Here is a 71,857-nt window from a genome sequence, read left to right on the forward strand (position 1 = left end):
GGGGATCCTTTTTTTTAAATCTTTATTTATTTTGAGAGAGGCAGAGAGAAAGAAAGAAAGAAAGAAAGAAAGAAAGAAAGAAAGAAAGAAAGAGCGAGCAAGTGCAGGAGGGGCAGAGAACTGTCAGCCCAGAGCCCCACCTCACAAACCACTAGATCATGACCTGAGCTGAAATCAAGAGTCAGACACTTACCCAACTGAGCCACCCAGGCGCCCCTAGAGGTGATTCTACCTGGCCCTGGGTACTTCCCCCAGGTGCCTGCACCCATCAGTAGGTGAGGGCTGGAAGGGAACCCTTTCAAATCTCTGGTGCTGTGCCTCTGCACAGCTCCCTCCTTCCCTTACTGGGCCCTGACGACCCTAGCTACCTCTCAGCTTCCGTGGCCTCCCAGCACCGTCTCCCGAGCTCAGGGAGTGCTACCTTCTCCTCCCGTGTCCAATTCACTTACTCATTAGTGGATCTCATCCAGCCGCAAAGGCCTTAAATACCATCTAAAGTTGATGCTTCCTGAAGTTCTCTCTTGCCTGGGCTCCTACATACAGTTGTTCATTTGCTACCTTCACTTGAACGTTTGTTAGGCTTCTTCACGCTAAAAGAATAAAAAGCAAACATCCAAATTCCCCAACCGAACTTGTGCAATCTTTCCTATCTCAGTTAAGTGGCAGTTTGTGCCGGACAAAATCTTGATTTCCTCCTCGACTCCTCACTGTCACTCATGCCTCCGCTTGGTCCATTAGCAAGTTTTCTGCCTTCAAGACATCCAGAACCCGGCCACTTTACCCCTGGGTCGTTCCCTCTTGGTCCAAGCCTGCGTCACCTCTCTCTGCATTATGCTCCTAACTGGCCTTCCTGCTTCTGTCCTTGTCTCCTGGCAGTCGGTTCTCTACACAGCTGCCAGAGCGATCCTAGTGACTGTAAGTAAACAAAAACAAAAGCAAGAAGAACAATACCGCTTTAAAGGCAGCCAGGGTTGGGGGCAGGTGGGTGGGTGGAGAAGGAGGGAAGGGAAATATAAGTTCCATCCTGCCACTCTGCTCAAAGCCCTTCATCTTGCCTACCCTGGCTTGAAAGATCGTCTACGGTCTCCCACCTTCTCCCCTTCCACTCTCACACTTACTCTCTCATCTCTGATCACATAGGCCTTCTTGTGTTTTGAACCCACCAAGAAGATTTTGGCCTCAGGGCCTTTGCATGTGCCCTTTCCTTTGCCCGGAATGCTCTTGTCCCAGATCTCTACATGGCTTGTGCCCTCGTGGCCTTTATGTTTTCTGCTTTTATGGCACTTCATCAGTGAGGCCTTCCCTTTCAGATATAAAACAGTGATCCGTCTTCCCCTGCCCCCCCCCCCACGCACCATTTCATACACTCCTTACTTCGGGTGCCCCCTCATAGCATTTACCACCACCTAACACATATATCATTTATTAGTATGTTGTCTACTCTACCTCTAGATGGCACGGTCTGTAAGAGAAGGGGTTGTATCTCTCTTATTCTCAGGTCTGTCCTCGTGCCTAAAATAGCATTTGGCGGGGCACCTGGGTATCTCAGCTGGTTAAGCACCCAACTCTTGATTTCAGCTCCGGTCACCATCTCACAGTTTCGTGAGTTCAAGCCCCACGTCGGATTCTGTGCTGACAGCACGGAGCCTGCTTGAGATTCTCCGGCTTCACATGTATTATGGCAAAACCTGCTTCTTCCTACAGACTCATGAGATGTTATCCTATTTTGTAGATGAGGAAACAAAGGTCCGGGTGCATTATATAGTTTGCCCCAATTCTCAGGGCTAGTGTGTTTGTTTGGATTTTTTTCTAAACCCACACTAAAGTAGACACCTCTCCTTTTCATCGACAGTGTGTAACAGGGAAGAAAATGCAGTATAAAAACATCCCAAACAAGCGTGACTTCGCAAGGCATCAAACTGTTCAATGGAAGGGAACCTATGGAAAATAGTGCCCTTGGGGTCTTGCCCTGTACTGGATGCTTTATGTAACTTCCCTGACCGTCTCCTGACAAGGTGGTTTTCCTCACCCTCCTTGTATAGTCGAGGATGGCTCCAGGCCAGGGTTTTTTTTTTTTTTTTTTTTTTTTTTACTGCACTATGATGCTAAATAAAGACGGAGACAGGAGTGGGAACGTGTTTCCTGGAGAAAAAAATTCCCTGAGCACCTCTATAAATTAAGCATAAGCTCAAGCTAGCTCTAAGCTAGAACATGAACCCTGAAGGTCACCTCCAATTCTCCAGTACTCCACTCAAGTCTCTGAACCTGTTTCTAAAGGCAAACAGACTTGTGTTTACCCAACAAGAATATACTGCAAATGTTCCGTGTAACAGTATGAAGGGTAGAGGCTAGAGCTGTGGGCACAGTGCTTAGTTCGGTGATGTAATAGTCCCTCACCTTCACCTTTTAATTGGAAAGTTACCAGCAAATCTTCTTAGTTCTAATGGGAATGCTTCTCTGCTTATTTCTGCATTTAACAACATTGGTACTCAGAGATTTTTTTTCCTGAGTCCTTTTGATTTTTGTTCTGCATTCAGTAAAGAGGGTTTTCTGGTTCTTCTTTTCTTTTAATCATGTTTTAAAACTTTTTTAAATGTTTATTTGTTTTTAACACAGAGAGAGAGAGAGAGAGAGAGAGAGAGAGAGAGCGCATGAGCAGGGGAGGGGCGGAGAGAGGGAGACACAGAATAGGAAGCAGGCTCCAGGCTCTGAGCTGCCAGCACAGAGCCCGAAGCAGGACTCGAACTCACGGAATGTGAGATCATGACCTGAGCCAAAGTCGGACGCTCAACCGACTTGAGCCACCCAGGCACCCCTCTTTTTTTTTTTTTAATTTTTTTTTAATTTATTTTTGAGACAGAGAGAGAGAGCATGAACGGGGGAGGGTCAGAGAGAGGAAGACACAGAATCTGAAACAGGCTCCGGACTCTGAGCTGTCAGCACAGGGGCCCGATGCGGGGCTACACATTTTGAATCAACTGGCCTATTTCCAGTCTGGTTTCTTGTTAAAAAGATTGTAGGGGCGTCTGAGCGGCCCAGTCAGTTAAGCATCCGACTTCGGCTCAGGTCATGATCTCGTGAACCGTGAGTTCAAGCCCCACGTTGGGCTCTATGCTGACAGCTCAGAGCCTGGAGCCTGCTTCAGATTCTGTGTCCCCCCCCACCCCCCCCTCCTCCCCCACCCATGCTCTGTTTCACTCTGTCTCTCAAAAAGAAATAAATGTTAAAAATCTTTTTTTCAAAAAAAGATTGCAAAATGAGTGGTTTTTGGTTTTGTTTTTGGATTTTCCTCCTGATTACCAAATACGTTTAGCCAGAATTTTATGTTATGAGCTGATTTGTTTACTTTAATCAGCTTTATTGAGGTGTAATTTACATACAATAAAATTCAACAATTTTAACTATACAATTCTGTAAGTTTTGACAAATTATACGTAGCTGTGTGACAAAAGACAAAACAATCTTGATATAGAACCTTTATTTTTTTTAATTTTTTTAACGTTTTTTATTTATTTTTGAGACAGAGAGAGACAGAGCATGAGCGGAGGAGGGGCAGAGAGAGAGAGAGACACAGAATCGGAAGCAGGCTCCAGGCTCTGAGCCATCAGCCCAGAGCCCGACGCGGGGCTCGAACTCACGGACCGCGAGATCGTGACCTGAGCCGAAGTCGGCTGCTTAACCGACTGAGCCACCCAGGCGCCCCTTGATATAGAACCTTTATATCACCCGCAAACTTCTTCCACGTCCCTTTGCAATGCCTTCTGGGCTGACGTAGGAAGCTTTGATAGAGGATTACTGGCTGTCACATGAGAAAATATGTCGTATGAGATTGGGTAGGGATTTCCCGTTGCGGAGACTAACCACTGTTTCCCCTGACTGCAGACATCTTGACAGACTGTCCTTCTCCCTCTTTTAATCTCCTTTGTGTTTGCTGCTCTCTGAGCCCAAACAGCAGTCAATACCATTTCCATCCAACAGCTGGGTGAAGTGTGCTGCTTCTTTTTTTAAAAAAATTAAAAAAAAATGTTTATTCCTTCCTGAGAGAGAGAGACAGAGACAGAGCATGAGTGGGGGGAAGGGCAGAGAGAGAGAGGGAGACACAGAATCTGAAGCAGGCTCCAGGCTCTGAGCTGGCAGCATAGAGCCCGACACGGGGCTCGAACTCACGGACCGCGAGATCGTGACCTGAGCCAAGATCAAGAGTTGGACACTTTACCGACTGATCCTTCCTAAGGAGGATCTTGACTCAAAGACTTACCCTCGATCCTCTGTTGAGATGGTGAATCTCCTTAAGAGCTCAATCTGGTTTCTTTCTTTCTTTTCCTCTGCTTGCCCCCATAATTTAGCAAGAGTTCCGGATTCACCGGGCAAGGAGTTTGCCTCTGACACTAGAATGTAAACTCTCTGAGTGCAGAGACTTGACCTTCATTGTTCTCACTCTTTCCCCCCCTCTAGCACCTGCTCTAGTGCCAGGCACATTTTAGGTGCCTCAAAGTATTTGTGGAATTGAATGAACGAATGAATGAATGAATGAATGAACAAATGAATGCTGTTACCACCTGTAAACAGCAGAGCTGACTGTGGAAAATATATGGAGCCTTTAAACCATTTCAGACCAGTCCATGTTAAGGCTGTGTGGAGGCTAAGTGCCAGAGTACCAAGGAACAGGTGAATCACTTAGGGGTAGGAATCAGAGATCGTTTTTACCGAGGCTCTTTCTATGGGTTTTCCTTCCAGCCTCCTTTGTTTGCTGAGCCTAGAAGGCTTCACACTGTGTTTGAGTCAAGAGGCGTCTTTCCTCACTACCGAGCTTAAAGGAATGGAAATTTTGTTTGCAGGAGAAGTGGTTTCGGAACTTGAGGGGCTCTGTGGGAACAAGGTGGCTGGAGCATGCGTCTGAATGGAAGAAGGGGTGGAGTGATGGGGTCCACAAGGAAGTGGTGGCCTCATGCAGACTTTTCGTGGACAGATTTGCTTAGCATTGAAAATTAGCTCAAGCTTTGCGCAGTGGCAGTATCGTAGCCAATGAGGTTTATCCGAGGCGCGATTATTGCTAATTGAAAATTAGCTCAGAGAGGCAAGGTTGGTCCGTCCCTGGAAGGGTGGCCATCATACTCTTCAACTTATTTTTTCACGAGTGATTTCACTTGAATCTTGGATTCAGTGGGAGATTCTTGCCCCTCTAATTGAGCTTTTCTGGAACCCGCCCCGTGGTAAGGACCCTGAGGAGCTACTTCTCTCTTCCTGAAAAATCTACCAGCACAGGGCAGGTCCACTGCTACACGACGGGAACAGTGAGTTTTGAAGCTACTTGGAAATCATCGTTGGGAAATCAGGAAATCTTTGAATCTCTCTGGGCTGGCCTATTTGAATTTTTTTTTTCAACGTTTTTTTTTTTTTTTAATTTATTTTTGGGACAGAGAGAGACAGAGCATGAACGGGGGAGGGGCAGAGAGAGAGGGAGACACAGAATCAGAAACAGGCTCCGGGCTCTGAGCCATCAGCCCAGAGCCCGACGCGGGGCTCGAACTCACGGACCGTGAGATCGTGACCTGGCTGAAGTCGGACGCTTAACCGACTGCGCCACCCAGGCGCCCCTGGGCTGGCCTATTTGAAGATCCTGATCTAAGGAACAGAATTAAGATGGGGCGCCTGGGTGGCTCAGTCGGTTGGGCGTCCAACTCTTGATTTCGGCTCGCGTCATGGTCTGGTGGCGGGCTCCGTGTTGATGGCAGGTCCTGCTTGGGATTTCCTCCCCGCCTCCACCTCTCTGCCCTTTCCCCGCTCATGCACACACTCTCAAAATAAATAAACTTAGGAAACAAAAAAAAGTTGAGGAACAAATTCAGCGAGGGATTTAATAAGAGCGCAGGTATTTTTGTTACTTTCTTGGTCAAGTGGTGCCCCCTTGTGGGTACTTCGATGTACTCTCCAGGAACCTTGGCTCTGGCAACGCAAGACCGCAGCAGCAAGGATTACTTCTGCTTTAGGCCCGGTCTGATGGTTCTCCGTGGATTGTCTATTAGGCAAGAATGTAATTCGTGAAAGTGCTGTGGGCTAATTTGTGACCTCCCCAGAAAAAGATATGTTGAAGTCCTAACCCCTGATACCTGTGGACGTGAGCTGATTTGAAAATAGGGTCTTTGCGCATATAATTAAGAAGTAAGTTAAGATCAGGCCAGGAGAGTGGGCTCTTAAATCCAATATGGCTGCTGTCCTTCTATAAGAGGAGAGGGACACAGGGGAGGAGAAGGCTACGTGAGAAGGGAGGCAGAGACTGAAGTGACGCAGCTCTGAGCCAAGGAACACGCAAGATTGTCAGCCTCACCAGAAGCTCGGGCAGGGACAAGGAACAGATCTCCCTCAGAGCTTCTGGAAGGAACCAACTGGGTGGACACTTTGATTTTGCCTCTAGAGCTGTGAGAGAGTAAGTGTCTGCCCGTTTGACATTTATTTGTGCTTCGCTGTTATGACGGCCTCAGCGAGCTAATGCAGAGAGAGTCTGGGATTCTGAGTCAGGACCCCAGCTACCACTTAACAACTTGTGTGACCGTGGACAAATCACCTCAGTGTCTCTGAGCCTCCATTTTATCAATCGCCAATGGAAACATGCAAAAGTAAGAGTTCCCCTACCCCAAGGTTCCTGTGAGGGTGAAGGGTGATCACGTATGTAAGCACATTTTGTTCACGATAGAGCACTGTGAAAATGTGATGTTATTATGTAGCAAGAGGTAGTATAGTGCGGTGGCTGAGATCTAGGCCCTGCAGTTCGTTTTCCTGGGTCCACATGTAGAATATCAAGGATGACTCTTAAATACAGAGAACAAACTGAGGGTGGGTGGGGAGAGAGGGGAAAATGGGCGATGGGCATTGAGAAGGGCACTTGTTGGAGTGAGCACCGTGTGTTGTATGCAAGCCAATCTGATATTAAAAAAAAAAAATATATATATATATATATATTTTTTTTTTAAAGAGAATATCAGGAAGGAGAATATCGTGAAAACTTGATTCTCAAATGAGCCAAAGGCAGTGATGCCCAGGAATGGAGCTGGAATGCATTAGACGGATCAGAAATGGTTAGTCTGTAACAAATTACCCCAAAGTGTACCGTCTTCAAACAATGGACGTTTCTTATTTCACACAGTGTCTGTGGGTCAAGAATCTGGAGCAATTTAACTGGGTGCTTCTGGTTTGGGGTTTTTTATGAGGATGCACTCAAGAAGCTGGCTGGGACCGGGGGTGGAGGGGACCCACTTCCAAGATGGCGCTCTCATCTGGCTGTTGGCAGGAGGCCTCAGTCCTAACTTACCATGTGGTCCTCTCCATGGGTCACCTCGAGTATTTTCATGATATTCCATCTCCTCATTCCTCCAACCCCCGCCCCCGCCTGCTCCGCTCACCACGTTCTTGCCTTCAGCAGTGGTCCTTGACCCTTTTTTGTGCCTCAGGCCCCCTGAGCTCTAAAGAGGACTAGGGGACCCTCCTCCAGTAAAGCACACATACAAGGACACAGACTACTATCCTAGATCGAATTTCAAGAGGTTCTAAGGTCATGGTCCACAGAGATCTTTGTAAAACACAAATAATATTATGTAACTCCCTGTTACTCCCTGTTACTGAGGTTCCGAAAATTACAGTGTCTTTACCAGATGTCCCATCATCTAAGACTCTGCCGACTGGCGACCAGGATCCAGATGCCCTGAGCCTATGTACTGGCTTGTTTTCCCGAAACATACTATGCTTCATATGGGAAAAGTGAAACCCCCCTTGGAGAACTTGTGAAGGCCCCACTCATCTGGGAAACCTGCCTGCATGTTAAGGAAACAAGCAGTTGTTTCGATATGGTTCCGTTTTAATAAGAAAAATGTAAATATGTGTGTACAAATATGTATATGGTAAAAACAGGTGCATCAACATGGTAATAATTGTGATTTCCCGGGGGAGTGGGATTTTGAACTGTTTTTCTTTTCGCTGTTTATTTATGTTTTCCAATTTTTGTGTAAGGTGTATGAATCGCTTATGTGATTTAAAAATTTTTCTAGGGGCGCCTGGGTGGCTCGGTCGGTTGAGCGTCCGACTTCGGCTCAGGTCACGATCTCGCGGTCTGTGAGTTCGAGCCCCGCGTCGGGCTCTGGGCTGATGGCTCAGAGCCTGGAGCCTGTTTCCGATTCTGTGTCTCCCTCTCCCTCTGCCCCTCCCCTGTTCATGCTCTGTCTCTCTCTGTCTCGAAAATAAATAAACGTTAAAAAATAAAATTAAACATTTTTCCAGGTGTCAAAGTGATAAGGACCGCAATAAGGTAAGGTCTCATTGTAATTTGTGACTTCTCTTTCTTAATACAGATAAAGTCACACATAGTCTGCACCTAACGTAGGAAATGGTTTCTAGAGCAGCAGAAAGTCCAGGCGACTTTGGTATGCACCGTTTTACCTTGAAGGCATCTTCTATCAAGGTTATATTTATAAATGTTCAGTTCAGTGAAATAGTTGACTCGGGTGCTTATTATTATTATTATTACTATTATTATTTAGCTCTAATGTCTTCAAAGAATGTCAGGAAGCCCAGAGGTGGATGATGCAGGGTACTTTCTAAATGTTTTACTCAATAGCTGAGTATGTCCAGCAGTGAAGACAACCCGTTGGTATTTCCCCTGTCAGCTTGTTGGTGGGTTTTCTTTTAAAGAAGTCAGATTCTGTTGTGCTGTTTTTTTTTTGTTTTTTTTTTTTAAATCTAAGCCAGGGGAGCAAATTAGCAGACACAAAGGTAGGCTCTTCTAATTCACTCACCTCTGTGTCAACAGTGTCCGTTGGGGCTAGTTTCAAAATCATGCATTCACTCATTCATTGATTCATTCCTCCATCAGTAAATATTCATAGCACGATTAGTAAATATTCATAGCATTCCGATTAGTAAATATTAGTAAATTAGTAAGTCTGAGTAGTAAGTTTTCACAGCATGCCCATTAATGCCAGGTTCTGGCGTGGTTCCTGGGAATGCAGCAGTAAACGAAGCAAAGTCCCTGGCCTCGTGAAGCAGACTTGCTCGTGGGAGGAGACGGAACGTGAACAAATTGATATGTGCTATGTCAGGAGTGATGGATGCCATGGAAGCACAGGTGGTGGCCCAGAGTCCAGAGTGCTGGGGAGGGGCCAGGGAGGTGGCGGTCCCCATTTTGGGGGAGAGTGATCATGGCTGGTTTTGATAAGGAGACATTCTGAGCAGAGATCTGAAGGGAGAGGAAAGGAGCAAGCCTTTGGATATGTGGCAGGAACCTTCCATAAGGAGATACGAGCAAAGGCAAAGACCTTGCGGTGGGAGTGTGCTGGACATTGGGGGACAGCAGCAGGAGGCTGGGGCGGTGAGGACCATGCATTCGTGATTCAGCAAAGGGTGGAGGGCAGCGTATGGGCTCTTGTAGGCCACTGAGAAGAGACTGGCTCTCTTCTGAGTGAATTAGCCCCAAGAGGCTCTGAGACCGCTAATGGCTATGGGGAGACTAGGCCACAGCGGGGCAAGGCCTGGAGGCAGGGGGAGAGGTTGGGGAGCCATTGCAACAACCCTGAGAGATGATGGAGGCTTGGATGGAAGACGATGGAAGTGGATGGCTTCTGGATATCTTTTGAAGGCAGAATCGACTGGATTTACTGATAGATGAGATGTGGGATGTGAGAGAGAAATGAATCTGGGTTTTTTTGACCTGAGCGGTGGGGTAGATAGGGGCTCTACTATCTGAGAGAGGAAAGATGGCGGGAGGAGTAGGCCCAGTAACTGTGTCTATTGCCGAGTGACAAACCATCCCAAGCTTAGTGGCTTCAAACATCGGTCATCATTAGTTCTCACAAACCTGTAGTTTGGACAGAGCTCGGTGGGGACTTAGTAGGTGCAGGTGGTGTGAGTTGGGGCACCCAGATGCTGGCTGGAACGCTCTGGGGTTCGTCCATCCCGTGTGGCCGGGCTGGGCTCTCGGCTGGGACCGTCAGCCAGAACTCCCGCACCTCACTTCTCCGTGTGGCTGGTGGTCTCCTCACAGCCTGGTGGCTGAGATCCAAGGGTGAGCCTTCCAAAAACAAGGTGAAAGTGCATGACGTTTTTTATGCCCTAGCCTGGGGAGTCTCAGAGCCCATTTCTCCTGTTCTCTATTGCTTGAGGGAGTCACAAAGACCAGTCTAGTTTCAAGGGGAGGGGTCAACATCACATAGTAGAAGAGCGTATGGGCTGGGAGATATTGTGGTTCTCTCTTCAGAAAATACAATCTGCCACCTGAGGGAGGAAGGTCTGTAAAGTGTGCGTGGGGCTGTTGAGCAGGCAGGTGGATGTATGCGTCAAGGGAGCTAGGGTCGGGGAGATGACATTTGGAGGCTTTAGGATATTGCTCCTATTTGAAGCCACCTGGAACAAATAGGAAGAGGGGGAAGGAGATTCTGAAGCATTGCATTATTTATTGTGGGAGATAGTTCATGGATACCGTGCCCTAGAACTCACTCCTCCTGTGCACATAGAATTCAGTTCAGTTTCTGCCTCTGCATTTTTTCTCTTGCTCCCAGTGCTCTTGGTGGGGAGCCCATGATTAGATCTAACAAGCCCCCTTTGTCTTCCGGAAGCTGACCTCTCCGCTGTGCTTGGAGTGCCCTCCGGCTTTCCCTGAATAACAATAGCCGAAAGTATTCAGATTTTTAAAAAAACCTAAAAACCTTCCAAAGGTCAATACTGAGAAATAAAGAAATGAATTATTCTATTGTTAGGCAGCTGCACGTCAGGGTAAGAGAGAACAAGAAATCATGGTGGGTAAAGTATTCACTAAAGGTTAAAAATAAGAGAAAGGAAGGGAAAGAAATAAGAAAGCCACTTTTCATTCTTAAGAGGTCTGATAAAGCTTAGAACCAAGGCTTTAGTTAAGATCTTTATTTTATGAGCAGACTAAATGCCAGGCTGTCAAAAAGGGTAAAACATAAACTTAGTATGGTACATAAAAGCTTTCAAACTCTGACCCTTTCCTTTCCAACCTCGTCATATCTCATATTCTGGTCACTCTGCTCCAAAATCCCCTAAACATGCTACACCTGTTGGCCTCTCCATGGTTTTGTTCCCCTTTTGATTCCGGGCGAACTCCTACTCATCCTTCAAAGCCCCTTTTTGACTCCCGGCGAACTCCTACTCATCCTCCAAAGCCCCTTTTTGACTCCCGGCGAACTCCTACTCATCCTTCAAACGCATCTGCTCTACAAAGCGGGTGGTTGCAGCCACTCTTTTCAGTGCTTTTTGTATTCCTGTATGGTTTATCATGAGCTGACAGCCAGTTCCTTAAGGGCAGAAACCCCAGGTGCTTTTTCGGCAGCCCCAACACCCAGCAATGCCGGGCACAGCATAGGTAATCACTACATTTTTTCCTGTCTTTGGAATGGATATACTAAAACTTTAACAATGCTCTTTGGTGTAGATTTAGTTTCCACTCCCATTTCCTGGATCTTGCTTCTAGACTTGCCTGAGTGGTTGATCAGGCAGGACTGATTTCCACCGTGGAGAAGGAAGGAAGCCCCACCGCCTGGACAGGAGGACAGCATTGTCCCCAAACCCCCGGGGTTCGGTTTCTGCCCTCTTCACAAATGGAGGTTAGGGAGCCCCACGTACTCACCAATTTCCAGGCTCTTACCCTGAACTCCTAGAGCACAATGTCTCTGGACTTTCTGTTCGTAAAATCTGAACGGTCAGAAATCAATGGGCTTACCAGATCATTTTGATTACCTAAACGCACTAGCTATTGAAGCCGGGTCCTAATTTAGTTTCTGAAGCTTGAAGGAAAAGAGCAGAGGGATGCAGACTGTAGTCGTTTGTGAAAGCGACAGGGCTGTTAGAACAAGGGAGCTGGTCTTTAGGGAAGCTTTGTTGTAGCATAAGGGGTAATAGCACAAGTCCTTGCATGTCTGTTGCAGATGATTACTTCCAGGACTTACAGACACTCGATCTGGGACTGACAGGCAGAAGGACCAGTCTTGATGTACTGTGCTGGGGTGGGCAGTCATGTGCTGGCTGGATTCCCTGCTGGCGTTCATGTTCATCTTCCTCGTTACTCCTCGGTAGCATCTTGAACTGAAATACACACGATGGGGTCTGTAGGCCTGAGCAGGGGTGGGTCGGGAGAGTGTCTGAGATCCAGGAGATGAATGGGTGGGGCTGTGGGTGCCTCAACGTGCTGTGGTTGGAAGAGTGGTCACCAGCAGGCTGGATGCTGGGTTCTTCTGCGAGTTTTCTCTCCCCAGTGTCCTGGGAGTGTCTCTGTCTCCAAAGAGACACCGCATTTGACTCCTGACCTAGAAAATAAAGCATGCTTGCCTTTCTACTGCTATGGAGACCTTTTTGAAGCAAGGAGTGCATTCCTCACGCCTCCCCGTGCCTCCCTGTGACAGCTCACTGTTTTTTATTTTTGAGACAGAGAGAGACAGACCATGAGCAGGGGAGGGGCAGAGAGAGAGGGAGACACAGAATCCGAAGCAGGCTCCGGGCTCCGAGCCGTTAGCACAGAGCCCAACGCGGGGCTTGAACTCACAGACTGAGAGATCATGACCTGAGCCGAAGTCGGACGCCCTACTGACTGAGCCACCCAGGCGCCCCACACTGTATTTAAAAAAAAAAAAAAAGTTTATTTATTTTTCATAGAAAGAAAGAGAGCGAGCACAAGTGAGGGAGACAGAGGATCCAAAGCAGGCTCTATGCTGACAGCTGAGATCCCAATACCAGGCTCGGACCCACGACCCATGAGATCATGACCTGAGCCGAAGAAGTCAGACGCTTAACTGACTGAGCCACCCAGGTGCCCCAGTTCGCCGTCTTTCTTTTCCCCTTCGGCCTTTTCCTCAAACACGGGCAAAAGATGTTGGGGGGTGGGGGGAGGAAGTGAACCTGAAATCAAGCTAAAAGCATACAGTCCAGTGCCTACCCAGTCTTCGTGTTTTCTCCCTTCTTTCTCTTGTATTCGTTATCTAGCTGTGCAAAAATACATCCCGGACGGTAGCTGTTTGAAACAACAAATAAGCAATCACATAGTTTCCAAGGCTTAGGAACCTAGGCGTGGCCTGTGGTGTGTCCGTTTGTCGACAAGGGCTACAGTCATCCGAAGGCTTGACCGGGGTGGGAGACCGCTTCCAAAAAGTCTCACTGACATGAGGTTGGCTTGCTATGTGGGCCTCTCTGAGGACTGCTCGAGTGTCCTTATGGCATGATAGCTGGCTGTCGTCAGAGCAAGTGACCAGAGACAGAGAGTGAGTGGGGCAGGGCACAGAGGAAGAGGGAGAGAGAGAGCAAGAGGGGAGGGGAGGAAGGACGTCACTGTGCCTTTTGCAACCTGCTCCCTGAAATCCCCTGCCGTTTTTGCCTGATCCTATTCCTCGGAAGCAAGTAACCGCATCCTGCCCCCACCCAAGAGCCAGGAGTCAACCCTCCGTCTTGTGAAGGGAGGAGTCTCAAAGATTTCCCGGAAATATTTTCACTACCACAGCCCTCTGTCCGAGTCCCTCCACGCCCCCCCCCCCCATGTTTCTGCATCTTTCCACTTTGGTCCTTGTCTCGTAAGTCAGCGAATCCGCATGCCTCCAAGTCAGCTGTCTCATAAGCTAACTCATTCTAGGGGAAGTGTAAGCTTCCTGTAGATTCTCTCAGGCCCAGGAATCCTGATACCATTTTCTTTTTGTTTTTTTCTTATAACTCCATGTCTCTTCTGCAGCACACCGAAATATATTGATGCGACGAATTCGCATGAAAGTGTAGGGGGCTTGTCAGCTCACTGGTCCAAGTGGCTTCCCATTTTTAAAAGGGACAAGGCGAATTCTCACTTTAGGAAGTGCCTCTTAACCTAACGGAGAGACTCTGCTGGTAGCGGTTAAGTGTGGCGTGTGTCTGGGCAGAGCTAGGCTCGTCCCACAATGTCGCAAGGCGATTCTGCTGGAGGGAGGCATGAACACGTAGGAGGAAGGCCTTCCTCAGACCTGCTGGCCAAAGTGCTCTCTCTCTTTGTTCTTTCTGTTTCTCTCTCTGTCTCCTGTCTCCCCCTCCCCCGTGTGTGTGTGTGTGTGTGTGTGTGTGTGTGTGTGCATCTTTGTGGCTTAAACTGGCATTTCAACCCCCCCCCCCCTTTGCACTGTTTGCACCTCTTCCGATTCTTAGTAGCTCTTTTCTCTTTTTCTCTCTCTAGCTTCCTACCCACGCCTACCCCAGATGTTATTATTAGCAGGCTTTGTTCCATAACAGACTTGTATTATTAGCAGACTTGTTTCATTCAAAGAAAAAGGAAACGAAACTTCTGCGCCTCTGCCTAATGTAGCAGCAGACTTTAAATACGTTGTATTTCATTTCTAACTGGGTATATATAACAGAAAAGTGTTTCTTAAATAAAACTTGTTTTCCCGATTCTGAAAGCAATACGTATTAATTCCAAAGAATTTGGATTTTATATAGAGAGGCACAAAGGAGAAGTTTATAGTTGTCAGTTACTCTGTGATCAGAGATAACTGAGGTTAACATTATGATGTATGTCCTTTAGCCTTTTACATACATGAACCCACACACACACTTTGGGGATATGCTGTATATACTGTTTCATAATATATTTACTTTTTTCACATTAATATGTTAGGGTGAACATTTTCCCATGCTAGTATTTTTTTATAAAATATTTTACTAATTTATTTATTTTAAAATGTTTATTTAGGGGCGCCTGGGTGGTTCAGTCGGTTAAGCGTCCGACTCCGGCTCAGGTCATGATCTCGTGTTTCGTGGGTTCGAGCCCCGCGTCGGGCTCTGTGCTGACAGCTTGGAGTCTGGAGCCTGGAGCCTGCTTGGGATTCTCTCTTTCCCTCTCTCTCTGCCCCTCCCCTGCTCACGCTCTGTCTCTCTCTCAAAAATAAATAAACATTAAAAAAAAGTTTAATGTTTATTTATTTTGGGGGAGAGAGAGAGAGAGATAGAGAGAGAACATGAATGGGGAATAGAGAGAAGGAAAGAGAGAATCCCAAGCAGGCTGACAGCACATAGCCCGATGCAGGACTTGATCCCACAAACTGTGAGACCATGACCTGAGCCACAATCAAGAGTCTGACCTTTAACCAATGGAGCCACCCAGGTGCCCCACTATAAAAATATTTTTAAGTACTACATAGTACTCTACTATATGACTACATAAAACTTTATTTAATCTATTATTTTTGGACATTTAAGATACCTTGCCCCTCCCCTATGCACACTTTTTTTTTTTTTTTTTTTGCCTATTAACAATAATACAGTGGGGGCGCCTGGGTGGCGCAGTCGGTTAAGCGTCCGACTTCAGCCAGGTCACGATCTCGCCGTCTGTGAGTTCGAGCCCCGCGTCGGGCTCTGGGCTGATGGCTCGGAGCCTGGAGCCTGTTTCCGATGCTGTGTCTCCCTCTCTCTCTGCCCCTCCCCCGTTCATGCTCTGTCTCTCTCTGTCCCCAAAATAAATAAACCTTGAAAAAAACAAAACAAACAAAAAACAATAATACTGTGTTGAACCTGCTGGCATTTAACTTTTATCCACATCCATGATTATTTCCTTAGCATAATTCCTAAAATTCCTCGTAATTCCTAAACAGTTGGATTAAATGGATGCACATTGTAAGTTCCTGGTACCAAATTCACTTCTAATGGAGCCAAATTAACTTCTAGAAGGGTTATGCTAATTTCCACTCTTGTCAACAATGTATGAGAATGCTGTTTTTCGACACTGTAGACAATATCGACTATAGTCCATTTTTTTGTCTGTCAATTTTTAGTTTGATTCTATTGTGATCAGAAAAATATACTTTGTATGAATTCAATTCTTTAAAACTTACTGAGATTTGTTTTACGGGTTAGAATGCTATCTTGGTGAATGTTCCACGTATGCTTGAAAAGAATGTGTATTCTTCTCTTTTTAGATGGCGTGTTCTATATCAATCGGGTCAAGTTGGTTGGTAGTGTTGTTGAAATCTTCTACATCTTTGCTGATTTTCCTGTCTACTTGTTCTGGCAATTACTAAGAGAAAAATGTTGGAATCGCCTATAAATCTGCATTTGTCAATTTTTTCTTTCTTTTTTTTTTTTACAATTAAAGAAAAGTTGATTGTTTATTTTTGAGAGAATGAACATGAGCAGGGAAGGGGCAGAGAGAGAGAGAGGGAGATACAGAATCCGAAGCAGGCTCCAGGCTCGGAGCTGTCAGCACAGAGCCCAATGCAGGGCTCACACCCGTGAGCTGTGAGATCATGACCTGAACTGAAGTCAGACGCTTAACTGACTGGGCCACCCGGCTGCCCCTACTTATTCTTTTTATCAGCTTTTGCTTTCTGTGTTTTGAAAGCTCTATTATTATGGGCCACTGTATTGGCTTTCTTATAGCTTCTTGAAGCACTGATCCACGTATCATAATAGAACATCTTCTTTTTTTCCAGTTTTACGGACAAATATTTGACCTATATCACTGTATGTGTTTAAGGTGGATAGCATGATTGTTTAATGTACATATACTGTGAAATGATTACCACGACAGGTTTAGTCAGCATCCGTTACCTCATGTGGATACGATAGCAAGGAAATAACAAAAATGTCTCCTTGTGATGAGAACTCTCAGGATCTACTCTCTTAACAACTTTCCTTTACATCAATCAGTAATGTTACCTATAGTTACCATGTTGTACATTATATCCCTAGGGCTTACTTATCTTGTAACTGGAAGTTTGTACCTTTTGACCACCTTTTCTCAATTCTTCCTCCCCCGTACACCTTAACATTCATATTTATCCCTGATAATATTCTTTGTCCCGAAGTCTATCCTGTCTGCTATAAATAGAAACTCCGGAGCGTTTAAAATTAGTGTTGTCTATACACCATAGATTTTCCCAGCCTTTTACTTTTATTTTAATCCATCTAGGCCTATTTATGACCTGAGCCAAAGTTGGACGCTTAACTGACTGAGCCACTCAGGCGCCTCTATTTTTTACAATTTTTTATTTATTTATTTATTTTTTAAATTTTTTTTTTAATTTTTTTTTTCAACGTTTATTTATTTTTGGGACAGAGAGAGACAGAGCATGAACGGGGGAGGGGCAGAGAGAGAGGGAGACACAGAATTGGAAACAGGCTCCAGGCTCTGAGCCATCAGCCCAGAGCCCGACGCAGGGCTCGAACTCACGGACCGCGAGATCGTGACCTGGCTGAAGTCGGACGCTTAACTGACTGCGCCACCCAGGCGCCCCTATTTTTTACAATTTTTTAAAAAGTTTATTTATGTATTTTGGGAGAGAGAGCATGGGGGAGGGAAGAGAGAGAGATGGAGAGAGAGAGCCTGACATGGGGCTTGAACTCATGAACACTGAGATCGTGACCTGAACCAAAATCAAGAATTGGACACTCAACTGACTGAGCCTCCCAGGTGCCCCTCAGTAAATCTTATTTACAAAAAAAGGCAGCAGGCACGATTTGACCTGTGGGCTATAGATTGTGAACTCTGCTTTAAATAATAAAAAATTATATATTAAGGAACAGAATGTTTTTAAAACATTGAGCCCGTATTACCATATCTGTTACTCTTTTCCACTCCTCCCTTTATTGAGAATGTGAATTTCATTTGACATCATTTTCCTTCTGGCTGAAGAAATTTAACATTTCTTACAGACCTGGTATGCCTCAATACATCATCTCAGCTTTTGCTTGTTTGAAAAATCTTTATTTTGCTTTTGTTGTTGAAAGACATTTTTGCTTGAAATAGAATTCTAGGTTGACAGGTTTTTTCCTTTCACTACTGTAAAGATATATCTGCATTGTCTTTTGGCTTCCATGGTTTTGGTCAAGCAGTAGCTATAATTATTATCATTTCTCACCTTATATAAGTCATTTTTTTCCTGGCTGCCTTGACAATTTCTCTCTTTATCTTTGAGTGTTCAGTAGTTTGATTATGACGTGGCAGGTGGTTGTGTGTGTGTGTGTGTGTGTGTGTGTGTGTGTGTGTGTTGGGCCTGTTTGGGGTTCTCTAAACTTCTTGGATCTGTGATTTTTCATCACAGAAAAAATTCTTGGGCATTATATCTTCATTCCCTCATCAAACGTGTATGGGATGTCTCCTGTGTGACATGAAGGGACAAAGATGAATAGCCAACAAAGGTTGGTAACACCCACCCCTCCCCATATCTCTCTCCTTCCTCTCTCTTGACCAACACACAAGAAGAATTGAAAGAATCAGTTGCCAACACTTCACCCACTCATCTAAGAATACAAGCTTTTGGCTTTGGGCCTGGGCCGCCATGAAGGTCAAGACTGCTCGTGGATTTCAAAGCTCCTTTGGCTACAGGTAATGCTTTCCTGCCTCTACTTCCTTCTCTCTTCAGAACGCTTCTTGCTTTGGAAGTCCAAATGACAGGGTGATGGATGAATCACTTTGTGGTCCCAGGCCTGGAACTGAGCCGTTCAGCCACTTCCTAGGATTCTAGAAGGTTGTGATTCTAGGAGGCTTATGAGGTTCCTTTTCTCTGTCTTCTATATTCCAAAGTCCCAAGAAATAAGTTTGGTGGTATTTGATTTGCTAAAAATCATAAATTGAAGTTTTCTCATTCCAGTTTTTCTCTAGAATATCAGGGTTGTGTTTTTTGCTTTTGGGTTTTTTTTGTTTGTTTTTGAGAGAGAGAGAATGAGCAAGGGAAGGGTGGGGGGGAGGGAGAGAATCTCAAGCAGGTTTCACACCTAGTGGGATCTCACAAAAATCGAGAGCCCGAATCAAGAGCTGGACACTAAACCAACTAACCCACCCAGGTGCCCCTGGAATATAGTTTTCAAAGTGAGAATCAATGGGTGCCCAGGACAGTTCTGGTTCACACCTGTTGTCTAAGAGTAATTATTAATTGCACCCCCATTCACTCACAAAAGGGCTTATTAGACAAAAAGCTATCTGGTCATCTGAAGTGAAGAGACTTCAGATTCAGTTTTGTTACAGCTTAATTCATTTTCTCATCTGTTCAGTGAGTCCAACAGCACTTCTCATAAATGTTAGGAAGGCAGGTGAAAGGTGAGAAGGAAATGCTTTGAACTTGCTAGAACAAAGTCACTCTAGAAATACAAGGTGGTTCATTATTCTTATTATGATTTTTATTATGCCTGCTGGCTTGTAACAGATGTGCTCAGATTTAGGCACTAGCTAAAACTTTGGGTGGGGATCGTAATTTTGTACATTTAGTTATATATTCTTATGAATTTATGTTTTATTTTTTTATTTTTTTATTTATTTTTGGGACAGAGAGAGACAGAGCATGAACGGGGGTGGGGCAGAGAGAGAGGGAGACACAGAATCGTAAACAGGCTCCAGGCTCCGAGCCATCAGCCCAGAGCCCGACGCGGGGCTCGAACTCACGGACCGCGAGATCGTGACCTGGCTGAAGTCGGACGTTTAACCGACTGCGCCACCCAGGCGCCCCTTTTTTACGTTTTTTTTTTTTTTATGTTTTTTTTTTGAGATGCCTTCTGTGTTTCTGAAGATCTTAAATTGTCTTTCCCTCTCTCCCACTTTTTTCTCCCCTAAACTCCCTACGTCCCAACCTCTCTGCACCTCTCCTCCAAAAGCAGTGGACTGCTTTTGTGATGTGGGCGTTGGGGTATCTATTAGGGGCCATGCCCCGGGGCAACAGGATGGGGTCCAGCAGCTCTCCACTGTCTAGACCAGGGTCGGCCAACTTTTTCTACCAAGGGCCGGAGAGTAACTACTTTAGACTTGGCAGGCCACGTGGCCTCTGTTGCTACTACTCAATTCGGCCTTTGTAGCACAAAAGCAACCATAGACAACAGTTAACAAATGAGGGCGTTTGTGTTTCAATAAAACTTTATTTACAAAAAGGCCCTTGGGTCATAGTTTGCTGGCGTTCTAGTCTAGAGGGCTGTTTGAGGGCCCTGATTTAACGTGGGCCTTCCTCTCAATAAGCCATTCTAAACCAGGTGTAGGACACATGTTCACACTTAAAGGAGGCCTCAGGGATTCCTTCCTCAGAGGCTAAGTAATAACTCCCTTCCCTTCCTTCTTTTGATAAAATGGGGCTTTCTTAGGATGGTGATGGGTCGGTCTAGATTTATTCATTATCCGACAATTAAGGAAATTAAGATCCGAAGCATTGACCGGTCCACTGACAGTCACTAGGAAAAACAAAATCTACGGGACTGGTTTACAAGGCCATGCCCAGCACTTGCAGTGGGCAGAAAACCCCACTGTGCAGGCCTCCTGTCGCCTGTCCCGTTCACTTTCACACAGCTGCCCACCTCATTTCCATAGTTCCCTCCTTGGGGGAAAAAAGAAAAACGTCTCTGTTTTTATGTGGGTGGGTGGTCCTGCAAGAGCCACTCGAGGGAGGCGGAAGGGTGGCGTAGGAGATCCAGTAATTGGAGGTAAATATTGCAACTCTGCGAGAATGAGTGGGAGCTGACAGCAAAGTTTAGCTCAAACTCAGCTCCCTCTGCTCCTAGTTACGGTGCTGACCTTGGGATGGCTTTGCCAGTCGATGCACGAAGCCTCCCGAGACAACAACCCCAATGGGGTCACGTGGTGTCATCGTTGCGTTAAGCGTCACTGACAAGGTGGTGGCTAGGGCAGAGTAAATGGCCCTTATGTCCACTAGACTCAGAGGCTGAAAGGTCAGTGAGCACGCATTGATTCTGTGGTAATGAAGCTACGGATCTTCTTTACAGGTTGTGGGTTTCCCTCGGAGGGCTGGTACTGAGGGCCATAGCAAGAGGTGGCCGTGGGCAGCAGGACCTTTGAGAGCAGCTCTTCTTGGAGGAATCCTCACGGCTGCCTGTGATCGAACCGTTCCGAGTTACCGAAAGCAGTACATTCCAAGTTCTCAGTTTACAGGCGTGTCAGGAGCCAAAGGTTGCCAAGAAGTCAGGTGTTTGGGACCTGGAAGGTACTCTCATAGAAACAGTGTCGTGCATTGTGCTGAGGTGGTCGCCAGCTTGCTTACGCCTATGTAACCCATAGTGAACTGGTCTGTTAATACTGCCAAACCTGCCCAGTGTGTATAGGGAGCATTGGGGGACCAGCAGATACTGGTGGGATCACATCCATCCCAGCCCCCCCGGGAGCATCAGAAGCTCCCTCCCTTCTTGCCCCGCCCACCGTTGCAGAGACTAGCTGTGGGTTTCAAGCCCTGAGAGGCTCAATGGTCGGAGGCGGTGGGGGAGGGGGGGAGGAAAGGCTGTTTCTGGGCCCCAGGGAAGCAGGTCGGGCAGCTGGAGGACAATGGTCCTCCTGCCCAGGAGCCACTAGGCTGCATCCAGTTCTCAGCGGACTCCCTTATGTTATTAAATATATTAATGTTTATTGGTTTTCTTAATCCAGCAGTAATGAGAATTCATTTTAGAAAACTTAGAAAATGTTTGGGGCGCCTGGGTGGCGCAGTCGGTTAAGCGTCCGACTTCAGCCAGGTCGCGATCTCGCGGTCCGTGAGTTCGAGCCCCGCGTCAGGCTCTGGGCTGATGGCTCGGAGCCTGGAGCCTGTTTCCGATTCTGTGTCTCCCTCTCTCTCTGCCCCTCCCCCGTTCATGCTCTGTCTCTCTCTGTCCCAAAAATAAATAAAAACGTTAAAAAAAAAAAAAAAAAGAAAACTTAGAAAATGTAGATAAGCAGAAGGAAGGAAATTTAAATATTCCATATTGTCATCAATTTAGTATGGAGACTTCCAGTGTTTTTCTATAAATGTGTATATACATATTTCTATTTCTATATTAACAATATGGAATATTATTATAATATTATTCAGTATGGAGACTTCCAGTGTTTTTCTATAAATGTGTATATATATATTTATATTTATATAAATACACATATATGTATATATTCTTATACTTTGGATAATATTTATAACTTGCTCATCATTTAACAATATATCGTGAATATTGTTCATGTCATTGAATATTTTCCTGCAGCATTTCAAAGTGGATGGACATACCATCATGTATTTAACCAACTTTCTACCGTTGGACTATTAGGCTTTTCTATCAAAGACAACCCCATGATGAGGCCCTTGGCATTGTGATTGTCACATGGGTCCGCTAGATTTTCCTTTGGATAATTCTAAAAGGGGACAAAGGGGACGTGTGAGTTAAGACGTTTAATAACTTATTATCAACATACCTTCTATCCCCAGTTTGGGAGAAACTTACCTTCACCTTTCTAACACTTGATATTTAAAAATTTAGGGGCGCCTGGGTGGCGCAGTCGGTTGAGCGTCCGACTTCAGCCAGGTCACGATCTCACGGTCCGTGAGTTCGAGCCCCGCGTCAGGCTCTGGGCTGATGGCTCGGAGCCCGGAGCCTGTTTCCGATTCTGTGTCTCCCTCTCTCTCTGCCCCTCCCCCGTTCATGCTCTGTCTCTCTCTGTCTCAAAAATAAATTAAAAAAAACGTTGAAAAAAAATAAAATAAAAATTTAAACCCCCCTTGCTAAATTGACGAACAGAAGAAAGTCGTATTGGGTTTGGTTGCATTTTTTTGTTTGTTTGTTTTTTGAGTATTGGTGAGGTTGTACATGACGACGTGTTTATGAGCCCTTTTGTGAATTGACTCCTTTCCTCTTTACACCATGACATTGGTGTTTTGGGATTGTTCCAGCCCTTTGGAACAGGAGGAAAGGATCCGGGGTTTTATTAGTCTTTGAAATGTAAACATGCACAAACCCTCCCAGGGTAGTTAATTACCTCCCAAGTCTTGCTCTCATTCCCTCAGCCTCTGACCCGGGCTGCCCCGATGTTCAGAATCACCGACAGATTCACACCCACAAGACCGAGTGCAAACCTTACCAGTTTGGAACTGTGATCTTTTAAATAATAGGAATGGAGAATGAACTCGGATCAATAAAACAGGGACTCATGAAAGGCCTTCCAGGCAAGAAATAGCCATCTGCTCTGAACAGACATTTGGGTTGTTTCCAGTTTTTTGTTGTGGCAAATAAACTTGCTATAAACGCTCAGGTATCTGGTGGGCACATACACCTATTTTGCTTGGGGTATTTACGTAGGACTGATGGGTCAGAGGGCTGGTCTATATTTAGCTTTAGTAGCTAATGTTAAACCGTTTCCAGACAAAACAAAACAAAACAGAAAAACACCCGAACTTACACTCCAATCAAACGGTGGGTGAGAATTTTACATGCTTTAAAGTTTCACCGACTTTTGATATTTTCAGATTTCTAACCTTATTTATAAGCCTTCATATTTCTTTTAATAAGCTCATGTGGTGTCACATGTAATTTATATTTTTACTTTGTTCATTTTCCTTCTTTTTATTTTTTTTAAAGTTTATTTTTGAGACAGAGAGAGCGTGCGCGCGCACACACACACACACACACATATGCGTGAGTGGGGCAGGGGCAGAGAGCGAGGGAGACACAGAATCCGAAGCAGGCTCCAGGCTCTGAGCTGTCAGCACAGAGTCTGATGCGGGGCTTGAACCCATGAGCCGTGAGATCATGACCTGACCCAAAGTCGGACGCTTAACCGACTGAGCCACCCAGGCGCCCCTACTTTGTCCATTTTCATTTAGTTCAGTTTTAACATAGATTTATAATCTCTCTGATCTACGGAGACAACATTTTGTAGAACCACCCTACTGTCAAGATTTTATACAACATTTTCTAATAAAAAATTCTGTGTATATTCCCTTTACGATAATTTGCTCCCCTTTTATGTACTATCTATAAATCAAGACTGACTTGGGCTCATATCCTGGCCACACAACTAATTGGCTGTGTGACCCTGGGCAAGTTACTTAATCTCTCAGAACTTTGGGTTCCCCACCTGTGGAGTAGGAGTAATAAAACCCGTCTCTTAGGCTTGTTGGGACGATAAACGAGATAGCATATGTAAAGTGTTTAACATGTAATATATACTCAGTAAATATTAGTTTCCTTCTGTGCTGGAGGCAAAGACATCAGGTGCCTCTTAAGGACTCTTGCCTCACTGGTTCACAAAGCTATTAAAAATAGGCATGGCCAAGGGGCGCCTGGGTGGCGCAGTCGGTTAAGCGTCCGACTTCAGCCAGGTCACCATCTTGCGGTCCGTGAGTTCGAGCCCCGTGTCAGGCTCTGGGCTGATGGCTCAGAGCCTGGAGCCTGCTTCTGATTCTGTGTCTCCCTGTCTCTCTGCCCCTCCCCCGTTCATGCTCTGTCTCTCTCTGTCCCAAAAAATAAATAAAAAACGTTGAAAAAAAATTAAAAAAAAAAATAGGCATGGCCTTACTTAGCTTCCAACTGTACCTAGCTGGTTGGCAAGAAACCCAAACCAATTAAGCATTGCCTTGACTTCACTGCACTCTTGCTTTACGCTGCACCCCAGACGAATCTAAACCCCCCCTGTGCGACGTTTCTGATCTTGCTTCAGGACAGGAATAACTCGATATAAAACCCGATCTTTTGATGCTCAGAAAGTCATCGGACAAAATAGTGATCTTGCAGCCGTGATTGTGAGAGACTTCCACAGATTTGTGGGTTGGAATACTCTCTCTCTCTCTTTTTTTTTGCCACATTTTGTGCACATTCCTTCAGCGCTTGACATTTACATCTATCTTCTAGAGGGGAGGGCGGCTGGCTCCCCAGTTTAGCTAGAACGTTGCCGAGTAGATTGCAAGAGGGGGCCACTCTATATTCTGGAGCCAACTTCATGCCCACTGACTGGAGATCCATCCATCTCTGTCTCCAGGTGAAGGTGCTGGCTCCCAATCCACTTGACCCCTGATCCTACTTATTTGCAAACACTTTAAAAATGGACGGCTATGCAATGGAGGATGAAAAATTCAGGATGCTCAAAAATGCTGATGACTGCCAGAAAAAGGGCAACTTATCTGATGATAGGCGCCTTGGAAATGCTCAACACTTCCCTTCTTGTGTTGAGCCCTCCCTCCCAGCAGTGCAGGCTAAGAGGGACCAACATCAAGAAGGTGCCGGCTTGCTTAGTAAGAAGTCATTGTCCATCAAGGGTTCAAATACAGACTCAATAGAAAAAAGGAACCCTTTTTCTTCCCAAGGTTGAGCACTGTGCCATTTGGAACAAGGAATCCCAGTGGAGAGAAGGATTTAGTTTCTTTCTGGAAGCCATTTAGGAACATCCAGTACTGTAACTGAAGCCCATTAAATAGTCCCGGATAAGACACATCCTTCTTAGTCTCTTTGGAAGGCATTCCTGGTCTCCGCCATCATGGCCATCACCTGAGTTTCCAACCCCCTTCTCTCCCCTGAGCTATGGTGTCAGGTGTCTCATGGCCCCAATCCAGTACTCGTTGGGGCGCTCGTGAAAACATCCCAAGATGAATTAATCATCTTACTTCCCCTGCTGGGATTCCTCCTCGTTTCTCTTATTTCCGTGAATGGTACCACCATTTTCTTGGGCAATTCTTCCCACCCTGCTCAAAAACAGGTGTGATTTATTGCTTTAGGTGAAGTGCTTCTGTCACGGTACCTGCAGGTGAAGCTCCAATATGCATTCATTTCTTCTTTCACAGCAACAGGATTTTCACCAGGATTGTCCAGGATCAAGACTCCATTTTTATCTATCTATCTATCTATTCATTTATTTGTGACCAGCAGTGGAGGGGCAGAGAGAGAGGGGGGCAGAAGATCTGAAGCAGGCTCTGTGCTGACAGCAGAGAGCCCGAGGTGGGGCTCGAACCCATGAACCGTGAGATCACGCCCTGACCCGAAATCAGATGTTTAACTGACGGCGCCAGCCAGGCGGCCCTCGAGTTTCATTTAGATTCCTTTGGCCCTGGGTGTGGACATACTAAGGTGTGGCCAAAGGGCTGTGCCACGTCGAGGTCACATCCTTAAAGGGAAGGAGAGTGATTTCCTTCTACCCCTTCGTCCATCCTGCTGCCTAGACTATGGAGGGGGTGGAGCAGGCCAGCTGGGAGAACGCCAGGAAGGACACCACCTTAAGGATGACCGAGCGACTGGAAAGGAGAAACCTGGTCTTAGACACAGGAGGCTGCCGTACAAGCCTTGGGCTCTCACATGTGCAAACTATTACGGGAGAGAGAAATCAATGTCTGCTTTAAGTCCCGATTGTTTTTGGTCTCTGTTAGAACGCTTGAAATGTATCCCAATGAAAACAGCCACCAGCGAGGCCCCGTTGCCCCCAGGCTCTGCCTCAGAGCTCAGTCAACTCCTAAGATCCGGCTGATTCGAAGGCAGGATTTGGATGCTAACAACAGTGGCGGCTGGGGGAGCTTTGATAGGAAGTCCCCCCGTGTTAGTTAGAAATACAGAGGCTCAAGGTCTCCACATCGTCTTCTCCTTCTGTCTTCTATAGTCACCCGGACCCCGAATCTTTCCTCTTCTGATGTCACTCTTACGCTCCCCGCTCCTCCCTGTCTCCAGTTCTCCAGGGCTTTGGGTTTGGGTGACATTAGCGGCTTCCTAGAATTTTTCTCTTTCTTCTTTCTGTGTTCCCTCTCCTTTCTCTCTCTCTATTTTTTTTCAACGTTTATTTATTTTTGGGACAGAGAGAGACAGAGCATGAACGGGGGAGGGGCAGAGAGAGAGGGAGACACAGAATCGGAAACAGGCTCCAGGCTCCGAGCCATCAGCCCAGAGCCCGACGCGGGGCTCGAACTCACGGACCGCGAGATCGTGACCTGGCTGAAGTCGGACGCTTAACCGACTGCGCCACCCAGGCGCCCCTCTCTCTCTCTCTTTTTAAAATCTGTATTTATTTATTTTAAGAGAGAGAGAGAGATGGAGAGAGATCAGGGGAGGGGCAGAGAGAGAGAGAGAGAGTGAGAGAATCCCAAGCAGGCTCCATGCTGTCAGCACAGAGGCCGATGTCCCCTTTCTATATTTTGACACTAGATTAATCTTTGTAAAATACTTGATCCAGTATTTTGATTTCCCTCCATAGATGTCTAATGACCCCTGTATTATTTATAAGCTTCTCTGACCTCATCTGCCATCTGCCTTAAGTGAACTTTCCTCACCTCCTGCGTTAATGACCACCGTCCTCAGAAACCTGTTTGCTCCGTTTCTTCATGACTTTGCTCATAGGGCCTCCTGACTGGGGTGCCTTTTCCTTTTGCTCTTCCTCTCCAAAGGTGGCTCAGTCCCCACAGGGAGGAGGCCGAGCCCTGCTCCCTCTGACCTCTGCTTTGTCTGAAGTTCCCATTCCACCTGCAGCTGGTCGTTTAATTATTCTTGGTATGATGTGTCTCTTGCGAATTCCCCTAGTTCTCAGAGCTGTCAGAACTTTGGGGTTGCCGATGATTCAGAGGTTTTTTTTTTTTACTCCAACCAGATTATAAACTCAAACAGTCTTAATCCGACCCCCTTTCTTCCAAGGTGCCCTCCCCCCACCACTGCTTTGATCGTATTAGAATAAACCGCAAGGTGAAAGTCCACTGGGGGCGATCGAGTTGCCACAGCACTTATCCACTCTGAATGTTTTACGCCTTCACTTGCAGGCCATCTTAGGGCCCCCCTGTGCCCTTTGAAGTAAATCACAACCCTCGCTTCCTGTTTGGAGTTGGGAGGAAAACAGTGCCGTGACGGCTCCCTGTACATAAAGTGAGTAGGAGAGCACCCCGGCCAAGATCACAGGCTCCTGAGTTTCGCCCTTGAGTTGAATCAACAGATGACGGTCTATCCCTGGTCTCCCTGTGTCAGAAACGGAATCCCTCCGTCAGAAGCAGCAGGACAGGAGAGGCCACAGAGGCCATCTGGGCGATTTAACCGTGTAAGGGTGGCTTCCTTTCTCTAGAAGAGCCTGGCTAAACTCAGGGACGACTTCTAATTCCAACACAGTGGCAACACAGCGGGAGCATAATAAATGCTTACTGGCTGGCTGCCCACTGAAAGAATGCCTCCCGGTACCCTTAGCGGTGGGCTGGAGCTCTGATCTCAGGGACGAAATCACCCACAACTTTCTCTTTTCCTTGTCGTATTTGCTTCCTGAAGCCTTTCTCCAATTTCTAGCCAGCCTGGCTTTCATTTCCTGCCTCCTTTCTGGTTCTACCTGCTTTGTGTTTCGTGTGCTTGACTATAGCTACCATTTGGAGGGCAAGCTACTGCGGTACCCTCAAAAATAATAAGGCTTTCCAGTGTGCTGTGGTTTTTATTATTATTATTATTATTATTATTTTGCAAGAGGCAATAGACTTCAAAGGTTTGGGCTAGCATTTAAAAGCAGGGTAGGGGCGCCTGGGTGGCTCAGTCGGTTAAGCGTCCAACTTTGGCTCAGGTCATGATCTCACAGTCTGCGAGTTCGAGCCCCGTGTCCGGCTCTGTGCTGACCGCTCGGAGCCTGGAGCCTGCTTCGGATTCTGTGTCAGCCCCTCTCTCTGCCCCTCCCCTGCTCGTGTTCTGTCTCTCTCTGTCTCAAAAAATAAATAAAAACATTAAAAAGATTTTTTTTTTTTAATTTTTTTTTTCAACGTTTATTTATTTTGGGGACAGAGAGAGACAGAGCATGAACGGGCGAGGGGCAGAGAGAGAGGGAGACACAGAATTGGAAACAGGCTCCAGGCTCTGAGCCATCAGCCCAGAGCCCGACGCGGGGCTCGAACTCACGGACCGCAAGATCGTGACCTGGCTGAAGTCGGCCGCTTAACCGACTGCGCCACCCAGGCGCCCCTAAAAAGATTTTTTTTAAATAAAAAAAAATAAAAGTGGGGTGGAAATAATGGGCATTCAGATGCCTCGGGCAACTGAAAAACACCTCTAGCCTAGCAAGACGTAAGTGGTGTGGTAGAATGTGTTTAGAAAATGAACTTAGGGTGGCGGCTGGGTGGCTCAGTCATGAGTTCGAGCCCCGTGTCGGGCTCTGTGCTGACAGCTCGGAGCCTGGAGCCTGCTTTGGAGTCTGTGTCTCCCTCTCCCTCTGCCCCTCCTCCATTCTCACTCTGTCTCTCTATCTCAAAAATAAATAAAAATATTAAAAGAGGAAAAAGAAAATGAACTTAGGTATCTTAGTAATTTCGCATTTATTTTGTTGGTGGGAGCAGGTGTTTGCTTTGCAGCTTTGCAATAATACCAGGTAAGGGTGAGTCATAACATCAATAAGGTTTTTTGTTTTTGTTTTTTTTTTCTAACGTTGGCAGTGTTTTTCAGACAAGGGAGCTTCCAAGTCAGCGAAAAGAAAGTCACCGCTCTGCTGTTTATCTGATTGAGCAGAGGGCCTGAGAGCCCCAGGAGCTGGGAGGGAGTACGGTTTGGAGCAGGTTGGGGAGGATGGGGAACTGTAGGACCCACTGTGGGGACAGGAGAGCAGCGTGCGGGGCCCCGGAAGCCCTTGACTGGTCAAAGTGCCTGCGGGGCTGTCGCTGTGATTTAAAGCTCTGAGAATATAAATTAGCAGGAGGTAGGTGGAGGGTGGATGGTGTCATTCTGGCCCCGAAAGGCCCTCATAAATCAGTGACAGCGGAGCCCCAGTCAACTCCCTTCCAGCTGGTTGCCGGAGGCCCTCCTTCCCAGTCTGCTCAGACAAGTGGAAAGAAGGGATTCCTGAGTGGGTGGGATGCCACAGCGTGGCCCGCCCTGCCCCTACCTGGGGGATCTGAGCGCCTGGGTTTTCTCTGGAGCTGTAGGCTTTGACGTCGAAACCTCAGAATCCTTGCTCCAGTGGTCGGATTCAGATGCCGGCCTTGGGAGGGATTTGCCTGTGACAGTGGTGACGATGACGGAGTCTTTAATGAAACAAATTCTGCCCTGTTGGAGAAACACAACGGAGCTCTCTCCCAACGGTGGACAAGAATGGTCTGTTCCTGCCTTCGAGCCTTTGTGCTTTGTTAACAGAACGTCCCTGGCACATCTGTGCTCCAGCGTGCTGCTGCTGCAAGCTTAGCTCTGTCCTTGCACAATACTGGGGGACGCTGTCAGAAGGTCAGCTTAAGTCCCTCATCTAAAGGCGGAGGGAAGCGCTAAAACCCTGCCAAGATCCCGGGGACGTTTCCAGTTTTAAGGTTTAAACTCATTCCCCGCAGCCGGCCTCCCATTTCCACGCCAGCCCACCAACTCCTCCCTGTCGCGAGGGTAGAGTTCTGGGGGTCCAGGGTGTCTTGGGCGCCCGTCTGTAAAGCAAGAGCACCCAGCCAGGGACACCAGGCGCCACGTTCTTTCTCTTTAGTCTCAGTTCTGAGCTCCAGCAGGCTTAGCATTTTACGGAAGAACCAAGTATCACACTGAGGTCAGCTGTAGTCACCTCTGCCCCCTGCACTCTCTTCCCTCTCCTGGTAAGCAAGTAGGGCGCGACGTCATCTCTTTAGTAGAAAACGGAGTGGGGGAAACACGACCTCTAAGCGGCTCGTAAGAACTGGGGAATAAGATTCAGATGTCTGTCTGCACCTCGGCCAACGTGCCTTCTTTTCTTCCCGGGAATGCCAAATCCCTGTAACGAACCATGAGCGGTAACTTACTATATTGCCATTGCCCTGGGCTAGGGTTCCGGGCACCTAGGCTTGCCCCCTTTGTCTCTGTGGGCTGCTCCGCTCAGGGGGTGAGGTGATCTTTTCAGGGTGCAGGGGCAGAGTGTCTATTTCTGGGAGGGGAAGTGTATGGGGCTCCCTCTTCACTGTGGCCAACGTGAGCCACCTTAACTTTTGGACTCACAAATGCTCTGTTGTTTGTTTGCTTGTTACCAGGGATATAAGAATAAAGAAGGAGCAACAGACAGACCGAATACCTGGAGACACTGTTTCTGTACACACAGGAGGGCAGAATTTACTTGTTCCTGAAGCATAAAATCTGTCTCCCACAGGGCTTTTGCCCTAAAAAAAAAAAAAAAAAAAAAAAGTTTATTTTGAGAGAGAGAGAGAGAGAGAGCAAGTGCGAGCTGGGGAGGGGTCGAGGGAGAGGGAGAATCCCAAACAGGCTCTGCGCTGTCAGCACAAAGCCGATCGCGGGCCCCGAGCCAACGAACTGTGAGATGGCGACCTGGGCAGAAATCGAGAATTGGACGCTTCACCAACTAGGCCGGCCAGGCACCTGGGGCTTTTGCTTTATGTATCTGCCCTGGCGCTGCTACTTTCCGGCTGTGTGGCCTCGTACGGATTACTTTACGTCTCTGTGCCCCATTTTCCACATCCGATAAAATTAATCATAATATTATCTCATAGGATTGCTGTGAAGACTAAATGAGATAACAACGGGAAAGCTCTTAGAACAGTGGTAGGCACCCAGTAAGCGCTCAAACATGTAAACATTTGCCGTAGGTCTATGTATGGCTTTTGTGATTTTTCTTTTAGTCAAGCAGCAGCTCTCATTTCTCGTCTTTTCTTTGTGTTTGGATTCAGGCCGTGCGAGCGCAATCTGCCTGCCTTGGAGATGCCTCCATCCGAAAGACCATTTCCATTTCCGGGACGACCCTCTCAGGATTCCTCTGGGAACCCAGCCGCGGGGCACCGCTCCCCGCTTTCCTCTGGGCTCCAGAATGGCCTACGTACGCCAAGCACAGAGCAGTCCCCAGCATGGCTGCCGCGTTCCGGTTTCTTTGTCAATGTGAAGCGTCCTCGTCGCCGGTCGCGTTGCCATCCCAACGCCCTTTTCTGTGCTCTCGGAGTGGCCAGCAGGGGGAGCTACGCGGCCGTTGCCGAGCCCCAGGCGGGGCTTTGTGACCGGCCAGGGCTTCTCCTAAGGAGTCCTAAGGACAGTACCTGTGGATCTTAACGTTAGGGAAGATAGTAACCGGCCTGGGCATGTCATGGAGATTCACTGGGTACTTCTGCAGACAGAACCTTAGGAGACAGAAAGCTGGATGTTCTAGCTGTCGAGAGCTTTGCCGTCAGACATCCCTGTGATGAGATTTCTTAGCTACCTTACCTCCAGCGAGTGGCTTAAACTCCTCCAGGCACGGTTTCTTCACACGAAACACTGGAGAATCCAAGCTGCCCTCAGGGGGATGCTGGAAGAGTCTCTGTGTGGCTAATAGAGATCTCAGCCACGGAGGCATTCGGGGAATGCTAGGTATCACTGCTCAGTGAAGGCTGAGCCAATTTCGAAGCACCCCGACCCGAATTCTCTCTCTCGGCTCTTTTCTCTCTCCTGGCCCGATGGCCTCCTTTTCTCTCCCTTCAGCTCTGCATTCTCTCCCTGCCCTTCCTGCCTGTAGCTGAGGCCTGGAACCCACGCTGTGGACCTCATCCTGGGCGGCGTCTATCCTCCCCGTTCCTGGATACCTGGGTAGGTGTGAGCAGGGCTACTCCAGGGTCCGGGAGCCTGGTGGTAGTGGTGGTGGCTGTGATGACGGGCACGGCCCCAGCGGGGCCCGAGGACGTCGGGTTTCTAAGGGTCCAGCCCTCAGCTTCACTTTTTTTTTAAATTCAATATAATTTATTGTCAAATTGGTTTCCATTTCAACACCCAGGGCTCATCCCCACAGGTGCCCTCCTCAATGCCCACCACCCACTTTCCCCTCTCCCCCACCCCCCATCAACCCTCAGCTTGTTCTCGGTATTCAAGAGTCTGTTATGGTTTGCCTCCTTCCCTCTCTCTAACTTTTTTCCCCCTTTCCCCTCCCCCCCGGTCTTCTGTGAAGTTTCTCAGGATCCGCATATGAGTGAAACCATATGGTATCTGTCTTTCTCTGCCTGACTTATTTCATTTAGCATAACCCTCTCCAGTTCCATCCACGTTGCCACAAAAGGCCATATTTCATTCTTTCTCCTTGCCAAGTAGTATTCCACTGTGTATATAAACCACAATTTCTGTATCCATTCATCCGTTGATGGACATGTAGGCTCTTTCCATCATTTGGCTATTGTTGAAAGTGCTGCTATAAACATTGGGGTATGAGTCCCCTACGCATCAGCACTCCTGGATCCCTTGGGTCAATTCCTAGCAGTGCTGTTGCTGGGTCATAGGCTAGCTCTATTTTTAATGTTTTGAGGAGCCGCCACACTGTTTTCCCGAGCGGCTGCACCGGTTTGCATTCCCACCAACAGCGCAAGAGGGTTCCCGTTTCTCCGCATCCTCGCCAGCATCTAGCGTCTCCTGATTTGTTCATTTCACAGCCTCAGCTCCACTTGGGCACCTGTTCAGGTCTGGGGTGACCCGGGTAGTTTGGGTCGGGGCACATGTGGAAGTCTCCATGCATTCTGTCCTCCGAATCTCAAACGACGCTGCCTTTGTTCTGCAACTGGAGGGCCGGTCTCAATGCTCTCTGTCCTCAGGGATAGGTTTCCTATGTTTCCATTTGAAACGCCGCATCTCTTAGTGGACGGATAAAAGCCCTGTGCGTGGAATGACTAACTTGTTTTGGCCCTGGAAGTCCTGTGTCCCTGCAAAACCGTCAGTCCCAGGTGGGGCCGGCCACCCCGTGGGACAGAGCACGTAAGTGGTCTCAGGTGGGGTAGCCCTGCAAGAGAGCTCTGTGGCCGTAAGAGTCCCAGGGAAGACAGTTTCGCTCAAGAAAAAAAAATGTGCCATTTCCTCCCACCACCAGAATCGATGTTGGCCGCACGCAGGCATTTCTCACAGCACCTGATGAATGGGGGATGCGGGCCAAGCTGCTATCTTCCAGAATTTGGCAGTGAGAGGGGTCAAAGGCGGACCTCAATCCAAAAGAAGACACCCTGAGGGGCGCCTGGGTGGCTCAGTCAGTTGAGCGTCTGACTTCGGCTCAGGTCATGATCTCGCACTTCGTGAGTTCGAGCCCTGCATCGGGCTCCGTGCTGACAACTCAGAGCCTGGAGCCTGCTTCGGATTCTGTGTCTCCCTCTCTCTCTGCCCCTCCCCCGCTCATGCTCTGTCTCTCTCTGTCTCTCAAAAACGAATAAACGTTAAAAAAAAATTTTTTTTTTCCAAAAGAGGACACCTTGGAATGGCCACCTGCCTCTGTCCAGCAGCCCCTTGTCCAGGAGCCCTCAGGAGCAGGGCACTGGAGCCTTGGCCCCGGGACCCCCGAGGCAAGGCTGCAGCAAGCCCTTCTGGAGAGCGACTCCCGGACCTTTGCCTCTAATTGGCCCCCATTTCTGCACACAGCCATTTCCTCTGCCTGCGGCACAACTCATAAAAAGCCAGGCTTTCTTCCATACCTTTGAAAAGTTCAAAGGAGCCCATATCCTAGGGAGATCTGGCAGCACAGGCACCTGGATCTGAGGGGACTGAGGGCTCTGGGCCGCCCCCCTCCCCCCCCCCCCCCCCCCCCCCCCCCGCCTTTTACTGCTTGTCAGTGTCAGTGTCCCAGGCTCCAGGGGAAGGGAGGCCCAAACCCACCATGGCCAGCTCTGCTCTGTTTTATGGGATCAGGCTGTGCTCTTTAACCCTGCCCTGCATTTTGCAGCGGGAGCCCTCGTGGCCACGGAGCAGGTCACGGAACAGATGTCAAGCCCATCCTAGAGCAAGCGCGTGATAAAGCCAAACTCACTGCTGGTGAGTCGGTCAGCCCTGCTCCGTTCAGAGGCTGCCTCCACGGCTTTGCTCCCATCACGCTTCTGCTCTTTTGTGGGGACCCTTTGTTGCAGTTGGGGGGTGGAGCACGGGCGAGCTTATCTGAGCCCAAGGTGCGGTTGTGTTCAGATTAGCATAGGGTTTGCAGGCTCTCAGGCATAGCTTTTTGGCATTAACTGAACTTGGTTCTTCCCCAGTATCCAAACTGGTGATTTTTATGCGGCACCCTCTTAGACACTTACTCTCAACTTCAGACCGACGGTTTCGAGGGGAAAATGAAATGGCTTTGTGCTCTCTATCCCGACTGGCGTCCCTTACGAGGTGTTCAAGAAATGCTTGCTAATTGCACGAATCAAGGCGGCTTATGGAACAGGAAACTGGGATCTTGAAGGGGAGCCTGGTTTTGTTACTTACAGGTGTCTAGAGAGAGGATGGGGCTAGATCGGGAGGGGAAAATTTTTATCTACTTTCCTCCCCTCGATGATCTTCGCTCTTTGACTACCCATCAAACCCGCTGGTGGAGGAATACGGTGCACTTATTCGGTTGCACTCCCGAGTACGGCGGAAGGCTCGCCAGAACCTTCTGCGTGCCCTGCACCCTACCTTTTGCCCCTCAAGATGCCAATCACCTCAGGATGGCTCAGTTTGCCGGAGATCCAGAACCCAGGCCCTCTGGGTTTTCCTTTCCTCCGGTGTTTGACTGAACCCCTCCTGGAGCCCCAGTGGGCAAGTGCGTGGCATCTGTGTCCACATAATTCGTGGCACCTTGGGCTGGAATGTCTGCCTGTTGTGCCACATCTAGATCGTTTAGGGTGAGGGTGAGAGTTGAGCCCTCTCTTTCCCCCAACACACACACGTACACACACACACACACACACGCGCGAAGACACAAACATCCACCTACTCCCACCTCCCCCCACCGCCTCCCCGGGTTGAGTCGGGCTAAGAGAGAAGACAGGACATTTTTATCTGTATTTAATCACCACATTCTCTCCCACAATTACTCTGTGGGATTCTTCCCATGTATGTGGACCAACTGCTCCACGTTGAAAGAGTTTGAGGCAGCAATACCTCTGATGGCTTTCGTAGGTTATTTGTTTGCGTCTCAGACTCCTCTCCTAAATCCTGCTAGGGCACAGGTCCCCCCAGCTCCACCCAGGTTATGAATGCCATTGCTGAGCTCTGCGTAACGAGGTTTGAGTTCAGTTTGTCTGGCAACACTTCTGGATGTAATCTGTTCCGTGCAATGAGTCACCAAGGTCAGCATCTCCCCACGAGGGAGGTTTCTGTGTGAGTCTGGCTTGTTCTCCCGACCAGCCTCTGTCACTTCTGAGTGCTGTGAGCTTAGAATTACTGTGACACCTGCCCCTTGGCCCTCCAGCTACTTGGACATACTGTGGCCTGTCTATCAGGACTCGTTTTGAAAAGCGAGCGGGATATTATAGTAAAACGTCTGATACAGCTTTTCTCACCCGCAGCTGTGACCCACTGGTGACATAAATTTGATGGGTTGTGACCAGCGGTAAAAAAATAAGTAAGTAAAAAATAGAACATATAGTGGTTTTTCTTTGTGCTGATGAAAATGCTAGATGTTCCAAGATTAGTTTGTGGGGTGACTGCCCAGCTCGGGAAATATACTAAGACCTCTTGAGGTGTATACTTGAAATGGGTGAATATATATATGTTTTATATATATATATATATAGCAATAAAATGATTTATAAAAAAAAATTAGGAACCCTGAAAAAAATCCATCAAGCTGTATGTTTGAAATCTGTGCGCTTTATTGTGGTATGCTAGACCTCAATTAAAAATTAAATATAAACAATGGCATAGAAAAGATCAGAGTACCTCACATGTAGAGGGGCAAGCATGAGTTTCATGATATACATGTGTCAATGTGTGTGTGTGTGTGTTTGTGCACTCGTGCGTGCATTGGGCTACGGTAAAAGGTGCTTCTTCCTGTGGATTGTTGCGTCAAATGTTTAAAGCCTAAATGTGTGGCGTAGATCGGTCTAGTGAAAGTAGGCATTTAACAATGGTTATGTATCCCCTTCCTTCTTTTCTAGAAACCCAAATTGTGCCCATGTTCAGTCACGGACCTTAGAGTGTGACCTGTTTCTGCCCCAGAGAGCAGAAATTCTGCCTAGCTAGAGAAGCCCCCCTCTTCTGTGTGCACACGCGCGCACACACACACACACACACACACACTCAATTAAGTCAAGCTGTCTTTTCCAGTTAAATAAACATCACACTCCTGGAAGGAAGAACAAATAGCTGGTCTCTCCCCAAAGAAAATGTGCCTCTGGGCTTCTGGTTTGGAAGGTTTTGTAATGTTTACTTTTCAGTGTTCTCTACTTGACTCTTTCTCTCTTTCATTTGGTTTTCAATACCGCGCGGTTTAAATGAGCTGTCTTAGCGCTGTGACCCCCGGTGGGGGGTTGCTCTGACAGGCACGTGGCTCCCCCGGCCCCTTCCTCCCTCAGAAGTGTGAGTGGTGGAGCTTGTATCCGGAACCTGGAGATACAGAAGCATGGCTGTTGTGTGGGTGGGCGCGGGGCGGGGGTCTCAGCCACTGCCGCCACCAAGACACGTGTGGACTGCTGTGCCATCCGGGTAAATCGACTAGGTCGTCCAGTCCCCGGTGACCTCATGAAGAGGACCAATTTGCAGGTAGCCCTCAGTTGACTCTGTTTCACCGAGGATGGAAAGAGAGGGTTTCCGTTGCCTTTGGACGATTCTGTTTCCTTTGGTTGGTTGCTCGCGTGACACCTTCCGTGACCACTGAGGGGGCTGACACAGATGGGCTGGATGGAGAGACCAAGTTGGGAATGACAGGATGGCAGCCTCTGTTGGCACATTGGCGGGGGGGAGGGGGAGGGGGGGGCACCGAAATCTGGGAAATCAGGGAATTATTAGAATTTACTCTGGTTTTGGGGCGCCTGGGTGGCGCAGTCGGTTAAGCGTCCAACTTCAACCAGGTCACGATCTCGCGGTCCGTGAGTTCGAGCCCCGCGTCGGGCTCTGGGCTGATGGCTCGGAGCCTGGAGCCTGTTTCCGATTCTGTGTCTCCCTCTCTCTCTGCCCCTCCCCCGTTCATGCTCTGTCTCGCTCTGTCCCCCCAAACATAAATAAACGTTGAAAAAAAAAATTAAAAAAAAAAAAAAGAATTTACTCTGGTTTTGTGAGGCCTGGCTTCAAATTCCATGTCACGTTATAGAGCAAGATGACTACTGATTTGTGGTCAATTTACAACTGGCTCGGGAGAGAGGGTTAGTGTCTGTAATTAGCTATGACGAGAGGGCCACGTCAACTCTTTCAGGCGCTTGGGATGCCTGAGTGCCCAGAGCCAGGGTGGGTATTTTTATTATTTTTACTTCTTATCTTCTGGTTGTCTTTTGTTTCCCACCAAGTAGATGATCTATGGTGGGTGGTGGATGGTCAGGGACCGACAGGGGTGGACGTTAATGGCCGGATCCCAGACCTTGAGGTCCGCCTACCCGCTGAGAATCCCAGCCTTGCCACTTACTTGCAGCATATCTTTGTGCTTCGGTTGCTGCCTCAGCAAAATAATAGCACCTCATTCATGGGATTTTATTTTTGTGGTAAAAGAGATATATATATATATATATATATATATATATATATATAATTTACCCTCTTAATTATTATTATTAAAATTTTTTTAACATTTATTTATTTTTGAGAGAGAAAGCACGAGTGGGGGAGGGGCAGAGAGACACACACACACAGAATCCGAAGCAGGCTCCAGGCTCTCAACTGTCAGCACGGAGCCCGAGGCGGGGCTTGAACCCACAAACCGTGAGATCACGACCTGAGCTGATGTTAGCCACTCAACGGACTGAGCCACCCGGGCGCCCCGATTGTTATTTTTAAACGTTTGTTTGTTTCTGAGGGCGGGGAGGGGCAGAGAGAGAGAGGGAGACCGAGGATCTAACGCGGGCTCTGCGCCCACAGCAGAGGGCCCCGTCACCAACCCTGAGCTCGAGACTTGAGCTGAAGGTGGAAGTTTGACCAACCGAGACACCCAGGCGCCCCATCATCTTAATGATTTTTAAGCGTCCTGTTAAATACACTCACACCGTTGTCCTACCTTCCCTAACGTCCACCTCTAGAATTCTTTTCATCTTGCAAAAACTGAGACCCTGTCCCCCTGAAACAACTCCCCCTTCCTCCCCCCGCCCCTGACCCTGGAAACCACTGTCCTGCTTTCGGGCTCTATGCATTTGACAACTCTGGGTGCCTCATACGAGTGGAATCATGCACTCATTTGTGTTTCGGGGACTTTCTTGTTTTACGTCGCCGAGCGTCCTCGAGGTTCATCCGTGTCCGCAGCATGCGTCGGGGTTTCCTTCCTTCTCAAGGCTGAACAGGATCCCACCGCGTGCACGTGTTTCGCTTACCCATTCAGCCATCGATGGAGACACGACTGGGTTGTTCCCACCTTTTGGGTATAGTGAGCGATGCTGCTATAAACATGGGGGGACAAATACCTGTTAAAGTCTCTGCGTTCCGTTCACCTGCGTGTATACCCAGGAGTCGAATTCCTAGGTGGCCTGGTAATTCTATTTTTAATTTTTCTGAGAAATCCTTACACTCTTTTCCACAGCAGCTACACCATTTTACCTTCCTAGCAGCCACGTACACGTGTTCCGGGTCCGCATCCCCCGCCACACTTGTTATTTTCTGTTAAAGATGCTCTTTGCTTATAACAGCCCTCCGGGATTTTGTTTCTGAGAGTTAGATGGCAGAACGCATGGAAAGCGCCTAGCAGCGTGCTTGGCTTGGTAAGTGATGTCTGTCTTTGGTACTTCAGGTTTTACCTCTCTTTCTGTGGAAGTAGAGTAAGTGACAACTGTCACGGAAGCCACCCGCATGCCTGTTTGTCACCTCACAGATCGTTGGCCCCCAAAGGCCACGGGCATGCATTCAGACAGGAATAATAGGTTCAGGTGTCCTCTGGAGAGGCCCTCTATGGCTTGGGGTCATGCGAAGCTTTGAGATTTTTGAGGGGAACAGTGTGGCTTTAAGGGGTATTCCTGGATGGGGAGTCCTTTCCGTGTGACCTCTTCGAGTCTTTTCTCGCCTGGGTCCTCACTTGTTTTTACTGCCTGGCCTAGTAGACACAAGATCTGTATAGAGAGAGGCGCAAATGAGAACACCTTGCCACGTCCCACCGAGTCTTCCGGGAAAGGGGATGGCGACAAAACACAAGGTGTTTCTTTGAATGATTATGGAAACGTCGGAAAACAGCTTTATTCCCACTGGATCATTTAGTTAGCAAGAGATTATTTGAAATCGAATAACTAGCAAGATGAAAAATGGTCTTTATTTTCTAGAATGAGTCTGCATGTCAAGGGGGAAAAAAAGGACCAAATGAACATGGTCTAAGGTAGGAAGACAGTTGACTGCAATAGCATTTATCCTATGGTTAGAACGTTCCAAACGAGGGTAAGAGACATGCTCTGTGTAGACACTGTTTCTCAGCCAGATGTTGGGCTCTGTGCTCTCCTCCTTCAGCAAAAGGCTGCGGATTTCTGCTCCTCATTGGCCATATGGGTTTATACTTTCTGGTAAAGAGAAAGCCAGAGAAGTGATTTTTGGATTAGAAAACCAGGAAGAATCCAGTAATAGGCCAGTAATGTTTAAAAAACAAAAAAACAAAAAAGAAGAAGAAGAAAAAGGGCACCTGGGTGGCTCAGTCAGTGAAGCGTCCGACTTCGGCTCAAGTCATGATCTCACAGTTCGTGAGTTTGAGCCCCATGTTGGGCTCTATGCTGGCAGGTCGGAGCTGGAGCCTGTTTTGGATTCTGTGTCTCCCTCTCTCTGCTCCTCCCCAGCTTGTGCTCTCTCTCTCTCTCAAAAATAAATAAACATTAAAAAAAAGAGAGAGAGAGAGGTATGTGGGTGGCTTAGTCAGTTAAGCATCTGGCTCTTGGTTTCGGCTCAGGTCATGATCTCCCAGTTGGTGGGTTCAAGCAGCAAGTTGGGCTCCGAGCTGACAGTGTGGAGCTTGTTTGGGATTCTCTCTCTCCCTCTCTCTCTGTTCCTCCTTACTTGCTCTCTCTGTCTCTCAAAAGGAACTTAAAAAAAAGAAGAAAGAAAGAAAAAGAGAGAAAAAGAAAAGGATAGAAACATTTTTTGGTCTGGAATTTTGCTCAAAAAATCCAGGGCAGGTTTTCCACCCCCCTCCCCCAAGGCAAGTTTTTAATAGTCATGTTTCCATCCGGTTGATATAGTTCCTTACCTCTCAGTTTAAAAACTGATCTACTATATGCTAACTAACTTGGATGTAAATTAAAAAATAAATAAACTATTAAAAAAACGAATCTAAATGTGAATAGCTTTCATTGCAATTTTGAGGCTCCCTGAAAGAATTCATTGGAGTATTCTTCATTGTTACATATCATATCTACGTATCTATGTACCTATCTATTGCGCATACACACAGATAATATCTATAGACACAGGATTGGATACCAGTTTCGTAAGGCAGTAGCTTATAAAATTTCGGGTGGCCTTTTTAAATTTTTTTTTTTTTCAACGTTTATTTATTTTTGGGACAGAGAGAGACAGAGCATGAACGGGGGAGGGGCAGAGAGAGAGGGAGACACAGAATCGGAAACAGGCTCCAGGCTCTGAGCCATCAGCCCAGAGCCTGACGCGGGGCTCGAACTCACGGACCGCGAGATCGTGACCTGGTTGAAGTCGGACGCTTAACCGACTGCGCCACCCAGGCGCCCCTCGGGTGGCCTTTTTAAAGAAAAAAAAAATACAAATGATCTTTGCAGAATTTTCCAGAAACACAAGTGTGTTAACCCCTCCCAGGTGCTGGTTGAAGCCTGAGTTTCAGTTGGCTTCCTGTGAGAGCCCCTGTGGGGTCTCCCCGCTTTAGAGGCTCCCTGAAGGGCGCGCCATTATCTCCTACTGGGGGGGTTGTGTTTGAACTCTAGCGGGGAGGAAACATGGGTCATGGTAACTAGCGGCTGGAACTTGATCCTGACTCCAGGCCCCTGGGCCTTCCCCATCTTTATGGGCCTACTCAAAGGCCAGGGAAAGCATGTTTAAGGAGCGAATCCAAATGCTTTGGTCTTGATGCAATGGCAGGGGAGGGAGAGCAGAGGCGAGGGAGAGAGCCTAGTGACCAGGACAGCTGGAGGACAGGAACGTCAGCTGTTTCCAGCTGAGGCGAAAATGGCCTCTTCCCAAGAGCTGGAGGCCGGGAGGCTGAATTATTCATGAGAAGGAAATTGGCCGGGGAGTGCCACTGCAGGGAAAGGCATGGTTTAAGTGGGCTGAACTATGCGGGTGCAGCCAGCCCATTATTCGGGGCCCCAAGGTCCGCGTCTTCCCCGGAGCCTGGGAAGCAGCCCTCTGTCTCCTGGGGCCGCAGCGCGCACTCAGAGAGCAGCAACGACCCGAACAACCAGATGTCCCGAAGGTCAGCGTCTCGTCTTCCTGCTGATGTCTTCTGTGCATCGTCATCTGTCCCCGGAAGTGTAGGGTCGGTGCGCGGGGAGAGGACAGACAGCAGACGGACCCCAAAGCAGGGGTCCCCAGGAGCAGAATGGAGACAGACTGGGGAAATACTCCTGGGTACAGGACGTGATGTCTCAGTGCCACGTGTAGCCTGGATTGGATCCTGGGTCAGGGAGGATCGGACAATTGAAGAAGTTGGTACATGGATTATAGGACAGATAATTGCATCGGTTTTAAATTTCCTGAATTTGAATATTATACGGTTGCTATGTAAAATCTCAGGATAAAAATGCTGAAATATGCAGGGGTGAAAGGCAATGTTGTCCCTGTAACTTACTTTCAAATAGTTCAGAAAATACTAATTATTTATGTAATCATATATACGTATGTGTATACGTATATATGGAGACAGTGCACAAATGTAGCGAAATAAAGGTATAAGGGGGTTCTCTGTACTATTCCTGAGTTCTCTAAAGTTTGAAATTATTTCACACCAAAAACTTACGAAATAAAAAAGCAGAGCTTATGGAGTTCTTAGGACCATGTCCTTCAGAGCGTTTCCCAGTCGGCTATGTTAGAATTCCATGGGGTATTTAAGGTGCAGATTCAGGGGTTCCACCCACAGACCTCTGTTCCAGCACGTTCGGGAGAGCCTGAACATGTGTATTTTCCGCAAGCACCCCAGGGGATTCTGGTCCAGGCGGCCAACAATTGCCACTTTCAGAAACACTTCCTCTTCCGGGAAGATGTGCTGACAAGCCAGTGGGCAGAAGGACAGGTGAGCCTTGTCAGAGCCCCTCCTTGGCCTGCCTTCATTCTCGATGGCTCGTTGTGCCTACAATGTGCCAAGTTCTGACCTAATCCCATTGAGGCGGGAGCTGGGGCTGGTTTAGGATGAAGTCACCCACCCTAAGCCAGCGGTGGTCTCGTGTCCCCTGGACCCCAGCTCATCCCTGTGTCTCTTTGCTAACACGGTAGACATGGTGTCCCGGGGGACAGTCTCAGAGTCATTCAATCCTCCCAGGAACCCAGAGGTAATATTACTGCGTGCAGTGACAGATACAGCCCCCTTTTCTGTCGTGAAGCTCAGACCAGGACTAGATCTCATGAGGAGCCGGGAAGGTGGGAAGGCTAGCCCTGATCTGAAATAGGGCCTTCGTGAAGGGAACGATGGGGGATAATACTGCTAAGAAAAGGTGACACCAGATGACGGGGGGGGGGGGGGTGGTGAGAAGGCAGCTCCCGTGTATCAGGGAGCCCATTTTTCTGCAGGTCCCAACAGGTCTGACAGATAAATATCAGACTGTGTGTCCCGATAATAATATTTAAAAATTCCCAACTCTTGTCTCAAGCTCTTACCAGTGGGTTTTGGAATCATCAGAGTTTCCAGAACAGGTAGACCCTTCTCCTCTTCTGTCCCATGGTGGTCCGTCTCTGGCTACGTGAGTGATTCCCTATTGCTGTCACCTCCAAGCTGCCCGTCGCCGCTCCGAGTAGGTACGATCTCGACTACCTCCCTCTTCTCTCCAGAAGGAGGTGTACTTGTTTCTTATTTACTTGGTTTTATTTAGCATTTATTTACTGAGTAAGCAAAACACAGAGCTGAAAAAGAAAATGTATGAAGAATACGTAAATAGCACCTGCCTCACCAGCCCTCCCAAGGGCACGCATCTTTCTTATTTTTCCAGAGATAGTGTCTCTATACTAAGGAACAGATTTGTCTCTGTTTTAAGAGCAAGTTCTGTTTTGTACTTTGCTTCTTTTACCGATTTAAAAATATATCTAGGAGATCATGCGCCATCAGTCCCTGAGAAGATGCCCCACTCTTTCTGTGACTGTGTAATATTCCATTGTGTATATGACCTGTGGCTTAGTTAATTGATTCCCTACCGATGGCCATTTAGGTTGTTTCCAAACTTCCCATTTTAATACACTTGTGAGTATAATGCAGGCTAAATTTTCAAAGGTAGAATTGTTGAGTCAAAAGATACGAGCTTTGGTAATTAAAAAAAAAATTTTTTTTAACGTTTATTATTGAGAGATAGAGAGAGACAGAGCATGAGCATGGGAGGGACAGAGAGAGGGGGAGACACAGAATCTGAAGCAGGCTCCAGGCTCTGAGCTATCAGCACAGAGCCTGACGCGGGGCTTGAACTCACAAACTGTGAGATCGTGACCTGAGCCGAAGTCAGACGCTTAACCGACTGTTTGACCACATACTTGTCGCCATAATAGATTGTCAATTTTTTTTGACATTTGCAATTTTATATGTGAAAAAAAATGTGCTCCACTGAAATTTTAATTTACAGTCTTCTTAGAATAAGTGGATCTGAACATCTTTTCATGTTTAAAATGTATTTTCATTTTATTTTGGAAGTATTCCCCTGCCCCTCCCCACCCCTTACCCATATCCATTGTTTTTTTTTCTATGTTTAGTTTGTTTATACTGAAAAGGAGCTGTTTATATAGTAGCCACGCAGACCCTGAAATATTATATGTAGTCGAATGGATCAGTCTTTTCTTTTTTTTTTTTTTTAATTTTTTTTCAACGTTTATTTTTATTTTTGGGACAGAGAGAGACAGAGCATGAACGGGGGAGGGGCAGAGAGAGAGGGAGACACAGAATCGGAAACAGGCTCCAGGCTCCGAGCCATCAGCCCAGAGCCCGACGCGGGGCTCGAACTCACAGACCGCGAGATCGTGACCTGGCTGAAGTCGGACGCTTAACCGACTGCGCCACCCAGGCGCCCCAGGATCAGTCTTTTCTTAAATGTCTTCTGTTTTGCTTTGCAGTTAAAAAGATATTCTTTATGCCAAGATTAACGTAGAGATTATCTCATGGAATCTTCTAACTCTCCCATGGCTTAATTTTTATATAAACATTTTAAACCCACATTACATCTACCCCGGTGTAAGATGTGAAGTGTGAATTCAACTTCCTTTTTTCCACAGGTGGTTATCCAACTGTTCCGACACCATATTTTCTGTACTGATTTCATGTGCTGTCCTTTCCATACACTAAATTTTCGTTTGTGCTCGGGTTTATTTGTGGACTTTTAGCTCTGTCTCGTTTATCTGCCTGTCTGGTTTTCATCGTTATCACACGATTTCAGCCATTAATGAGAATATGTCCGTATTTGCCTGTGCTGCCTCATTATTACTTTTCTTTTTCAGAAATGTCCTGACCACTTTGTTTGCTTATTTCTATATATAATCTTTAGGATCTCATTATCTAGTACAACACTTTTATTGGTATTTTATTTGGATTGCTTCTTTATAGGCTCTTGATACAGTAAGTAAGGGAGAAATGACACTGTGTTATTTCCCGATCCAGGAGTATAATGAATCGTTTTATTTGCTCAGAATATTTTTAATGTGTCCTACAGTAACATTTTAATTTTTTTATGTAGATTTTCGCTGAATTCTCGTTGACTTTATGTCTAAGTAGCTGTTTTCTTTTCTCTGTTGTAAATTACTCTTTAATATATCTTCTAACTGGTTGTGGTTAAGTGTATGCCGAAAGATATTGAGTTAATCATTTTATATTATTACTGAATTTTCTTATAGTTTGTAAGGAACACAGAGTGGGAGTATCAATCAATAGAAATTAGCTTTTCGCCTCTTCCCTTTAATATTTATTCACAGAATAAATTCTTTCTCTGTCACTGGTCAGTTCAAGTTTTCTTGTGCAAGTGACTGATGTTGAGTATTCTTTACTTTGAAAGAACTCATTAATTTGCCAGGGATAATCTTCCAGTGGTACTGGTTTCTTAGGAATTTTATGTTATTTATGTTGATGCCATTTTTGGCGGGCCAAATCAGTAAAAAAAAAAATTGGTGTTCTCAATGAATTCTATGATTCACTTCTCTTCACTAGTTGAATTACCAGCCAGTACAAGAGCCTAGTCATCATAATCCATTACTTCGACTAGAAATCGATTTCTTATTTAATGAATTATTGCTTTTGGCATGGTCTGAATTTCTTTGGTTACAATATGCTTCTTGATATCAGAACAATTTCTATCAGTGTCTCTGCTTCCATTTGTCACTTTTGTTTCATATTCTGTTCATTTATATATGGATTTTCTCTCAGTTTAAAAAAAAAATTTTTTTTAACGTTTATTTATTTTTGAGACAGAGAGAGAGACAGAGCATGAACGGAGGAGGAGCAGAGAGAGAGGGAGACACAGAATCTGAAACGGGCTCCAGGCTCCGAGCTGTCAGCACAGAGCCCGACGCGGGGCTTGAACTCACAGACCGCGAGATCGTGACCTGAGCCGAAGTCAGACGCTTAACCGATTGAGCCACCCAGGCGCCCCTTCTCTCGGGTTTTTTTTTTTTTTTAATTTTTTTTTTTCAACGTTTATTTATTTTTGGGACAGAGAGAGACAGAGCATGAATGGGGGAGGGGCAGAGAGAGAGGGAGACACAGAATCGGAAACAGGCTCCAGGCTCTGAGCCATCAGCCCAGAGCCCGACGCGGGGCTCGAACTCCGGGACCGCGAGATCGTGACCTGGCTGAAGTCGGACGCTCAACCGACTGCGCCACCCAGGCGCCCCCTCTCGGTTTTTTAATAGATAAATTGAAAGATGAGAAAAGAAAATCCCTTTCATAGATGTCCAAAAAAGGAATCCGTACCTATGTTCCACAGTATCTTTCAGTGACAGTTATAATGGCGTATTTATGCTTTAATGAGCTTTAAAAAAAAAACAAAACATTTATTTATTTTGAGAAAGAGAACAAGTGCGGGAGGGGCAGAGGGTGAGAAGGAGGGAGAGAATCCCAAGCAGGCTCCGTGAACTCACGAACCATGAGATCATGACCTGAGCCGAAAACCAAGAGTTGGACGCTTGACCGACCGAGCCACCCAGGCGCCCCAGCTTGTAACACACATTTGCATTTTGTTTGTATTCTGGGGCTCTCTTCCCTGTATTTGAAAATGTATTTTAGACTCCGTAAAACATTGTTTACTGGTGTTGTGGGGCTCGAATAGCGCATTTCTGGGACCCTGATGAGAGCGGGGGACTCTTTCAGTTAGGGTTTAGAGGTTTGCAGTCACTTCTGTGTGTAACCAGTTATTGTTGGTGTTGTGGTGTGGGCTGGCTCCCACGAATATCTCACTGCCAACCCTATGGCTGACCGCGAGCATGTAGGAGCCAAGCGGAGCGGAAAGAGATGGAGTTCCCCTTAAAAAGCCCACGGAACAAGCGTGAGCTAGGTGTGGCTAATCTGGGGGACCGTAAAGTGACCTCTTACCCGGCTGATATGAGGCTGTGCTAATCCATCGAAGCCTGTCCTTTGTGGCAATCCCAGGCTGACCAAGAGAGGGACTGTTGCATTTAGCAATCAACAGCGTGAATTCAAATGTAACACATTTTTCACCTCGGAACTGTAGGACATTATCAGAGTTCAGGTTTGATCGGAACATCGCATTCAAGTACAGAACTGTAGCCGCATTTTTTTCAAAATGTAATTCTTTCGTTTATATACGTAATTTGTAGTTACTATGAAAATTAATAGCCAAATGTTATCACATAAAAGGTTCTTCTGAATTTGCCCACTTATAATACTTTGTTGGGAATATTTTCAGTACCTTGCACATGACATATATTATAACATATACATTATATATAATATGCATACCCATGTTTTCTTTCGCAAATGAGATTAGCTCATACATATTATTGTTTTGTTCCCACTTGTCCATATAAGTCAGCCATTCTTCCTGTCGGCGTGTAGAGATAACTCACGCTGTTTTTTAATGGATGCAGGGTATTTTGCCAAATGGATGTTCCAGTATTTATTTTAGCCGTCCCTTCCTTTTAGACTTTTGTTTTCTTTTCCCCCAGTTCTTTTGCTTTTAAAGACAAGGCTGCAATAAAGATTTTTAGGCAAGCATATCATTGCACACTGTTGAAACTTTATCTGTAGGAGAGAAATTTCTGGACTTCCAGTATAATTGCTGGGTCAAAAATACACATATTTTTATCACTTGGATAAGCGTTACCAGGTTGCTCTCCAAAAAGGTTGTGCTAATTTATACTCTCACCTACAGCATTTGGGAGAAGAGCTACATCCTTGGCTACAAAGCTGGGGAGAAGATATCTTTCCACCTCTCTATGTTCTCACACTGCTGTGTAGGGTCGTGAAAGAGCTTGGAGGTGGGACTCAAGACAATCTTGTAGAGTTAGTTTGGTGTAGTACAGAAATCAGAGAGTTTTGGAGTCAGGAAGACTTCAGGGTTTGTTTGTTTTTTTTTAATTTTTAAAACTTTATTTATTTTTGAGAGAGAGAGTGTGAGCAGGAGAGGGGCAAAGAGAGAGGGAGACACAGAATCCGAAGCAGGCTCCAGGCTCTGAGCAGTCAGCACAGAGTCCGACGCAGGGCTCGAACCCCCGAACCGTGAGCTCGTGTCCTGAGCGGAAGTCGGACGCTCAACTGACCGAGCCACCCTGGTGCCCCTGAAAGACTTCAGTTTTAATCTTGATCCGGCCATCCACTAACAGGGTGAATCTGCTGCAATTTACTTAATCTCCTTCAGTGGGGATAATAATGCTCCTCTTGTACTGCTGCTGGGAAAGTTTAATGAGGTGATATATGCAAAGGTAAATGTTAGAGAGTGTGTTATGTGTCTGTCAAATCTTGTTTCCCTTCACTCTTCCTAGCCTACATTTCCCAGCCTCCCTTGCAGCTAAGTGGGAGACATGTTGACTGGGTTCTGGCCAATTAGAGGCGGGCAGAAAGGATGAACACTATCTCCAGGCTCTTTCCCTTCCTCTGAAACAACGGGGTCCTGCCTTGAGATGTTAGGGGGACGTGTGCCCCTGAGAGCAGCCTGTGCCTCTGCATGGAGGAGCTCTGCCCCCCGTCCAGCCCACCTCAGACTATAGTAGATCAAGAAGTAGACCGTTATTGTGGCAAGCCATTGAGATTTCAAGGGTCTGTACAGAATGGGCAAGCCCACCGTCACCAATGAGTGTAAGGGCTTAGTGAACAGGGCAGTCATTCTGCAAACACATATGCTCTTTCTAGGTTCAAGATTAGATCTGAGGCTTAGTTAGTAACCTTAAGAAGTTCCTCCCTGGGGCCTGAGCATTCTCGTCCATTAAGTTGAGTGCAGAGCTCAACGCACCCCAATGTCTCTCCCAGGTCTCCTATTCAGTGGCTTAGATTCAGTAGAGGGCAGTGCATACGTGTAAACCCTTGGTACCTCAGGCCCAGATGTCCTTAAAACTCAGCAGCAAGATAGCATAGCATGGGGGTTATAACACGGACATCAGAGCCAGGCTCCCTCATTTCAGAGCCCACCCTTCCCTGTACAAGCTGTACAAACTTAGGCATACAGGTTACTTAACCTCTCTGTGCCTCGATTTTACATCATGTTTTATAATTTTCCTCATAGAGACCTTAGGCATATTTTGTTAGCTTTATACCTAAAGTATAGCAAAACCTTGGTTGACGAGCATAATTCATGCCGGAAACATGCTTGTAATCCAAAACATTTGTGTATCAAAGCGAATTTCCCCATAAGAAATAATGGAAACTCAGATGATTCGTTCCATAACCCCAAAATATTCCTAGAAAAACGATTACAATGCTGTAATATAATACAAAAGAATAAAGAAAATACAAAATATAAAGAAAAATAAATTAACCTGCACTTACCTCTGAGAACCTTTGTGGCTGTGTGAGGGGGACAAGAGAGAGGAAGGTTGTTGTGTAAGGCGACTTTCGCTATCACTAACGGAATCACTGTTACAGAAAGTATTAATAAACTCTTGTCATATACTGTATTTAATGTAACTGGCAATAAGGCAGCAGAGGAAAGGGTCTGTATCCGCAGGCAGCCTGACCTAAGAGGACGCAAAGCATTCCTAACCTCACCCTTGCACGGAAAAGCAAAGGACTGTCCACGGGGGCTTTGAAGTGACAAAAAATACACAAGTGCCAGTCGTGGGTACCTTCCAATGTTCTGAAAAAATCACTGATTTCTGCCGAATACCGTGGCCCGAGACCAAGCATCTGAGCGTGGGAGATGATCACCCACAATTCCGTGTGCGCACGCGCCTGAGAGAAGAACCACTGACTCAGTGGTGATCATGTGACATTCAGTGTCACGCACTACTTGTATTGCAAGACATCACTCATTTATCAAGTTAAAATTGACTAGAAATGTCTGTTCATCTTGCGGAACACTTGCAGAACGAGTTACTCGCAATCCAAGGTTTTACCGTATTTCGTTTTAGGCGGGGTCAACGCAAATGGCAATTTCGACTTGTTCATTTTCGGTATATACGATGACAATTGGCTTTTGTATGTTCACCTTGTATCTCGTAACTTTGCTGTAACTGCTTGTTAGTTCCAGGAGTCCTTTTTTGATTCTTTCAGACTTCTGTATGGACAATCACACCATCTGTGAACATAGATAGTTTTATTTCTTCCTTCTTAATCTTACACCTTTTGTTTCTGTTTCTTCTCTTATTGCATTAGCTAGGACTTCCAGTACAATATTGAAAAGGAGCAGGGAGAGGGGGTCCATTATTTTTTATTTTTTTATTTGTATTTATTTATTTATTTTATGTTATGTTATTTTTTGAATATATGAAATTTATTGTCAAATTGGTTTCCATACAACACCCAGTGCTCATCCCAAAAGATGCCCTCTTTAATGCCCATCACCTCCCCTCCCCTCCATTATTTTTTAAATGGAGACAACAGTGGGATCCATGCAGTAGGATTCTTTTTTAAAATTAAGTTTTTGTTTTCATGCCAGTGTAGTTAACATACAGCGGTATGTTGGTCTCAGTTATACAATATAGTGGTTCAAGAATTCTATACATTACTCAGAACTCATCATGTTAAGTGTACTCTTCAATTCCCATCGCTATTTCAGCTATGCCTCCCCCCACTTCCACTGTGGTAGCCACGTTTGTTCTCTAGAGTTAAGAGTCTGTTTCTTGGTTTGTCGTTCTTTTTTCTCCCTCTTTTTCCTGTGCTCATTGGTTTTGTTTCTTAAATTTCACATATGAGTGAAATCATTTGATATTTGTCTTTCTCAGGCTGAATTATTGCGCTTAGCACTGTACTCTCTAGCTCCATCCATGTCCTTGCAAATGGCAAGATTTCATACTTTTTTGTGGCTGAGTAATATTCCATATACCGTATATACCATTTCTTCTTTATTCATTCATTTATCGAAGGACACTTGGGCTACTTCCATGATTTGGCCATTGTAAATAATGTTGCAATAAACATAGGGGTGACCTTTTGAATTGATGTTTTTGTATTTTTGAAGTAGATACCTGATAGTGAAATGACTGAATCATAAGGTAGTTTTATTTATTTATTTATTTATTTATTTAAAAGTTTATTTTTATTTATTTTGAGAGAGAGAGAGAGAGAGAGAGAGGGAGCTGGGGAGGGACAGAGAGAGAGGGAGACAGAATCCCAAACAGGCTCCCCACCCTCAGTGCAGAGCCCGATGCAGGGCTCAAACTCACAAACCATGAGATCATGACCTGAGCCGGAATCAGGAGTTGGACGCTGAACCGACTGAGCCACTCGGGGGGCCCCAAGCTAATTCTATTTTTAACTTAAAAAAATTTTTTTTAACATTTATTTATTTATTTTTGAGACAGAGAGAGACAGAGCATGAATGGGGGAGGGTCAGAGAGAGAGGGAGACACAGAATCTGAAACAGGCTCCAGGCTCTGAGCTGTCAGCCCAGAGCCCGATGCGGGGCTCAAACTCACGGACCGTGAGATCATGACCTGAGCTGAAGTCGGACGCCCAACCGACTGAGCCACCCAGGCGCCCCTATTTTTAACTTTTTGAGGAACCTACGCACTGCTTTCCACAGTGGCTGCACCAGTTTGCGCTCCCCTCAACAGGGCAAGAGGGTTCCTTTTTCTCCACATCCTCACCAACACCCGTTGCTTCTTGTGTGTTTTAGTCAAGCCATTCTGACAGGTGGGAGGTGATGTGTCATTGTAGTTTTGACTTGCATTTCCTTGATGACGAGTAATGTTGAACATCTTTTCATTTGTCTGTTGGCCATCTGTGTGTCTCCTTCGGAGAATTGTCCATTCATGTCTACTGCCCATTATACATATGTATATTTATTTTTTTTAGATTTTCTGTTTAAATTAGTGGGGAGAGGGGTAGGGAGGGAGAGAGAGAGAGAGTGTCTTATGCAGGCTCCATGTTCAGCGTGGAGCCTTATGTGGAGCTCAATCATACGACCTTGGGATCATGAGCTAAGCCGAAATCAAGAGTTGGACATTCAACCAACTGAGTCACCCAGGCGTTCCTTCTACCATTTTAAAATTGGACTATTGGTGTTTTGGGTATTGAGTTGTATCAGTTCTATATAGTTTGGATACTAACCCTTTATCAGATATGTCATTAGCAAATATCTTCTCCCACTCAGTAGGTTGCCTTGTGGTTTTATTGATTGTTTCCCTGTGCTGTGCCAAAGCCTTTTATTTTTATATAGTCCACAGAGTTTATTTTTGTTTTTATTTCCCTTGCTTCAGGAGACATATCTAGAAAAGTGTTGCTGCAGCCAATGTCAGAGAAATTACTGCCTGTGCATTCTTCTAGGATTTTTATGGTTTCAGGTCTCACATTTAGGTCTTTAGCCCATTTTGGATTCATTTTTGTATGTGATATGAGAAAGGAGTCCAGCTTGATCGTTTGCATGTTGCTGTCCAGTTTCCCCAACACCGTTTGTTGAAGGGACTGGTTTTTTCCCATTGGATATGCTTTCCTGCTTTGTTGAAGATTAATTGACCATTTAGTTGTGGGCTTCTTTTTGGGCTTTCTATGCTGTTCTATTGATCTATGTGTCTATTTTTGTGCCAGTACCAAAATCTTTTGATTACTACAGCTTTGTAATATAACGTGAAGTCTGGAATCGTGATGCATCCGGCTTTGCTTTGCTTTTTCAAGATTGCTTTGGCTATTCAAGGTCTTTTGTGGTTCCACAGAAATTTTAGGATTGTTCGTTATAGTTCTGTGAAAAAATGCTGTTGGTATTTTGATAGGGATTGCATTAAATCTGTAGATTGCTTTGGGTAATGTAGACATTTAGTAATATTTATTCTTCCAATCCATGAACATGGAATGTCTTTCCACTTCTTTGGGTCATCTTCAATTTCTTTCATCAATGTTTTATAGTTTTCAGAATACAGGTCTTTCTCCACCTTGGTTAAGTTTATTCCTAGATATTTTGTGTTTTTGGTACAATTGTAAATGGGATTGTTTTCTTAATTTCTCTTTCTGGTGCTTCATTATTGTGTAGGAATGCAACAGGTTTCTGTACAGTGATTTTCTGTGACTTTACTGAATTCATTAATCAATTTTAGTAGTGTGTGTGTGTGTGTGTGTGTGTGGAGTCTTTAAGGTTTTCTATATATAGTATCATACCATCTGAAAATAGTGAAAGTTTAACCTCTTCCTTACAAATTTGGATGCCTTTTATTTCTTTTTGTTTTGTGCTTGCTGTGGCTAAGACTTCAGTACTATGTTGAATAAAAGTGGTGAGAGTGGACGTCCGTGTCTTGTTACTGACTTTAGGGAAAAAACACTCAGTTTTTCCCCATTGAGGATGATGTTAACTGTGGGTTTTTCATATAAGGCCTTAATTATGTTGAAGTATGTGCCCTCTAGACTTACTTGGTTGAGGGTTTTTATCATGAACGGATGTCATACTTTGTTGAATACTTTTTCTGCATCTATTGAAATGGTCATATGGTTTTTATCTCTTCTCTTCTTGATGTGGTGTATCATGTTGATTGATTTGCCAATATTGAACCCCCCTTGCATCCCAGGAATAAACCCATTTGATCATGGTGAATGATTTTTTTTTTTCTTTTTTTTTTTTTCTTTTTTTTTTAAATTTTTTTTTTTTCAACGTTTATTTATTTTTGGGACAGAGAGAGACAGAGCATGAACGGGGGAGGGGCAGAGAGAGAGAGGGAGACCCAGAATCGGAAACAGGCTCCAGGCTCTGAGCCATCAGCCCAGAGCCCGACGCGAGGCTCGAACTCACGGACCGTGAGATCGTGACCTGGCTGAAGTCGGAGGCTTAACCGACTGCGCCACCCAGGCGCCCCGGTGAATGATTTTTTAAATGTATTATTGGATTTGGTTTGCTAATATTTTGTTGAGGAATTTTTCATCTATGTTCATCGGAGCTATTGGCCTGTAGTTCTCCTTTTTTGAGGGGTCGTTATCTGGTTTTGGTATCAAGGTGATAGTGACCTCATGGAATGAATTTGGAAGTTTTCTTCCCTCGTCTATTTTTTGTAATGGTTTGAGACGTATAAGTATGAACTCTTCTTTAAATGTTTGGTGGGGGGTGCCTGGGTGGCTCAGTTGAGCACCTGAATCTTGGTTTCTGCTCAGGTCATGATTATAGTTTTGTGAGTTCAAGTCCTGTGTCAGGCTCCACACTGTCAGCTTGGGATTCTCTGTCTCCCTCTCTCTCTGACCCTCCCCCACTCACAGTGTCTCCGTCTCTCTCAAAATAAATACATAAAAACTTAAAAAAAATGTTTGGTAGAATTTGCCTGTGAAGCCGTCTGGTCCTGGCCTTTTGTTTGTTGGGAGTTTTTTCATAACTCATTCAGTTAATTTGCTGGCAGCACGTCTGTTCAAATTTTCTATGCTTTGTGCTTCAATTTTGGTAGGTTATATCTTTCTGGTTATATCTATTTCTCCTAGGTTGTCCACTTTGTTGGCATATACTTTTTTGTCATATTCTCTTACAACTGTTTGTATTTCTAGGGTGTTGGTATTTCTCCTTTTTCATTTTTGATTTTATTTGGGTCCTCTCTCTGTCTCTCTCTTTTTATGAATATGGCTAGAGGTTTATCAATTTTGTTGATCTTTTCAGAGAACTAGCTCCTGGTTTCACTGGTCTGTTCTTTTTTTTTTTTTTTCTTATTTAGCTTCTTTAGGTGTAAGATTAGGCTGTTTATTTGAGATTTTTCTTGCTTCTTGAGCTATCTCGAGAACTGCTTTTGACGACTGGCTCTTTTTTATCTCTTTGTTAAGGGTCTCACTGATGTCCTCCACTCTTTTCTTAAGCTCAATAAATACCTTTATAATCATTTCTTTAAATTCTCTATCAGGCAGGGCACCTTGGTGACTCAGTTGGTTAAGCATCTGACTCTTGATCTCAGCTCACGTCTTGATCTCAGGGTGGTGAGTTCAGGCCCTGAATCGGACTCTGTTGTTGAGTCTACTTAAAAAAAATAATAAGTTCTCTATCAGGCAAATTACTTACATCCATTTCTCTCTGGTTTGGTCCTAGTCTTTCATTTGGGACACATTCCTCTGTCTCCTCAATTTGTCTAACTCTCTGTGTCTGTTTCTGCATGTTAGGAAAGTCAACTATGTCTCTTGGCCTTGAAGGTAATGGCCTTATGAACAAGAAAGAGGTCCTGTAGCGTCCTGCACTGCAATGTCCCCTGTTCCCCAGGACCTGGCACATCAGGGAGCATCTCCTGCTGAGTCTTGGCCTCTTTTTCCTTTAGTCCAGTTGTCGGCCAAGGCTCTTCTTGCCCATTGTTGGCAGTGTTTGGTTCCTTTTTCACAAGGTGTGCACTAGTCTGCTTGTGAAATGAGACCTGCCACCACTGCTGCCCAAACTGAGGCTGCACAAAAGGTGTGGGTCGGGAGATGCAGGGCTGGTCTTCTGGGGCAGGGGCCCTGTAGCACAGGGACTAAAGTAAGCCTTGACTGGAAAGGGTGGATCCGCGGAAGTGCAGGAAGTGGGGTTTGGTGTAAGCAAGTTATTTAGTGAGTGTTGGCACAGTGCTGGTTCCTGCAGGTGGCCATTTGTTTATACTGAGGGATGGGTGAGGAAAATGGTATACGCCAGCTACTTTGTTCCCGAAGGGGTCTCCCCATGATCCCAGACTTTCCAGGCCATGCTCTGAGATAAGTAAAGGACTCTCCCTCCCATCTGTCCCTGGCGTTTTTCAAACTGCTGCTTCCAGGCTGTATCTCACTGGCTGTTTGTCTGCTGTCTCTTTAAGGGCGGGGACTCAGCTTCCTAACCGGCTCTTCCAGAGCCAAGCGTGCTGATTGTTAAAATTCCAGGCTTTAAGTCCAGATGGTTGTAAGAACTCACGAAAGTCGGCCCCTCTCGCTTTCAAAGCCAAACGTTATGGGGATTCATCTAACCCGTGTGGGCTCCCCAGTGTGATAGCCTGTTTCTTGCCCTTCTCCGTGACCCCTGCTCCCTCCTGCCATGGATGGCCACGGTCTGTTTCATTTCCAAACTGCGTCTTTGCCCTTCCTACCTTCTTGGACGTGGCCTCTTCCCTATCTTTGGTTGTGGAGTTTGTTCTGCCCGTTTTCAGGTCGCTTTTCGGGTTATTTATGCTTATGTGGGTGTTATCGAGTTGTATTCATGGGATGAGGTAAGCTTGGGGTCCTCCTACGTTGCCATCTCTCAGCCTCCTCCCCCAGTAGGACTCTTTTGAGGCTTAAGGAACTTGTGCATGTAAAGTGCTTAGATGAGATGTGGAAGTTAGTAAGTGCTAGGTCAATGTTTGTTACAGAAATACATCACTTAGGGGCCCCTCTGCCTAGATGACCCTTAGACTTGGTAAGTGGATTCACCACAAAACATTTCAAGCGGGGTGCTCGGTTCAGGTGAGAGAGCTGGGATCTGAGGACAAGAGCGTGAGATCCAATAAGCTGTAAGTAGCATAGTTGCTTTGCCTGACCGACAGGTTTCTTGCCAGACCTCAGTGTCACCAGGCCAAGAAATGACCCAGTTCGTTATAAAAACTCTCTATTGTTTCCAGTGTAATTACAGCTGAGAGCGGAAGCCAGCGCCCCTTTCTTCACTTCCTTTATTGTGGTTTTGCCTTCAAGCCATAAGGTCAGACTCCAAGCACACTTGAACCACCACTTCCTTGGAAAAGATAACCCCGAAGCTGCTTGGAGGGCAACGTCTATACTAATCCTGCCTCAGTAGGAGCCTTGGGAGCACAAAGAGGAGGAACTGAGGGGATAAGAGCTGAGAATTGGGGTAAAGAGCTCCCAGAACGGCTCTTACACTCTTATAAGGTGGCAGCGGTATAGGGAGTGATGGCTCAGCGATCAAGAACTCGGTGCTCCCTATGACGTCAGAGACCTAGAGATCCTCTTTGGAGCTCCCCTGTGAAGGGCCTCAGCCCTGAGTACTGCCTGTGGTCTCTGCCTATTCCTGGGGGTGTTTGGCAAACTCAGCTCTTTAAGTAAATCCACCTGGCATGGAAAGACAGGTGCCTTGGCCTGAACTAGGACTCCGGGACCTATTTCTGAATTCACCAATTGTCTTTCTTTCTAATCTTGGAATAGTCACGCAACCCCCATCTTGGTCTTTTCTTACCTGTCTCTAAAATAGCCATTCAAGAAGCCACTAAGTCCCTAAGTCACAGTGAGGAGTTGATGATGTCCAGGAGTGGTTCATACTCATGCTGCTGAAAAAGGGAGAATATCATTCAGTCTCCCTCCCTCTTCTCTTCCCTCCCTTAATAAGAAAGGGCTGAGTTCATCTTTGGGACGCAATCAAGAGATTTGGAAAGTGCTAGAGAAATCTTAAGAAACAGTCTTTAGAAAGGACTCACTCATGAAGTGGTGGGATCTTTAGATACTCTTTGAACGTTGCCTTCAATTTGCATTGTCCCTGGAGTCCTGCATTGTCCCCAGAGTCGTGTGCCACCTCTGTTGCTGGGGAGTCAAGAGGGCTATTAAATTAGAATTCCTGGGGCACCTGGGTGGCTCAGTCGGTTGGGCGTCCGACTTGGGCTCAGGTCATGATCTCGCGGTTCGTGAGTTTGAGCCCCGCGTCGGGCTCTGTGCTGACAGCTCGGAGCCCGGAGCCTGCTTCGGATTCTGCGTCTCCCTCTCTCTCTGCCCCTCCACTGCTCACGCTCTGTGTCTCTCTGTCTCTCAACAATAAATAAACGTTAAAAAAATTTTTTTAAAAAGAATTCTTGTGTGCAGAACTGTATAAAATACAGCAAAAATACCTTTACAAGAGTGCCGTTTACAATCTGATACCTTGAAGGCAGTAGTGATTTTTCTCTGGTTTAGTAGGAATCTGAGCAGGAATAAATTGTTGCAGCCCCTCCATAGGAAAAAAAAAATCCTGTTCTAGACTCTTTGACACCCCAGGTACCTGCTGGACTGACCTGACCATCAGCAATAAAACTCCTTTGAAAACAGAACCTAATTCACTGAGTAGAAGAGAGGGTAAGATGGGTGTTGTCATCGATGGGAAGGGAAAGACAGTTCTTTTATGGTGCAGAGTGAGCAACCTCCTACCCTGGGAGCGATCTCCTACTGTATACTGTTTCTGTAACAGAGACTAATGTCCACTTCTAGAACACTATCCACCCTGGCCTGGAGAGAGGAGCAGGATTGCAGCCCAATGTCAGAGGAGACACGCTGTTCACTAAGATCTGCAGTGACGCCTCTTCCAGACCCCTCGGAAGCCCACCTGTCGAGGGCCTGCAGAGCACCCTACCACGTGTGATTAGCAGTCTGCGTTGTTCTCAGGGGGCGACATCTGAAATTCAGATAACGGGCCAGCTGAGGGTCAGTGTACGTCCTGTGCAACATTTAGTACACGATTGATACTTAGCAGGGGGGTAAAGTTTTGTTGTTTGAGACTCTATGACCTTTTTCCGGAATCCACAGGGATCGTTCCTGGAAATTGTCCAGGGGATCGCTGCTCAGTCAGGGTCCAGACGGGGTGGGGGCCAGACGCCCCCAGAAGAAATCTGCCCTGCGGCTGGGGTCTGACCTGTGGGGGTCCTCTTACGTTCTGTCTCTAGGTGCGGTGAGCTGTTTCCCTGTCCCTCCTCAGTCCATCCAAGTGGAGGGGAAGAACGTGGGCACTTACCTCTGCCACGAAGGGCCGAGGAAGGCTTTTCTCAGGTTATCCGCCCATCTTTGAGTTATGGAATTCAGAACTGGGTTTAAGACTCAGTTAAGAGCCTGGCCACATTGAACACTGCGGGAGACAGCCGGAGGAGGCTTGCTTACAGTGGATGAATCCGAAGACCTCAAGAAGATTCAACCAAAAGATGGCAAGGAGGAGGTTTGGAAGGAAAAGGAAGAAGACAGACATTTCGGACCATCTAAAGGGCTCCTTGCCTAATGCTGAAGCAGAGGGGAGAGGATGTATCAGCCGCCCCCTGACTCACCTAGCTGGCTCTGTTTTTGGTGCCTGGCCGCCACCTACCTAGCAACAGTGCTGAAGCATGGAGGGGCAGCCAATTTGCAATTTGTGGTTTGCCCATCATCACTGCAAAGCGAGAGGGACTCAGTGGCTTAGTGTCCTCAGGACTGACCTCACCTGCAAATGGGACTCTAGCTGTACACGGAGGCTGATTGACCCAATGTCAGGTACCCAACGACGGCCCTGCCCCTAATTTTTCCACCGCCTAGGAGAAAAACACTCCCGGTGTGCATCCAGGCAGGTTAGACCGAAATCCAGGTTCCCTCACTTAGCGTTTGTGCAGCCGTGAGAAAGTCCTCTCCAAGTATCAGGATCCCCATTTGTGAAAGAAAAAAAAAATTCCGTTGCTCAAATGGTGGCCACTGGGGAGCCCGCATGCTCAGAATGGCAGGGAGTCAACTGTGGCTTTTGTGATGGAGGAGAGCTCCCGATCCTCTGTCTTTGTGTCTCTTCTGAGCAAGAAATTCAGTCTCCCAAGTAGTAAGCCTCTAAGAGAAACATTGTTAAAGGCAGAAGGCACTAAAATATGCATGTGCCAAATGCTGGGAGAACTTGAGTGTAAGCAGCGTCGTAAATTGGAAACAGCTTTGCAGCATAGCATGACTAATTTTATCACTCGGGGAAGTTATCGAAGCTCCTCCGTATCATCCAGATGACTGTATTAAAGAGAACATCTTGGAAATTTCAGATGAGCTTCTGATGCCAAGCGTGATATGCTAGGACTCCATCCTCAACAGTTTGTGTTCCCCGAGGTGTGGTACTGCAGTATTTGCAAGCTCACTGATGGTGGCCGGGGCTGAGCTCTCTGCCCAAGTCCTGCTTCACCCTGGGCAAAAAAGCTGGCAGCGTTTTCTGTTTCGGTGGTTCTGTGATTGTGGCGTGTTTTGTTCCCTTTGCACGAACTGGTACGGGGCTGGCAGGGCAGCCATCTTGGTGGCTGGGGAGGGGATATGGAGAGAGGGCAGAGGGAGAGGGATGGGGGAGGGCGGAGAACGCCAGTCTTTGATCTCAGGTCCCCTTCCCCCTCCTCTGGACACGTGCCCTCCTGCCACTGGTCCCTCCCTCTCCCAGAGGCCTTGACTGGAGCTTGTCTGGCTTACACACGGCTTCTCTTGAGGCCGTTGCCTCCTTTGTCCACAAACGGTAGGGAAGACAGACGTCCGGCCCCCCTCTGCCTGATGTTTTTGAGTAGCCGGATCTAAAACCACACTCAACCGAAGAAGTGTGATTTTGGGTCATAAGGGATCGGGAGCATTTTCTCCCTTTACTCCTTTCCTACTTTTCTCAAAGCACAGCGGCCCCTACATGTGCCAGGAAGATGTCTCAGGCGCCCAAGGCAATCTGGTTGAGTGAAGTTCCTGTTGGCACATTCCTGGTCTTCGCTCTGGCGTGAGGCTACCTTGGGCATCTGACCCTGGTCAGCACCAGCAGATTGGCTCCTCCCAGCCGTCTGCAGATGCTCCCTGAAGCCATGTCGCTGACCACTTGAGCTGAACCACCCCCCTGGGCACCCCCCCCCCCCATCTTCCTGGACCGCATTGCCCGGAACGGACACCGTTTGAGGCCAGTCTCCCGGCTCAGGTTTCCCTGAGCACCAGCTTCGTGCCAGGGACTCGCACATACCCTCCTCTAATCCTGACAACCACTCTGCCAGGGAGACATTGGTCGGCTCACTTTACAGTGTCGGACCTGAAGCTCACACTGGCATATGGACTTGCTCAAGGTCACATGGCCTCTGGGATCAGAGACCAGCTCAGCTGGCCCAGTCTCTCACCGCGCTGCCCTGCACGCAGGCCCCCGGCCAGCACAAGGAGAGAGAGGATGCGTGCAGGTGGGAGTGGTTGGACTGACAGCCCAGAAAACGCTGCCAGAGCCACGCTTGGATTTGTGGCTCCTTTCTGTCCTTTCTGCTTCTTAAAATCCGTATCCGGGGGCCAGCAATCCTCCCCCCGAGAATCTGCGCAATTGGGAAGTTTTTCTGCTGCCGGCTCTCGGTTTCCATGGATAAAATGGAAGTGATAAAAATAACAGCAGGACTCTGAAAAGTGTGGAGCATCAATCTCCCGAAAATATTTACTGCTTCGGAAAGTCTCTTAACTGAAGGGCTTTTTACGCTAATGATATTAGAAGGCACAAAAGCCCAAGAAACCCTCAGAAGTGAATTGTAGGAGAGGAAGACAGCGACGGAGTTCGACCAGAGCTTCCCTGAGCCTCTCCTTATGGGAGAGAGCCCTGGATTACACAGATTTCATCCCTGTAAACTTTGGTGAGTGAGTGATAAGTCCTTCACCCGCTCAGATTCCGTATTGGAAGCATTGCATCATGGAGGCAAGAGCTCATTGGTTGCCCGGCCTCTGAGCTCCAACCCCAAGCTGCTGGCGTGTGTAAAAACACCTTTTCGTTGGTTTATCCAGCTCCGAGCATCCGTCTGCTTCAGAAGGCACATACGTGGTCTTCCTGGTACCCAGCTGAGGGATGCTGTGTTACGGCCACTGAGAACCGCGATGAACTGTGATGAACACCATGGCTCATGCCTTGTGTAGTTGGGTTTCCCCAAGAACGCTGTTCCACCTATTGTGGTATTTCTAGTGTCACCACAGGACAGATATGTCCTGTCGGATCAGGAACTGGGGAAAGACAATCTTAACAGTTGGCTCATTTGCTTAGTGACTGGAGGTTAGGGGTATATTAACCTCTCAAAGCAGTTGGGGTCCAGACTACCGAAGTTTCAAGTTGGTCTTCTTCCCAGGGGAATGTCGTAGGGCTACCTCTCTTTGGCCCAACAGAGAAGGGAAGAGCCCTGTGGACTCTACACATAGGATTGGGTACGGGCCTCTGTCCTCAATGGGGAATGCACATTCCTGCTTCAGGAAAATATTCCCAACTGGGAATGGAATCATCTTTGTCTGGGAAAGGTTCTGTCAGAACCGGGAAGAAGCGTTATGTGTACTTGTCCTCTCTGTTATTTTCACATGTTTGAAGGCATTTGGCGATAAGTCATGCAGAGAGAGAGACAACCTCAAGGCCACAGATGGACTTTCTTTCCCCCTTGCGTCGTGATATGAGGAAGAGACCGTGGGGCTTGAAGTCAGAAGAGCTCGACGAGAACCCTAGCTCTAAAGTTATCAGATGTATGACTTTGGGCAAGGCTCCAAGCCTCCTAGGGCCTTGACTTTCTCAGGCATAGCAAACTGTTGATAAAAACACATTTCTTACATGGCCGATACGAGAACCAAATTGAGTAACTTGAGTTCCAGCGTCTACGCTCTTAACCACTAAAGGAGGCTTGTGGTGTCAGGCCAAGGCAAAAGCCCTCCGGGGAGATATGGTTTTGTATTCTTCTGGTTTTGAAATACCATAACTAATGTCACGAGGCGGTTGTCAGAGGATTGTAAATGTGGATTGCTATAACTCACGGGTTGCCTGCATATAATTGTGAGATAGTGTGGCACCAGCTCTCAGTAAAATTGCAGCGTAGAGCAGAGGAGTTAAATTGTTTTAGTTGTGGCAGGTAACTGCTATAACAAATGTCTTCAAATAAAAACGTATTTCTGTCTTGCTCGGTGGGCCAGCGTGTGTGTGAATGTGTGTGTGTGCATCACGTGCATGATGTTTGCAGGGACCTAGGTTGCTTCCCTCTAGAAGCAGCAATTCCCTGAGCCCCTGAGCCCCCCACTGGATACACTGCCTATGGGCAGCCAGTGAGGGAATAGAGGACACGAAGAAGGGCTCAGAAGACTTTTTAGGGGCCGGGCCTGGAAGTGCCGTGGACACTTTTGCCCACATTCCCTTACAGAGCTCACACAGCCTCGCCAACCACAGAGAGACTGGGAAATAGAACCTAGCTGTGTGTCCAGGAGGAGAAGAAAAATGGGATGTGGACAATACTATTTGGGAATAGTATTGTCTTTGCCAAGGTCTATCCTTCTGGTCATCAAATAACTGTTTTTGGTTTTGTTTTAAATTTTTTTAATGTTTATTTTTGAGAGACAGAGACAGAGACAGAGAGAGGGAGACGCAGAAATCGAAGCAGGCTCCAGGCTCTGAGCTGTCAGCACAGAGCCCGATGCAGGGCTCAAACCCATGAACCGTGAGATCATCACCTAAGCGGAAGTAGGACGTTCAACCGACTGAGCCACCCAGGCACCGCATCGAGTACCTGTTTTTATCTTTCTCCTACATTCATCCCTCCCCAAGAGAAACACATCCCTTAATCCCATCTAGTCTCCGCATCCGGTTTAATGGTCACACTCAAATGATGTGCAATTCGTCCCACCAGCCTACATGTGGTTGCTTACGGTGTAACGCCCTAAGAACTAAAATGTGTCTTCCCACATCCTCATAAACTGAATATAAACGGTGAAAGAAGAACAGGATAGCCACAGTACAAGTCCATATTTTCCAGGTTCATCTAGAACTGGACACAAATTGAAAAGCGGTAGGCATATGGTAGTTTCAAGCTCCTGCTGGGCAGACACTGTGAAGAGCCCCTCCCCTCCCACCTCTGGATTCAGCCATTGTACTAGCTATCTATTGTGGCATAGCAAAATATCTTAAAACTTAGCAGCCAAAAGCAATAAATGTTTATTTATCTTACAGTTTCTGAGGGTCAGGAGTCTGAAAGTGTCTTTCCTGAGTGGTTCTGGCTCAGTCTCTCCTGAGGTTTCAGTCCCTATGTTGGCTGGGGCTGTTGTCATCCGAAGGCTCGACTGGTGTCGGAGGAGCTGCTAACCCACACAACGGTGGGCTGGAGGCCTCAGTTCCTCTCTGGCTGTTGGCAAGAAATCTCAGTTGCTCACCAGTGGACCTGTCTATAGGACTTCTTAGGTGTTCTCATGGCGTGGCAGTTAGCTTCCCCGAGTGAACTATCTAAGAGGGAAAGGAGGAAGCCACAATGCCTTTTTAAAAATCTTAATTTCAAAAGTCATACATTGTCCCTTTACCTGGTTCTGTTTGTTAGAAGAAACTCTAGAGACATATTTTAAAATCATCACAACAATGATTCTGCCTTCTGGAAGACCCCCCACGTCCGTTGTTTCTGTGTAGTTCTGTGTTAGTAACTGTAAGTAATACTCAAAGCATTTTTCCTAGACATAACTCCCATGATTATTTTCCTTTTTTTCAAATAATTTTTAATGTTTATTTATTTTTGAGAGAGAGAGAGAGAGAGAGAGAGAGAGAGAAATAGAGTGTGATCAGGGGAGGGGGAGAGAGAGGGAGACGCAGAATCCGAAGCAGGCTCCAGGCTCTGAGATGTCAGCACAGAGCCTGATGCGGGGTTTGAACTCATAGACCATGAGATCATGACCTGAGCTGAAGTCTGACACTTGACTGACAGAACCACCCAGGTGCCCTCCCATTATTATTTTTCTTAATAATTATTTTTTTCTGCCAGACTGTCATTGCTCTTTCTTTGTCAGCTTAATGGTGGCCATTTTCATATTATTCAAGAAAATTTTTAGAAAAATAATGTTAACTTGATCATCGATGGAGGGCCGAGTTATTTTATTCAGCTGAGAAATCTATTGAACTTTTGACTTTAGAAATAGTTGGATTTTCCAACCCTTCAACACCCAAATTTCTAGACTGTATTTCTCTTTATTCTGCTTACTCATTGGCCAGGTCTCTTTTGATCTCTTCTCTTACTTATAAACCTTGCCCCAAAAAGCCAGTAGTGGCCAATGCATACTATCATACTGGTTCTTTCCAATGATTTCCCTTAGAGTCCCCTGCTTGGGAGGCAAATGGTTTCCAAATTATCGCAAGGGGAAGTTTTACCGAGTGTTTTACCACCACATGACGTGGGGTGCCGTCTTCCCAGACTCCGATCCTGGTTTCCTCATGCCTGCCACAAAACTGTTAAGGTAATGCCATATTTAGTTTTCATGGTGGAAACTCATTTCAGCGCTCCAATGACCATATCAGTCAGGGTTTGGTCTAAAACTACTCCGTATTTTAGTAGTTAAAGATGTAATATAAGGACTTACATGCTTATAAAATTGAGGTTACAAGGGTCAGGAGCAGTGCTCCGGGATTTAAGAAAATTAAGAAGTGCTCGGAATTGTAGGAAGTCACCACCTGGAAGTCAGCTGCTTGCTGAATTGAAGTAGGCGATTTCTGGGAGCTTGCCTAGACACCATGAACCCTGTGTCTGCTGTCTAACTATACACATACCCACTGCTATTAGAGAAGAATATTACTTTACTCTTTCTCTTCCGTCTTCCACGTTTCATGTTCCAGTGCCTCTCAATGGCCTAAGCTAGGCCAGAAACTTCCTGGGATGAGAGAATAAGAGTTTCAGCCCCTGAGATACAGGAATGATCAGAGGTAACAACACTGCTGAGGATCAGAAGACAGTAGGAGGATGGTGGCATCCTGGGGAAAATAATACTCAAGTCAGGAAGCAGAGATAGGGTTTGAGTATATAAAGAGAATAGATGATGCCTTTGCAAGTGAGTGGAACCGTATGAGTAGATCACATGTATGACACTCTGCTTAGTAGTTTTTGGCCCAAAGACGCTCCATAAATGTGCGACAAATGTGTAGGTGGGGACGAGTATACCATATTCATGGAAGGAGACATCTCAATGGACAAAAAGGAGTGGATGAGGTCTAGGAGGGTGTGATGCCATCTCAGTATTTTATGGTTTTCAAAGTCCACCTATGTTATCTTCCATCCTTTCAAGTAAGAGTAGGGTGGAGCTTGACAGGAGGTGTGAGAGTTCAGGTCTGAGGGGTGGGAAAAGACAGCTGGAATTTACTGAGCGCTCATTACATCTAGGCCCTTCACATGCCCCTCCGTGTTACCTTTGCCTTGTGTGCGACGTAGCTTCGCCTTGTTCACCCTCACCTCAACATGCTTACCCTGCTCACATTTGCCCCAAATGTTCACCTTGTTCGTCTTTACCTGTATATACTTCAGGACAGTTTTAGCCTAATGCAATTTTATCGTTTATTTTCCAGTGAAAAGGACCAATGTTTAGAGAACTTAGGCAATTCAGGGCAATGCCTGAATTGGAACTTAGATCTGCCTGACTTCTGGTCCCAATGATTTAACCTTTAAACTGAATTTCCTCTTGGGCAAGAGAGAGCTAGGAAGTCTATGTCTCTCTCAGTAGCAGGACGTTATTTGATAGAGAACTGGGTAGGCTGTCTCCAGGCAGCAGGAGTCCTTATCTGGCCAGCAGTGATTCCCCAGGACACTTGACCGTGCTTCCCTCTTCCGGATAGCAGTTTCCAAATCATAAAAAGGGGAGATTGGAGTAGAGCGGGGTCAGCCAACTGTGGCTAGCAGATCACGTGGCCCCTACCTGTCCCTGTGGATGTGGCTTTATGGGTACAGCCACACCCTCTCATTTCCTCGGGTCTGTGGGGCTCCTGCTGTACCACAGCAGAGCTGAGTTGTGACAGGGACTGTGTGGTCTGCAAAGCTGATACACTGACTCTCTGGCTCTCTACAGACAGTGTTTGTGACCCTTGGACTAGGGGACCTGGAAGGGCTTCACCCAGGTTTGTACTCTGAATTGTAAGGGCAGTTCTTAAATTCCCGGATTATGTGTCAAGCCCTTGCCAGTGGACTATTTGCTTCAAGAAATGTTTGTACCAATCCCAGTTCCCTATAGAGAAGCTCCTTTGCAGTTCGTGTGACAGGGTGTGATCCACAGCATTGCTGAGCACCCTTGCTGCCCACGGCCTGCTGCTCTCAGACAGGAGGACACTGGAAACCCAATTTCAACACTGGGCACGCTTCTTCTCTACCTCGTGTAGCCATCGTGACCTTTGGAAGAGTAGCAGGCCCTGGCCAGTGTCCAGGAGATACATTCTCTACTGTTGAGAGGCACAGGGGAGTGAGGCCCCCTAATGTCCTCCTGATTCTGGTGAGGCTGAACAGCAGGGGAGCATCCTGGGCCGAGGGATGGGAGCTGGGTGGGGTGGGCCTGAGCCCATCCTGGGTGGCACTCCTGCCATGTCCTTACCTGAGGCAGCCAGGTGTGGCCTGGAGTGTGACAAAAGTGGACCAGCTGGTTTTGCAGCTGCCTAGAGCCTACCCCGTGGCTTCCGATCACCTCACCGGTGGCAGTGACCACCCCTGCCGGGCTGCTCCTCAGCTGTATCCCCTTATGTGTGTGCACAAAGAGCTTCTCTTCCCATCAGTGTTGCTTTCTGCACACTTCGTCCTCAGGTCACGGGTCTTCGTGCCTTTTTGAAGAGGACCTCAGGAAGAAAGGCATTTTTTAGTAACCCAGTAGACAAATACTCAGCGCTGATAGACACGTATGTATCTGCATGTGTTTGTGTGTCTATAAAAATGAAACAACGGTTTGTGACAACAATACTTACCTCCACTCTTAAGTGATGAATTTGGGGTGTGTGTGTGTGTGTGTGTGTGTTTAATGTTTATTTATTTTGAGAGAGAAGGCACAAGTGTGGAAGGGCCAGAGGGAGAGGGAGAGGGAGAGAATCCCAGGCAGGCTCTGAGATATCAGTCCAGAACCCAACTGGGGGCTCGATCTCGCAAACCGTGAGATCATGACCTAAGCAGAAATCAAGAGTCGGACGCTTCACTGACTGAGCCACCCAGATGTGCCAAGTGACGTACTTTGATAGATCCTATTCTAGTCTGTACTTCGTCCTGGGTTCAATTTTCTAAAGAGATTTCCCGAGAATATCAAGTCATGACTTACAGTTTGGAAACATTGCTTTAGATAACGCGTGGCAAGTGGAAAGGACTTGCTGGGGGAACTATTATTATTTTTCCACAATTCTTTTTTTTTTTTAATTTTTATTTATTTTTGAGACAGAGAGAGACAGAGCATGAATGGGGGAGGGGCAGAGAGAGAGGGAGACACAGAATCGGAATCAGGCTCCAGGCTCTGAGCCATCAGCCCAGAGCCTGACGCGGGGCTCGAACTCACGAACCATGAGATCGTGACCTGAGCTGAAGTCAGACGCTCAACCGACTGAGCCACCCAGGCGCCCCGTATTTTTCCACAATTCTTAACTACGGGCCATCCCAGGAGCCCTGGCTTGTATCGTGAGAAATGTCTTTTGTGTCTGTGTATCTGTGTGAACTGAGAATGTCCCTCTCCCATCCTGGGCCCCACTTCCCTTACACGTAAACGGGAGTTAGCCCTGGGTAGTGGCTGGGTTTCCTCCTGGCTCTGATAGTGAGTCTATGTCGTGTGCGTCCCCAGCATGTCCGAAATACCTGTCTGTGATATTGGACACAGCAGTAGAGGATGCCACTGGCTCAGGAAGGCATGGGGTGCTCCTGGATGCTTTTCTGTTGCGGCCCAGGCAAAAGAGACTTGTCGGAAAGACCACTTAGAAACCTCAGCGTGACTGTTGAGCTCGTCATCTGATGTACCCAAGTGTACTGGCACAATCCTTTTGGCAAAATCCAGATTCACCTCATGACACTGTCTCCGCCTCCCCGCAAGGACCTGCAAAGCGCCCGTGTGCCCTGCACCCAGAACGGGGGGTGTAGAGGCCAGGCTCCTTGTGCAGAGCTGGACGAGAGCCCAGGCCTCTGACTCCCACTTCGTGGGACCCTGTGGCCCCTAAAAGGGCGAGGGTGGTATCCCTGGACGGCAGAAAGCGGGATGGAGAAGGTGGTCTGTTCGCGGGTCCCTGCCAGTTTTAGCATTTCTTGTTTCGTCCCCTGTAGGAGCCCTATCGGGCACAGTGCCTGCTATGATCAGTTCCACCCCTCCTCTCCGCTCCATCCCTGGTGGTCCAGGCTGTGTGTGTGTGTGTGTGTGTGTGAGCACACGCACGCATACCTGACCCGGAGACCGGCTTTCGGGTTCTGCCCAGGGGACCAGGGGCAGGCAGCCACACTAAGCAGTCTAGCCCTGCATCACGCGAACCGGGGAGACAGGAGGACTGACCAGCTGGCAGGGAACAGAGCAGTTGACACAGCAGGAACCGGGAGAGCCCTGGGGGCAAATGGGAGCCCATCCTGCCCTTCCTCGGCTTCTGTTTCAGGTTCAGGCTCCTTGGAGCCTTGCAGAGACTTCCTTCTTCCTGGGGTGGCCGACTGTGGCTCAGTTACTCACAACTGCACCCCTCGCTCAGACTCGCGCAGCGAGTTGGGGGAACGTAGACTATCCCAGCTTTCCAACTTCAACTTCCTCCTCCAGCCTAGGTTCTTCCGTTTTCTGATCATGTCTGCGACAAGATTTTGGGCTTGCAGCCTCAGTGAGGGTATGTATTTTATTTTATCCACTATACGACTGTGTTAATATAATTTGTATACTATACCTACACCCGAAGGTCAAAGTGATGCAATAAATATTGCGAGTTAACATTTATGTGTTACGTAGTAAAGAGTGCAAACATGGGTGGCTCAGTCTGTTGAGTGTCCGACTTTGGCTCAGGCCATGGTCTCGCAGCTCGTGAGTTCGAGCCCCGCATGGGGCTCCACGATGACAGCTCAGAGCCGGGAGCCTGCTTTGGATTCTGTGCCTCCCTCTCTCTCTCTCTCCCCCAACCTACTAGCATTCTGTCTCTGTCTCTCTCAAAAATAAATATACATCAAAAAATTTTTGAAAAAAAAAAGGTGCAAAAGTTGTTTTCTCTCAGTGAGGAAAATTGTTTGAAGAGCTTTTATTTTCTTTTGACATCTTGGCTCCACTCTGTGTGATGTGGTGATTCTAAGGCTTGTGTTAGGTCCAGTTTGGATACTTGGATTAATGGCAGCTGCCCCTAAAGAAGACACAGTGGGTCTAGGTGGAAGCCACCCGTGGTTGGTGGCACTTGCTAGGCCTTCGCTGAGTTTCGTTACTCTTTTCCAGTTCTGTCTATTGATTACGCCACTTTCTTTTTCAAAACGTGGTAACTACATTTCTGCGTTCCTTGCCTTAATCAGCGAGGTTCTTAAAACGAATTGGGTTGCCTTTATGAGTTGTCTGGAAATTTTAGAAACATGTCGGAAGGGTCTGTTTTTAAGGATTTTTTTCGTATCAGCTTTATTGAGTTAATAGTTCACATACCACGCGATTTACCCATTTAAATCCCCAATTTCATGGCTTTTAGTATATTCACAGAGTTGTGCAACCATCGCCATCGGCAATTTTAGAACATTTTCATCACCACAAGAAGAAATCCTATCCCCAGTACGGTCACCCTTCCTTTCTCCCTTCCCCTTAGCCCTTGACGACCACTAGGTCCTCCGCAATCTACTTTTGATCCCTATGGAGTTACCTTTTCTGGATATTCCGTATAAATGGAATCATACAACACGTGGTCTTCTGTGGCCAGTTTCTTTCGCTTAGCGTCCTGTTTTCAGGGTTCATCCATGTTGTGACATGTATTATACTTTATTCCCTTTCATGGCCAAATAATATCCCACTATCTTGATACCTTGCATTTTTAAAATCCATTATCAGCTAATGAGCATTTAGGTTGTTTTCACTTCTGGTAATTATGATTAGTTCTACTACAAACATTCAGGTACAAACCTTTGTGTGAATGTATGTTTTCAATTCTTTTTTTTTAATTTTATTTTTTAGTGTTTATTTTTGAGAGAGAGAGAGAGAGAGAGAGAGACAGCACATGAGTGGTGCTGGTGGGGGGAGGGAGCAGAGAGAGAGAGAGGGAGAGACAGAATTGGAAGCAGGCTCCAGGCTCTGAAGCTGTCAGCACACAGCCCAACGTGGGGCTCAAACCCACAAGCCGTGAGATCACGACCTGAGCTAAAGTCGGATGCTCAACCGACTGTGCCACCCAGGTGCCCCCGTGCTTACTTTCTGAGTAACTGGAAGATTGTTTTCCAAAGTGGCCGCACCATTTTTCATTCCTACCAACAACACTTGAGGGTTCCAATTTCTCTACTTTTTTTTTTTTTGCCAACTCTTGTTACTATCTGTCTTTTTTATTATAGCCTCCCTAGTTGGTGTGAAGGGTACCTCCTTGTGGTTTTGATTTCTGTTTCCTTAATTACTAATGATGTTGAACATGTCTTCATGTGCTTATTGGGCATTTTGTGTGTTCTCCGGAGAAATGTCTGTTCGAACCTCTTGCCCATTTTTAAGTTGGGCTGTTTGCCTTTTTACTCTTGAGTCGTAAGTGTTCTTAGTATGTTATATGATATCAGATATATGACTTGCAAATATTTTTGTCCCATCCTTCGGGTTGCCTTTTCATTGTTGTGACGTTTCTAAGTTTTGAAAGTGTGTAGATACCGGGGTTTCTGTAGGTGTCACACTTCGGTAATTTTCAGGAATGAAGTCACATAATGATGCAAACCTTTCCCGACTTTGGTTTTAAAAAATGCCTTCTCCAATGCACGACTTTGTTTCTGAAAGAGTCCTTTCTTCACTCTTAGTTACAAGTTTACTTTTACCTTGAAGACCCAGAGTGTTTTAAAAATTCATTTACATATCTTAATAAAATCTCCTGGAAGGGAAACTGTTGAGTGCCTCTTGTCATCACAGAAAATGTCAGCCGACTTGGAACACCTTGTACAAGAAGAACGGTTGAGTTGATAAGTCTCTTAAGTATCTTGCCATGAGGCAACCATTGTGGTACAAAGTCGAATGATCACTCCCAGTGAAAGTTTAAAGGTCTTGTTTCTATAAAGCCAACATCAGAGACATCCAGCGTCACTTACTGTTGCATTGTGACATCCACTTCTATGCCACGGTAACTTATTGCAAATGAAATTCAAGGGAGGTGCTTTATTCATAAACCTAAGCCCAGAATTCCTTACATTAAAAAAAAAAGAG

At 46.7% G+C, this 71,857-nt stretch overlaps 1 pseudogene; it reads left to right on the forward strand.

Annotated features, from left to right (window-relative positions):
- The first annotated feature begins 4,996 nt into the window (after window positions 1-4,996).
- Window positions 4,997-5,148, forward strand: LOC122493657 (annotated as a pseudogene).
- The last annotated feature ends 66,709 nt before the right edge of the window (window positions 5,149-71,857 follow it).

The sequence above is a fragment of the Prionailurus bengalensis genome, chromosome D2, assembly GCF_016509475.1.
Source record: "Prionailurus bengalensis isolate Pbe53 chromosome D2, Fcat_Pben_1.1_paternal_pri, whole genome shotgun sequence".
NCBI classification, from domain to species: domain Eukaryota; kingdom Metazoa; phylum Chordata; class Mammalia; order Carnivora; family Felidae; genus Prionailurus; species Prionailurus bengalensis.